This window comes from Hippopotamus amphibius, chromosome 13 (genome assembly GCF_030028045.1).
Source record: "Hippopotamus amphibius kiboko isolate mHipAmp2 chromosome 13, mHipAmp2.hap2, whole genome shotgun sequence".
In the NCBI taxonomy this organism is placed as follows: Eukaryota; Metazoa; Chordata; class Mammalia; order Artiodactyla; family Hippopotamidae; genus Hippopotamus; species Hippopotamus amphibius.
In genome coordinates this window covers 79,960,014-80,032,102 of record NC_080198.1, presented here as the reverse complement: position 1 = coordinate 80,032,102, position 72,089 = coordinate 79,960,014, and positions in this window count along the sequence as shown.

Genomic DNA, 72,089 nt, shown 5'->3' with positions numbered 1-72,089 from the left:
GAATAACATTAAAATGCCAAGACTATGTAGTCACGTAGTAGTGAAAAGTGCTATCAGTGTTTTATTTTTGTGCTTAAACCTAATGTGTAAAAACTTTTGGCAATTATTTATACCAAGACTCTATCCCAATCACTTTGCATTTTTTCATTAATATAAAATAATAATTATATTTATTCACTGCCCTCACAAATGGCAACTTGTAAGCATACAGTTTCTTGGCTGTTGTACTGAATATGTGTTGGGACCCAACAGACTTTCCTTCTTATTTTTTGTTTCACATCAGACTCCTTCTCTTTCAGTTATTCACACATTCATTCACACACTGTGCATTTTCTCACATTTTTACCTTATTGTTAATAGATAAACCTTAGTTCACTGTTGAGATATTTGTTAAATTATTGCCAAATTTTGATACCATGGCAGTACAATATTCAAACTTACATTTCTCTTTGTCTCTTAAAAGTTTTCCTGTATTGGTATGATTTGTCATTACATGATAAGTTTTAAATTAATTTTTGCTTTATCTGCCTGACTCCAGTACCATGATGACATTTTCTAGAGCAATAAACAAATCTAACATAATGAGCTATTAAATAAAATGTGTCTTTTTGGAGGGGAGTAAAATCTCACTCCTATTGATGTTTGAAAGGAATAACTTGATCATGCATCTGAACTTGTGTAATGTACTTTTATAAAAGATTCTAATGCATTCCTTATACTCCTTTTGAAATGTGTGTTAAGTTCTGAGTTAACATAACACTAGAATGGCAGATCCTGATTTAATTACTCCTGTTTCCACATCATGATGTCCTTGAGCACAACAAAACTACAAATAATACTATCATGGAAAAATAGTAAGATTATACAATAAAACTTCAGCAGTTAAAGTGATGATGGATTTGAATGTTAACCCATTTGGATATATATAGGTTTGAGATCAGCATTATTACATTGGAAGTAGAAATAATAAAATTTTGACCTTAACTGCTTTTTCCCTTTCATTAAGATGAAGATTTTGATGAAAGAATTAAAAATGTGACACTGTCCCTACTCTATCAGTCTTTATTGACTGATATAGTATCAGTCAATATAGTAACCAATATAGTAACCAATATAGTATCATTTCTTAAATGTCTTTCCCACTTCTCTCTTTTCTTCCTCTAATGTATCATCCATATTTTTATCATCCAGGTACTGCAGTTCTTAGGCTATTACCAGGTTATAGCTGAAGAGAATGATGTTAGCACCCTGCATGTTGAAAGGTGTCATCAAAGAGCATAAGGTGTTGGTCTGGATAGGCTGAGGCAGAGTCCTGATTAAGAAAGAGTCCTTTTCATTTCCTGCATGTTTGAAAAACACTAAGATTTTTCAGGTATTTAGGAAGATACATTCTTCTGTTTAAAGTTAAAGAAAAGAGCAGTAAGGGTTGGTGAAAACCTTTTATTTCAGTGAACTACATTAATGATTTTCTGCTAAAGAAAACAGACTCTAAAGAACAGACGGGAGGATTCTAAAACTAGCCGTGGATAAGACCAGGCACCATGCATGGTGACAAACAGTAAACTTTTAGTCATTTAGAAAAATATCAAAAATTGGGCTTATAAATAATGCTAACATTTGAACTTAAATATTATATTGAAAACTAAAGAGAATAGCGCTTTTTATAATGAAGAAAAAATTACATGTATATGTATATGATCTGTTCTATGTTCCCAAGTAGGACTAAAGATATGACCTCTAATAAACAAGGTAAGGAATAATGAATAAACAACATAATGTGTTGAATCAAGTAAGAGAGAAGTAAATTAACTGATAAGAAGAGGACCCCGGAAAAAATATTGGAGGGATAAAAAAGGAAACAAAATTATCCACATAAAAGCCAGGTAAACAGAATGAACACTGCAGAAAGTCCAACCAAATATATAAAGGATAAAGTTGAGATATGTTTCTAAAATACAGAATGAAAAGACAAAGTAATATGAATGTCTAGGATGAGGATAAACAATATTGGTGCTTGGTGATGACCTAGAGGGGTGGGATAGGGAGGGCGGGAGGGAGGCTCAAGAGGGAGGGGATATGGGGATATATGTATACATGTGGCTGATTTGCTTTGTTGCACAGCAGAAACTAACATAACATTGTAAAGCAATTATACTCTAATAAAGATCTGGAAAAAAAAACAATATTGGTGATGAATTCTTTGAGATTATGCCTACCATATATCCCAGACAGAAAACTGCAGAAGTCCCCAATCAGGAACTGCCAACAGACACAGGCAAAAATCTCCAAGAAAAGCCTAGGGCTAGGATAACGATGGCCCAAAGTTAGGAAACCTTTTTTGCCAATAGCCATCCTTCTCCAAATTAATACCAATGGAAACACACTTCCCCACGGGGCTGTCAATTCCCCACCTGGAAGAAGCAGGCAGCAATCCAAGTCCCCTGCTTGGTAGTGTCCATGGCTCAAGAAGGGAGCATATATTCCTTCCCCTATCAGCTGGAATAAAGCAACCCGCCTCTGGCAGAGCAGGCGGTGCTCTGATTTCCCTACCAGGATACTGCCAGAGGGGTCCAGTGAGAAGAAAACCAAATGATTTTTGATAAATATGTAAAAACAATTAATTGGAGAGGGAATACTCTTTTGAACAATGGTGCTACAGCAACTGGGCATCTATAGGCAAAAATAAACAAATAAACAAAACAAAACCTTGACATAAACCTCACACCTTATTAAAAAAAATTAACTCAAAGTGGATCATGGACTTAAAATGTAAAACTATAGAACTTTTGATAACAACCACAGAAGAAAATGTTTGGATATTAACTGCAGAAAATATACAGATGCAAATAAATACATAAAAGCATGTCTTGCATCATCAATCACTAGTGAAGAGCAAATAATACTGCAATGAGATATTACTACAAACCTATCAGAACAGCTAAAATAAAAAATAATGACTATATCAAATGCTGTAAATGAGGTGGGGAAAATAAATCATTCGTGTCTTGGCAATGGGACTACGTTCTGAAAAATGGTTTGGCAGTTTATTATAAGGCTAAGCATGTAGTTACTTTCCGACAAAAAAGTTGCATTTCTGGACATTTATCCAAGACATAAAAAATTATGTTCACTTAAAGACCTGTACATTAATATTTATAGAAGCTTTATTTGTAATATCCCCAAACGGGTAACAACACGGATGTTCTTCAGTGGGTGAATAAACAACTTGTGCTACATTCATACCATGGAATACTACTCAGCAATTAAAAAAGGAACAGACTATTGATGTATATACAACAACTTGGATGGATCTCTAGAGAATTATGTTGAGTGAAAAAAATTAATTAGGCTTTAATACAGGCCACATACTTTATTGTTTCATTTATATTAAAATTACAAAGGTATGAAATGAAGAACAGATTAATGGTTGACAGACATGTGGGGAATAATTTGTGTATAGCCAAAAAGGATAGCAGGAGGGCTCCTTGTGGTGATGGAAATGTTCTGTATCTCAACTGAATCCATGTCAATATACTTTTTGTGATATTGTTCTATAGTGTGCAAGATACCACCGTTAGCGGAAACTGGGTAGAAGTTACTCAGAATCTCTTTGCATTATTTCTTACAATTGCATGTAAATCAAAAATTATCTTAAATAACCTCAAAAGTTTTGTTTTAAAATAATATTTCAATTCCTTGAATATGTTTATGAAGTTTTACCAATTAATTTAACTTGTAGGAATCTGTCTCCATGTGGTCTTCACTTTTTTCTTGTCTTTTTCTATGTGAGTATGTATTTATTTATTTAGCATTTACTATGTGGTAGGCATGTTGTTAAGCACATTACATACATGACCTCATTTAATCTTTTCAAACATCCTACTGGGTACTTCCTTGTTAATATCTTTAATTGAAGAATGTCTCTATCACACAACAAGTAATTATTGCACTGGGTTTCTTGCTCAGAATTATCTAACTTTAATAACACCAACTTTACTGCTATCTTCTACAGAATTATTTCAATAGCTAAAGAGAAAAGAAACAAAAAGATATTAACCAAATGTTGAAAGCCAGGGAAATCATGAAGTTTGTTCTTCTATAAGATAGACTATTACCAGTCAGGAGAATGTGTTTAAAATTTTTTTTTAAATATACTCATAAGTGAAAAGATCGCTTTATCATTGTGATAAAATTATGTAAAATAATACATATTTATTATTTAGTCAATAATGAAATCATTTTTTAAAAATGTAGGTTACCAAATAAAAGAAAAATCATATATACCAAACATATTTTCACTTTGAAATAGACACATAGATTTGACTGAAAAAACATGAGAATTTTTAGTGTTTACAATAACTTATAGAGTTGCAAAAGGAGCACAACAAAAAACAATGTCTTTTTGATATGGTAGGAAAAATGTGGTAAAAACTAAAAAGGAAAAATGAGCATTCTATTATCAAAGTAACCAAAAACATAAAACAAGGGCTGAATTTAACAAGAAATCTACGGGATTAACAAATTTAAAAAGTCATAAAACTTGAAGGCCACAAATGAAAATTTGACTGAATGTCTTACATCTTCCCAAAATGTATATGCAAATTTAGCACAATTCCAATCAAGTTGTGAGTGCAATATTCTAATGACTAAATTATTCTAAAATTCATCTGCAAGGTAAATGCATAAGAATATCAGAAAATTCTGAAAAAAATTAATGGAAGAGGACTTTTTCCTATAGGATATTAACATATATTATAATAACACATTAAACTAGCATAGAAATTGACAAATGAAAATCTAGAAGATAGAAATACACCTCAGGGGCCTTCTCTGGTGACACAGTGGTTAAGAATCCCTAAGCAAGTGCAATACCCTCTGTATATACATGGCCTTTTAGATATTTCCTAGAATTTGCCTTATCTTTTCAGAATGCCCTATGGATATATGGTTTCCATGATTTTCCTTTTAAGTTTTTCGGTCAGTCTCTTGACAGCCCTAGCTGGTAAAGATGCCTCAGGCAGCTGTGATGATAAACAATTGCCTTATTGTTTTAAACAAATGTTTTTGGAATAAGATTTCTGCACAGAGTAAACTCTGAACCAGGTCAGATAAAGACAAGCCCTGAGAGGGAAGCTTCTCAGCAAGCTGCTAGATAGGTAAAAGGGTGAAAAAAATCTGAGGATGTAGCTTTTGTGGAGCTCCAAAGTTGTTCTGCCCCTTTCAGAGACTGTTTGACAACTGGTTTTCAAAGTTAATGTAATTGAGAGGTCTTGGTTTTTAAGGCTATCGCAGAACTGGGGAAAGAAAAATAGAATTAGGACAGGTTAAAATGCCAAGAAGATCACTGTTCTGAGATTCAGCCATTTTTCTTGAGTAAACACTCCAAAGATTGTTGCAAAACTGTAATTAATATTAAAGTCCTGAAAAGGTTGATTTTGATCACTTTTACTATTTTCTCATGGCTTCTATTCAGGAAAGGACTTTTTCTTCTATCAAGATTAATGCTAAAAATTCACAGGACTTTCAGAACGAATTGAAAAGTAATTTCTAAATTTTTATTTATTTATTTATTTATCGTTTGCCATACAGTCAAAATTTCCTACATTAAATAAGAACTTCTTATGAAAAAAGAGTATATTTATATGCTATGTGCTTAAATATTATAACAGGGGAACAAAATTGCTCTTATATAATTATTCTGGGTATTGTCCTTTATACTGGGAGCTCTGCAATAAAATATCTTTTTACAAGAAGACTTTTTTTCTAATAAGGTTAAATTTTTAGTAATATTTTTATTGAAATTTCTATTAAATTAAAATACTTAAGTTTTATATTATCAGTCTGACAAATTAAAGCAAGTAGGTCAACACAGTTAGTAGAGTTTTCCAAATACATATTCTAGTTCTAAAAATGGCACTATTACATTTTGAAATATAAGGAAGGCCAAATCTCAATGACCAAGTAAGGTTATTTTGTTTTAAATTATGATATGATAAAAGAGGAAAGGCAAATAAAATAAAAACTTATTACATTATGAAAGCATTACATCTTCCATGTTAGGGTAGTAGAGATGCCTTTCAGGTTCTAAACTGAAGATTTAATTGTGTGAAACACTGTCTGTAATATACTCTGCTTGATAGACTTGATTCAGAAATCTAGACAGCTATTTATCAAAGACTGTTCTCTATGCTGCTTGCTTCATGTGCTGGAAGAACCAAACAAACATGATATATTGCTAACAGAAGCAGAACATGCCACTAATGAAAAGAACTCTAATTCCATGAGGTTTTAATCCATATTTTAATTTTAGCATCTCTTATGCCTAAAGTTCTAGTTTTTCTTTCTGTCAGGTTGCTTTGAGAATGTTTCCCATCTTAGTTCCACAGTGTTGTATTAAAGTGCTTAGCTCAGTGTCTGATTGCCAGCTCAATGAATGCTTAACAATAGTTATTCTTGGTAGTAGTATCATCATTTCATTTAATGTTTTTATGGATTTAACATTCAAAGTTACTGCTTATAATTTTAAAGTAATTTCTAAATGCATTTGACATATATATCTTTAAATCCAGTCTATAACACTATATATTTTATAATATATAGGGGTCCAAATGATTATGTAATTAATATAATTTAATGTTATGCATTGATTTTTATTAAAATTATTTAACAAAATAATCATAATAGTTATTATTGTATTTTTGATAAACAAGGATTTATTTTCTGTTTTTCAAATACTCACAATGGTCAAGTATCTCAGGATTGAAATTTTCTAAACCAGGTAAGAATCATGCTCACAAAGATGCTTATGTAATTAAAGATGGTTTTGTTACCAAAACATACTAAATAGATTAAAATATATTATAACTTTATGTGAAAATAAACATCTATCTTAACATAGCTACTTTATGAATGTGTATATATTATTTTCTTTTTTAAAAAAACGTTAAAAATTAAAAATACTAGCCCACTATCCCATGAGAATATTGTTGTAATATTGTTAAAAAGTTGCATGTAGCTATGATTAAAAAGGTAATCAGAAGAGAACAATATAATCCTTAGCTATAAAGTTAACTTTCTTTAAATGATTCCTGCATCTATCTCCAGAAAAATAAACTATACCTTCCCACCCTCTATTTTTTATCTTCTCCTCATAGCTTTTATTTCTACAATGGGATCATATGCTATATCTTGTCTGTACTTCAGTTTTTAATTATAACAATATATTTTGAAAATATATTCCCTATCAGTACATGCAGATATGCATCATGTACATGTAGTATACTTTATTTAACAATCACTCAGTTAATTTATTAGCATTTCAACTGTATCCTAATTTTGCTATTTCAAGATAATCTACATTATAGTACATCTTGGAAAACTTTTATAAGGATATTCATATAAAGTAATTGCAATAGAATAGCTGTGTCAACAATTGTGTGCATTTTACATATTAGTGAATGGTACCAAATTGCTCTCCAGAAAGTTTGTATCAATTTTCACTCTCAACAAATTGTGTTTGACTGTGCCCATTGTCCCACATCCCACTACAATATGAATATCTAAATTTACATTATAGTATACTAAGTGAGAGCACTGGTACTGTGCTTGGAGACCAAAAGTCTCCCATGTCATTATTCTGTATACATGTGGACTGTGACTGCTATAATAAAACATATTCTCACAAGGAGCCTCTTATTTTTCTATGCAATTGCTACCATTCTGATATATCTGATTATTCATTTAGATAATGAGAGAAGTATAAGAAGTAAAGCTTATGAGTTTTACAAAGCTTTCGTTAAAGCTTGGATTGCGGCAAAGCTCATTCACTCTACAGTTGCTTAAAAACACTCTAGCTTCAATGGAGAGGGTTGCCTACATAAATTTCACTTGAATTCCTTTTGTCATCCCTTCTGCTTTCCCAGAATTGCTTCTATCAAGAATATTGGAAAATACCTAGAAGCCTGAAGCTTTCCCAAGGCTGCTTTATACTTGAATGCAAGGCAGTGATTGATATGAGACACTATATTCTCACAAGCTCTGCAAAATAAAGATTAGTTTCTCCATCAAAATAAGTTTAACTTTCACCATGGGAGTGCTCAGGCAAGTTACAATAACTTCACATTTTTCCTCAGATTTTTTCATGGGTAATTGAGTTATGGAACTATTGGAATGTTGGTGCACTGACCGGCCCATGCCCAAGTTCATTTTATAGAACCTAAAAAAGTCATAAAGAGCAAGACACAAAACAAAACAAAAGTTTGAATTGAATATTACACTTATAAGATGGACTATTCATATCTAGAAATAAAAAATTTTAAAGCCTCAGTGTTTGGGAATGAAATGATATGAACTTTGGTTTCACAAATAACTGTTTAATCGTATGCATATTTCCATTAATTAAGCTAAAAATATGTATAATGAGTCCTAAATTAGGTATTGGTAACCTTCAGGCTAGTAGTTTTTCTAAGCATAAAATTCTATTGATCCTGTGTCTGGTTTATTGTACTTGAGGACAGAGTGCAATCCATTATCAAGGAAAGCAAAGCCATTAGATTTCTCATGCATTCAATTAGACTATTACTTTATCTGTCTTAATTGACACTGCTAATAGTGTCATATATAATTGCTCTATATAGGCAGAAAAGGGGTTGTTAATAAGTATTAGCTAATTCACAGAATGGCATTTAAGCACTATCAGTAGAACTGTACATCCATCCATCCAAGGTCAATATGTGACCTTATCTCCTCAGTCTTATAGGAGATGGTGGAAAACAGTACCTTAAACTGGGTAAAGATAATCTAAGATGTGTTGTACTGTATTTCATTTTGTTTTCAGAGAAACAGATTTCTTTTTGCTATTTTTCTTTTTTTGGTGTGCGATTATATAGAGATATAAACTTGAGGTCTGGATTGATGACCAAACGGCTCTGAAACTGGAATCACTGTTATTCACATTTATATTTAATTATGTCAAAAAATATATGCATTAAAATAAAACCTTCACTTAAGAAAAATTAAAACAAACAAAAAGATTAATATCTTTCAACCTCCTTGAACTTATAAAAATATACTGCAATATATAACTGTGTAGAAAAATGCAAAGACTAGAGACTGTGTTAAAACATACAACATTTTAAGGTGAGTGTGGGAGGAAATGGGGGATTGGGATTGACACATGTACACTATTGATGCTAGGTATAAAACAGATACTAATGAGAACAGACTGTATAGCACAGGGAACTCTACTCAGCGCACTATTGTGACCCCAGTGGGAAGGAACTTCAAAAAAGGGGGAAAAATATATATGTATGGCTGATACATCTTGCTCTACAGTAGAAACTAACACAATGTTGTAAAACAACTATACTCCAATAAAAATTAATTAAAAAACAAATATGCCATGAAAAACAATAAAACAATAAAAAATAAATAAAATAAAAGTTGATCTTTGTTTAATGCACGTTGCCCCATGAATATAAATTAAGTGATTTTCCTAGCTGTTTTAACTCTATCAATGAGATAGTATTTAACTCAGCTTTATACAATAAAATAGTTTCAGAAAAATACAAGGGTGAGTGAAAAATTATCTGCACTCTGGCTGTAGAATTTATTTTAATTAACTTTTAGGAAAGACAAATATATCACTTTTCAACATAATCTCCTTGCTTTTCAATACACTTTGCCCGTCTGTCAGCAAGCTTTTGTATTCCCTCATTAAAACATGTTTTAGGCTGAGCTGTGAGCCACGAATGCACCGCTGTCTTCGCTTCTTCATCAGAAGTGAATCTTCATCCTCACAGGGCTGCTTTCAGGGGAGCAAACAGGTGAAAGTCCAATGGAGCAAGATGAGGACTATAGAGAGGATGCTTTAACACCTCAAAGTGAAGTTTTTGCAGAGTATCGACAATGTGGACAGAAGTGTGCGGACATGCACACCCTCAGACCACAAAAAATGAAACACTGCGCCCTGCTCTTCTTTTGTGCAAATCACAAGTGGGGCATCCATTTTTGCTCACATCATAGTTACAAATGAACTGATGTAACACGTTCACACCTGCACAGCAGTGACTGGGGAGACAGTAGCCTGGAACAGAAAGCATTGATAAGACAGTACGGCCACAGAAGTTTTAATATAACCAGAGTGTGGATAATTTTTGACTCACTTTCATAACTTATGCAGTGCCTAAGTATCTCAGTACCAAGTAGTGCAGAGTGCTTTTTTAATTGATTGTCCTGATACCCAGAGTGGAGTATGTTCTGGATCTGGAGAGGAGCGAGAGAGCTCCCTAGTTGTCTGCAGTAGATGGCTGCACTACAGGGGGGATGGAGAGGGGGAAAGAGTCCTCCTATCCAAACAAAGGATGCTTTGTTTGAGAAGCATACTTTCCCACTCCCTAGAATTGCTCACTAAGATGTTCACTAAATTCTGTTTCATTAAGTCAGAGCACGGCTATTGCTGAAAAGAAATTGAGCTGTAAAGAAATGTAGATCCTAGAAAGATTATTTGAGTTGTCCAAGGCCTTATCCAGCAGTTATTTGCTGATATATAATTAGATTCAGAATTCCTTTGAACGTCTTTTAATTTTTTGGTGGGGTGCTTAGATCACTGAACCATAAACTTAATTTAGAAAAATTTGCATAATATTGTGCTTTTTCAATCAATTTTTGCAACATATCTGACATGTTTTCAATCTGGAAAGAGCATATTTACAGTTACTTTGCAAAAGCAGTTTAAAAAATATTTTACTTCTGACACCAAGATGCCCTCGCCTCAGAGCTTTATAAATTTTTTCAAGTATTTTTACTAGTTCTTCCCAATGGAAACCATGAATAGCCTACAGCATTTTTAGTGACTTTCACTTTCTGAGCAGTATTTTGCTACTAGGCTGGAAAATGAGTGAAGAACAAATTGGAAAAAAAAAAAAAGCATCTCTCTATTTTCCAGCTCAGTAAGATCCCTTAATGTTACATAAATTCTAATGGTACAGCATGTAATATTTGAAGAGTGCTTTGGACTTGAACACTAGATAAGTCTGTTTCTTCTTACAGAGAAAATGATTTGAGAACCTAGAGGACATTTCAAACTGTATTGCAAAACCACAAGTATGTAATTATCTCATAGCTAGTCTTTGTTTTGTTCAGAGGAGATTGGTAATTGAATAATACATATTAATTACCGAAAAAATCAGTTTCTCCTTATGAGTAACCACCTCTATGAGTCATCGCCACTTTTTCAATTTCTTTGAACACAGTTTCCACTGGAATTTAGTTATCTTGTTGGGAAGGTGATGGAATATCTATGCCATATATAAGATATAGAAGGGACAGAAGTTTTAATTATTTTTCCTTTGTATTGCAGGAGTTGTGAACTTTCATAGACAATTATGAACATTCCCAAACTTCAATGTATATGCTGGGATCAACTCTTCAAGTGTTTGTCAGAAATGTACATACAGATAGCTTAGGCTATTCCAAGCCAGGAGAGTTTGAGAAGATGACAGTCTTCCGAATGTACACCCTGGATTGAAATGTATGAGGAAAACACCAATTCATATAGATTGGTAAACACAGCTCTAGAGAAAGAAAACCATACTATCTTAACATTTCTTTTGAATCTTCTCTATTCTTTTATATGTTTTCTCAGTCCTTCAGTATAAACCCCATCTCTGATATTTTGGTAGGAATGTTCCCAAAATTTCAGTTGAAATATTTTCATATCATCTCTAGCAGATTTTATACACACTCAAATTTCTCATTTCAGCCTAAAATATATAATACAAACTCCAAAGAGAAACAGCACATAAAAACTAAGTTAAAAAAATTCAAGATAGATAGAAATAACATTTTTAATCTGTAGATTCATTAATAAAATTTATGTGACCTTGTGTTGGGTGATGACTTTTTTGGGAAACCAGAAATACAACTATGAAAGAAAAAAATTGATAACTTGAACTTAAAGTTTAAAACTTCTGTGCAAAAGTCACTGTTAAGTCAAGACAAAATCTGAGAAAAAAAATATTTGCAGGACACGTATCTGATAAAGGACCAATATCTAAACTATACACAAAACTCTTAAAATTCAACAATAAGAAAACAAACAATCCAATTAAGAAATAGACAAAAGATCTGAACAGGGAGCTTACCAAAAAAGATACACAGAAGGCAAATAAGCGTCTGAAAAATGATCAGCATCATATGTCATGAGGGAGTTCATATTAGAACAATGAGCTATATGTCTACTAGAAGGGCCCAAAGCGAAAACACCACCAAATGTGGTGAGAGTGTGGAGCAGTAGGAACTCCGACTCATTGCTGATGGGTGTGCAAAATGAAACAGCCACTTTGGAAGACAGTTTGGCAGTTTCCTACAAAACTAAACAAACTCTTTCCACATGATCTAGTAATTGTGCTCCTTGGTGTTTACCCAAGTGAACTAAAAACCTAGGTCCACACAAAATCCTGCACATGGATGTTTATAACAGGTTTAGGTAAGATTGCCAAAATTTGGAAGCACTCAGATGTCTTTCCATAGATGAATAAATAAATAAACTGTAATACATCCAGAGAATGAAATGTTATTTAGTGCTAAAAGGAAATGAACTATTAAGCCAGGTAAATACATGGAGGAACTTTAAATGCATATTGCTAAGTGAAAGAAACCAATCTGAAAAGGGTATATACTTTGTGATTCCAACTACATAACACTTTGGAGAAGGCAAAACTATGGACAGTAAAAAATTAGGTGGTTGCCAGAAATGCCAGGGGAAGGAAGGAAGGTTGCATTGGTGGGACACATAGGATTTTAGGTAAGTAAAACTAGGCTATATGATACTGTCATGGTGAATATATTTCATTATACATTTGTCAAAACCCACATATGTACAACACAGTGAATTCTAATGTAAACTATGGATTTTAGTTAATAATGTATTAATATTAACCCATCAATTATGGCAAATATACTATTCTAATAAAAAGTTAATAGGGGTAACTGGGAGGGAACTTTCTGCTCAATTTTTTTTTAAACCTAAAATGTCCCCAAAATAAAATCTGTTTTTTAAAAATGCATTTGAGGACTTCCTAGGTGGTGCAGTGGTTAAGAATCTGCCTGCCAATGCAGGGGACATGGGTTCCATCCCTGCTCCAGGAAGATCCCACATGCTGCAGAGCCAACTAAAGCCCGTGCACCACAACTATTGAGTCCATCTGCTGCAACTACTGAAGCCCATGCACCTAGAGACCATGCTCTGCAACAAGAGAAGCCACGGCAATGAGGAGCCCGGCACCACGTAACTCCCACTCGCAGCAACTAGAGAAAGCCCGTGTGCAGCAATGAAGACCCAACGCAGCCAATAAGTTAATAAGTAAATTTATTTTTTTAAAAAAAGAGAGAGGGAGACAAATGTTTTAAAAAATGCATTTGAATTTCAATTGCACTATTAGCTATATGATCTTGGGCATTATAATTAACACCCCTAAATCTTTAATTGTTTGGTTTGTAACCTTCAAAATGAGAATAATATTCACACACACACTGAGTTTTTGTGAAAATTAAATGCAAATGCATTTAAAATATATGACTGTGTCTAATACATACCAAGTGCCCAATAAGTGGTAGCAAGGTCTATTATTAAGATATTGTATTTGCCTAATTGATTTGTTTATGATGTTTATGATACCACAAAAAGATGTGCTCTCTTAGGGTTTAATCATGCTTCAACAGCACATAAATTTCAAAAGTTAGGAAAAACTTTTCTTAAAAAAAGTCCCCCCCTCCCCCACCCTGTGCGTTGTTCTTATTCTGTTGCAAACATTAGATTCTCTAAACTGAACTGTTCTTGTCAGGGAGGAAAAAGAGAAGTAATCCTGCTGGTGAGATCTAGGCAAGGGAGAGTGAATCCACTCTTGGTTGCCTATATGATGACAAGTTACCTTCCTCTGCCTTTTTGGTGTCTTGTTCTTTGTCTTGTTTTTCCTGATCTAAGATTATGGGAAGGTACCTTCTATTTTTTAGAGAATTTAGTTATGTTCTGAAGCAGGAAACTATTTGGTCCTTCCTTGCCTGGACTTCAAGGTCCTTGAACACCAAGTCTGAAATTTGAAATTAAAGGAAATCCAAAATGTAATACAATCACACAAGTAACAACATGTTAGCCAAAATTTTCTTTCTTATTTCTTTTCAATGTCATTAGCTAAAAAACATATTTCTATTTCTATAAGCAGCATTTTATGGTAAGTATTATAAAACTGTTTAAAGAGGGAACATCTATTACAATTTGATTTCAGTCTGCTTTACCACTGATTTCTGTGTAACTCTTGATGACTTAGTAAATTATAGTAAATAGATATACAAATCTTAGATGTCATGACAGCTTCATAAGAATCACCAGTGTGATGAAGTAAAATGTATATATTCATATTAAATTTAACAGTACTCTCTTCTTCCTCATTTTAAAATGAAAACATAAAGAAAAATGAATGTGTGTATATATATATATATATATCAATATTCTTATTTTTATTATGAGGCCTTTATGGAAGATACTGTCATTAGACCTGCTAAGGGTTCTGAACATAATAAAGAAATAAAGAAAGGAATATTTATTCCTAACATGTTAGAATGAAATACTTTTTCTATGGTGGAATTGAGAAGTGATATCTAATAATATATTATTTGACATCCTGTTGAATCCTGAAAGAACCAGGGGACTCATTTGTCTTCAAATAACATTACTGATGCCTCCTCTATTATGGACTCATTGTATCGCCCCTAAATTTATATGTCGAAATGCTACCCTTCCCCCCCTTGCAAAGTGATGATATTTAAAGATGGGGCCTTTGGGAGGTAATTAGGGTTAGATGAGGTCATGAGGGTAGGACTCTAATGATGAAATTAATGACTTTATAGAAAGAGACACCAGAGAACATTCCCGCTTTCTCTCCCTTAGCAAGTGCTCAACAAAGAGGCCATGTGAGCATACAGAGAGATGGAGACTGCCTATAAGCAAAGAGAAAAGGCCTCCGAATAAAACCTACCTTGCTGACTCCTTGATCTTGGACTTTCAACCTTCTGAACTGTGGGAAATAAATTTCTGCTATTTAAGCCCCCAGTCTTTGGTATTTTGTTATGGCAGCCTGAGCAGAGTAATATACCCTTCCAATACCCAGTTCATTTTATAATTATTTATTCTCCATAACACTTACAGTCTCTTACAGCTCATTATACATTTATTCATCCTTTTAAAACTGTTTCTCTTTTTTTAACCTAGAAAGAAAAGGTTCTGGGGACTTGTCTCACTTTCTCTTGTATACCTAGTAATTAGAACACGGTCTAGCTACTGTAGGCATTCAATAAATACTCATGAAGTAAATCAATGAAAAATCAAGAAACTTAAACCACCCCCTGAGCAATTAAATTTTTGGCTTAACTTTTAATATTTTATGGTCATTTTCCCTCCTTTATCTTATACATATATTCTAAGAATGCATTTAACAATGAAAAATCTTAAGATTCCTTAAAAAGCATGTCTATGCCTTCTTGCTTTATTATAATGATTAAAAGAGAGTGAGCGAGAGAGCAAGTGAGAGAGAGAGAATACTGTGCTATTACAGATTGAATACTGTATGATAATAGCATTACCATGAGCCTTTGTGAACCCGCAAGTGTAAGAGCAGGAACATCAATGATAACTTTGAAGCTCATCATGTGCCCCTCCCATCTCTCTCCTTATCCTCTGTATTGCTAAGCTCATAACATATTTCTATCACACTGTCTTTCTGCCCTCTATTCTGATTTATTTCTTCACTTCTACCCTCCAATTGACAATTCTCTTTTTGCCTGCTTATTTTAATTCTATCTTTATTTTTAAGTGATTGGATTTAGCTTTCTTACATGCTTTATAGAATTCCAAAATCTAAAGTTTTCAAAGATCTAAATCTATAGTTTTTGCTGAAACTCATTTATAAGGCATATTCTTAAATGGTTGATAATATTTTTTTACACTGGTACTATTTATTAAATTATACCCAATTGGTGGCAATGCTAAGAAACTAAATTTATTCCCAAAGCACTTTAGGTTTCCTTTAGACCAGGAGTGAATGGGCACTGATGGGAAGATTTTTAGCATGCTACCCAGGTCCTAGTTAATGTCGGCATCTGGGAACTGGCTCTTACACATTTTACGGGATGTAAGACTAAGTCTCTGGCCCCAGACTTAGTCTTATATCCTGTAAAGCTGTAACTCTAGTTTTATGTTTGTTTATTGCTCACAATTCAGGTCTTGGCTTTTTAGTTAGTTTTGTTTTCTTGCAAACTTAGCAATGCTTTAAACAATAGAAACAGAATGTTTCCCATTTCTTTTTTACACCGATAAAGTTAACTTTCATTATTCTGAGTTGCAGTGCCCTGACTTCCTTTTCCATATCTCCCACAATTAGGCTAAGATCCTAGAAAAAGTGTGCCCCAGGTTCAAGAAAGAATGCAGGACACATGCACCCTACCACATACATCTTGCAAAACTCCATTTATTTCTCCCAGGGGTTTCTTGAGGCTCTACTCAGGGGAACCCTTGGATACATTTTTGGGATAATCAAAAGACTTTCTTTCACTATCTCCTGTGAATGTTTTCCCTCAAAGACCATAGACTGTTCTCGGTGGATCTGTCTCAGTCTTCTCGCTTTCAGTAATCACCATCTGTGATGATAATAGAGGCACAGAGCTCCCTCTGTGTCCCTGGAGCTGGGAGAATTGAACATATCGCTCTCCTTTCTCTTGTTTACCTTTTTCTCCTTAGCCTTCTCAGGACTAACTGTGCAAGACTCTTTTCTAAAGAAAAGAAACTAATTCTCATATAGAAAAGACTGTTTAATACTAGGTATCTTGGAATTTCACTTGCATCCATACAGGAATTAATCCCTTTTTAAATGCCTAGACTTTCACACTGAAGAAATCTCTGGCAGGCATTTTCTCCTTTCATTCCTGACCTCACCTTCCTGCCTCACCAATAACATCTTCTTCAGTTCTTAGACCACCAGTCTTACTGCTCTCCTTTGGGAAAAATTGGACCTCTTCCACAGGAAGCACTTTTGTTTCTTCTTTTCCCCTAACAAAGTTTCTTTTCTTCTTCTTCTTCTTTGTTTTTAATGCGGTCTCAATTAAAAATTAATTACTGTTACCTTGTTTCACTTCTAGTTAGAGGTCATGTGTTGGGATGATCAGAAGTATACATATGGAGATAGGAACTGCTACACCCCGGTTCTACGGGCGGTATCAATAAGTCTCTGTCTTGGAAATTTCCCAATATTTCTACCCCTGAACGCTAAGGCCCTCCACACTGCTTTATAAGTTAACTTATTAAAACAACTTCCTTTTTTCCTGCAGGAAAAAAAAAAGCTAATAAATTAAGAAAAACAAATTTAATCTTTTGGTAAAACTCTGTCCTTATATGAGGAAAAATAGACTTATTTAACTGAGACATTTCACTCCTTCCTGCTCTTTCGTGGGGTTGACAGGGACACAAAACAGTTTTACAAGTTGTAGTCGTGACATTCTTTGTTAGAAGGAATGACAATCTCTTATAATTTCTTCCGATTCCTTCTTTGGAAGAAAAGCGGAAAAGGCTGTTCATTTCTCTAGTGATACTTATTACTAGATAATACTATTTCCTACCTAAGGCCACTTGGTCACAAGTTATCACTCATTCTCCAGCTCCTCTCCTCTCAGCTTTTGCTTTGTCCTTCTTCCTTATAACGTAAAGCTTTGCTCTCCAAACCTGAGGATTTTCCCCTTCTCTTGTCACTGGATAATCAACTAAACAGACCCCAACTGGCATAGACAAAAATCTTCTCATAGTTTTATGTGGCTCTAAAAGCAGCCCTTGAGGATAGCTATGAATTAACCTGATTTGTCCCACAATAGATCTTAAAAAACTTTTCTCTCTAAGCATTCATGAGTGATCACGGACATTTTTAATGTAAAACATAATATCCATGTTGATTTTATTTATTTATTTTTTTCTTTCTTTTTCGTAGTTGCTCCGTGGCATGTGGAATCCTCCCAGGGCAGGGCTCAAACCCATGTCCCCTGCATTGGCAGGCGGATTCTTTACCACTGTGCCACCTAGGAAGTCCTCCATGTTGATTTTAAAATGAAAAAGATCCTCTTTAATAAAAAAAAAACAAAACCTTTACTTCTGTTAGTAAAACTATTAAGAGTAGACCATTTTGAATTAATGTCCACTCTTTTCATCGCTGCTGTTTGCATACTGCACATACTTCCGAAATCTTTCCTCCTTTACAGACTCTCAGAAGTGGCATATGCATGGACTTTATAAATAATGATCCTAGGCACAGAAAATATATAGAGAGAAAAAATGATGTATATAAATAAAATAATAACTTTACTTTTTTATTCACTGTATTTCCTATAGCTTTAGAGTATATGGACTGTGTTATTTTTATTTATTCAGTTGATTCACTGATCATTGGATCTCCCTCACATGCTTTCTAAGGTTGAAATTTTAAAAAGTCATCAGGGAATGATCCTGAGGTGATCGGTTTATAGAATTAGAGAACAGGCACATAGATATACATTTAGGTAGGGTAATATTAAGACTAATTAGATAATATCTAACATATTTCAAAGTGTACAAAATCTTTTGTATATAATCTTAATAGTGTATTCTATTGCTGAGTAATACTTATATTTCTCTTTGACACATTATATATTCTGCAAGATTATTTTACAACAGTGGTCCTCCATGTGGGGTTCCCAGACATCAGCATCCATATCACCAGGGAACTTTTCAGAAATGCAATTTCAGTGTCACCCCAGACCTCAGAGTGGAATGGGTAACCCTCGGACAGGTGCCCAACAATGTGTGTATTAACAAGTTCTCCAGGTTATTCTGATCCAAAAAAATTGAGAACCACTGGTTTAGTGTTATCCTAAGCCTAAATTATCATGGCTTTTCTTCAGTGAAAAAAATCATTAATCTTTTTATGGTTGCTTTTTCTAGCCTTCAAGTCATGTATAATAGAAGATAATCTCTTTTATGAGATGTAGTTTTGAGAATCTATTGCATGAAAATCAGCCGAAGCATTAGAAGCCCTAGGCAGTTATAAATATACCTGAAAATATGTTTACTTTAGCCTAAGAATTTTTCTTTTGTTTAATTTATAACCTTTCAATTTAAGCTTTTATTCCTATCAAGAATGTTACTTACCCAGCGTAACCTAAAATATACTGTAATTCAAATAGCACTGTGTTCTCTTATCCCTGGGCTCTTATTGTTAAAGTCTACTCACATAGCTGTTGATTTAGAAAAATTTTGTAGCTATAATTTATGGTTTCAAGTTAAGGAAAAGAGTAAATGCATCTAGATGATGATCTGAATCAAAATGTCTACTTCCCTTGCCTACGAAAATCCACTAATATTTTAATATGCGTATGTGTGCATGCATAAACATTTTGAAAAGCCAAGAATGGATGATTTCAAGGGAACTACATATTCCAATAAATAAGAGACAGAGGATGGAAACTGGTGTAGATAAAATCGCAGTACAAAAGGCCAAGGATAAGAAATTTTCTTCCAAAGTATACCCTGAAAATTTCTAATCCAGAAGAAGTCATCAATTAAACAAGGCAGGAGAAAGCTCAGCAATTTAAACAGAATGTTAGTCAAACCATTCTTCTTCCTTTTTTAACAATGAGCAGAAGGAAGCAATGACATTTGTCTTCAGCGTAAAAGACAAGCCTGATTTGCAAACAAGTTGTTCTGACTTACTGGGAAGTGTCGTAATATAAGTTTGGGGGCTCAAGAAAATAAAAGAACACAATTTGATGTAATTTTTCATACCCCATCCATAAAGGAAAAATGGAAAAAGGTAGAGGAATGGCATTCTCTTCTCCAGAGAGGTTGCACTGACAAACAAGATGTTAGGAGAGACACTGAAGTAGCTTACAATCACCCTGAGAGATGGGGAAGCAAGCTTGTTCAACCCCATATCTTATCTCTCCCCAACAGTGACTAGAAGCAGCCCATTGACATCAGTGCTGGATATTAAATACTTCTGTCTCAACCTGAAACCCAATCTACTATCCTATGCTTTTAGGATGTTGGGGTTATGGCTCTACAAATGACAAAGCTCCCTTGCCAAGCTAGCTCCCTTATAGGATTTTCCAATTAAGGGTTCTGAAAAGACACCCTAATGCCAGCCATTACACAACTTGCAATTCCCTTTGAGTTTCTTATTCCAGTCCCTGTCACCCAATTTTTTTCCACTCTGGCAGCAGGATAATGTCCCTTCATAGATATCAAATCCACCAAGGCAGCACTTCCTCCTCGGTGATCTACATCCCCCCAACATGGAGATCCTCCTCCCACTCCACCACTAGGAGAAAGGATTAAAAATTGGAGCAGGTACGTCCAATAGGATACTACACGACAACTAAAAAAGATGAACAACTGCTACGTGGATAAATCTCACAGACATTTCCTAGAGTGAAAGAAACCAGAATCTATTATTTGATTATTCAATTTGTAGTATGCTCAGGAATAGACAAAATCTATGCTGACAAGTTAGAATAGTGTTTTCTTCTACAAGTCATGTCAGGCAAAGAGCACGTGGGAAACTTCTGGTGTTCTGAAAATAGTTTACTATGTTTATCTGCCAGGTAGCTGAACAGGTACCTTCATATGTAAAATCCATTGAACTCTATGTTTATAATTCTTATACTTTATGCACTCACCATATATATATATCTTAAAGCAAGACAAAATAAAATAATAAAAATGATGATAATGTCGGTAACTAGTGTGGCTTATGTTTCCACACTGGATTACTAATACTAACGTTTGGGGAAAGTCAATACTGTGAAAAAGTGGTTCCAAACTGAAAATCCCAATAATGAGAAAAGTGAAATAGTATTAAAAAAGTAAAACAACTGAATCAGAGGAATAGATAAAATGGGAAATAAATTAATCAATGTTACTAAAGAAAACAAAAAGAATTATTATTACAGGCTCAGATATAGTCAAGTGGTTATTATTTCTATATTTTTATTTTGCCCTCACTCTTGAATGCTAATTTATAATGGATATAGAATTCTTTGTTCAAAGCCAACTCAATTTAAAATATTTAAAAGAGTATGGTTTTGAAACAAACAAAAGCCTAAAACCAAAATATGTGTTTTATAAAAAATGGTGGTGAGAAAATACCATGGCAAAAAAATCAAAACATATGGTTAAGATTACCAGTTGTACTGTAGTCCAAAACATTAAAAACAATAACATATCACTGTTTATGACAAAGAAGTAGGTGGTGAAGTGGAAGGAAATAGAGTAAAAGGATGCTGCAGTTTATAGTTATTAATTCAAAATACTGAAAGAAAATATGTTTAAATATATGTAACTCAAAGAATAATAATAGATATATACAGATTTTAAAACAGAGAGAGAGAGAGAAGGACTGAGAAAAAGACATCTTGAAAATTTCAAAGAATAAGTAAGGTGGTGGAAGAAAAACATGAAAAAATAAGAAAAATATCCAAAATAATCTCAAAAACATCATAATATGTACGAATTGGTTATATTTTCATATTACATTCTGAGAATAAAAGAAAAGTTAAAAATAACTAAACAGACAAAATCCAGCTCTATGCTCTATTTAAGAAATATGAGACAAACAAAATGACCCAGAAAGGTTAAGAATACAGAACCAGAAAAATATATATCAAGCAAATATTAAGAAACAGAGGGCAGGTATGTAAACACTATCAGACAAAATAGAAGTCAAGGTGAAATCTTGAATAGCATATTCAAAGTGCAGAAAGATAAAGAGAAAATCTTAGAAGAAACAATTCAGAGTTGGAAGACACCTATTTATAAAGGAACGTGATAAGAGTTACAGGAGATTTGCTGTCCAAAACTGTACAAACTAGAAGAGAGTAGAGTGAAATATTTAAAATGTTGAAAGAATAAAACCACCAACCTAGAATTCTATATGCAATGAAATTATCCTTCAATAATAAAGAATAAATTAAAAAGTTCCAAAGGCAAAAACTGAAGGAATTTACCATTAGCACACCCTCCCTGAAATAATCAGATAGAAGGAAAATGATATAGATCTGAATCCAGATCTACCTTAAAAAAGGAAGCATACCCGACCAGGAATAAGTGAAGGTTAAATAAAAGATTTTCGACTTCTTATTTTTGATTGATCTAAAATATAACTTTTTGCTTAGAGTAATGAAAGAAAAAAAATGCACTGAGCAATTATGGCATATATATAAATATAATAAATTATAGCAATACCACAAGGAACAGGAGAGGGAAATTGGGAATACTTTTTTTAAAATGATAGTACGACACATAAAGTGGTATATAGTGTTGTTTTTTGGTGGATTTAGACTAGTTAAAATGCATATTGTAAACTCTAGTACAACCACTAACTTTTCTTAAAACATGATATATATGCTAAGAGAGAAAGTAAGAAGGAGTCACATGAGTGCTCAATTAAAATTGGAAAAGTCAGAGAGTGGGGAGTGAAAAACAAAGACAAAATGCAACAAATAGATGACAGTTACAAATATGGTAGATATTAATTCAACTCTTTGAATAATCACTTTAAATGTGAGTGGATAAATACACCAATGAAAAGGCAGAAACTGTCAGACTGGATTAAAAATTTTTCACCCTACTCTATGTCGACTACAAGAAATTCACTTTAAATATAAAGACCAGGATAGATACCAGAAACTTTAAATTCCATTTATGTCCTTGTTTTTTTGTGTGTCTCCTCTTGACTTTAAGCTTCCCTAAAAACTCTGCTTGAGAGGTGGGATGTGTCTTGCCACTCTTTCATCTATAACTCACTATTATCATATTGGAACCCAGTAAGTATGATATATAAGATGTGGGGCAGAGGTCGTATTCTATAACCTTTTAACTAAACCTTAGTTTTAGGGGTTTGTGTCTCAGCATTGTGTACTTCATTAGTGTTTTTCCAGTGGCACACCTGTTTTCCCTTCCCTGGCTATCATGTCCCCAATCTGTTTTTTTGAGGCCCTGATCCCTGTCGATATGTTCTAATTTTTTCTCTTTAGGTGAGTCAGGGAGGCTGGAGGGAGCTGGAGAGCAAAGGAATTCCCTTCCCCACCTGGAATAAAATTTTAGAATTGTACTCTGACACAGTTCTTTTCCTTGGAGAGTGGGCCTTTATAGTTATAAAGAGAAAGCTCTGGCAGTGTATCACAATGGTTTGTCAGAGCCATGAGGGAAACTTTGCAGGATCTTTACCATGGAAACCAGGAACGGGGGTGGACAGGAGGTGGTGGAGGGTTCTTGGAGAGAAAGCCCGTGGAAACATGATGACCTCCAGGAGCTTATCATTCTCAGGCTACTCCATGTTCAGCCTCCACCAATTCATTGATATAACCATGTATGTATTCTTACTATTTTATGGCTCCAGTCATTTTTGCTCCAGGTAAGTAGATCTCAGTTGTTGTATTTCTCTGGCTGCACCTGTCTTTCTAGATATTGGAGTGGTATTTTGTCAAATGACCTAAATTCCATGATGGGTTCGAGAAAAGTCTCTGATGAAAGTTTGTCTAGATTTTTCTTGCTGTGAGTGATGACTTCTCAGTTTTCTGTATGTTGGAGCTAAACCGGAAGTCCTAAACACTCTCCTTTAAAGATAAACTGACCATAACTGATTAATGACAAGATAAAACAAAATGGATTTTGAAGTGTTGAATCCTTTCTCAAATATCTCTATGCAAAAGTCTGAATTTTCTAAGGTGATTTAGTTAAAATACCTGAGGCAACCAAATAAAGATACACAAAAGATAATAAACATTTTAATGCAAACATTTGTGGAATAATTAAAATGCATGAGAGTTATCAGATAGCTTGCTTGAAAGGATCAGATAAGATTAGATGCACAAAAATACCATAGTTTTAATTAAAGGATTTGAAGAATTGTAGAAGCACTGTGAACTCTGAAACTTATGACCAGAATGGATGGAAAGGTGCTGGTACAAATATTCTTATTTTAATCTATGTTTTCTTAGAAAATGGTGAAATATTTATCTATTTTTAGGAAGGGGATAGGATTGTGAAAACTGTATTTTGAATTGTTTCTGCGGTTTTGTTTATTGTCAAATAATGCCTCAGCAGACATCTGCATGACCTTTGAAAAGGCATGGCAGGTGTGAGTAATAATCCACACATTTCTCAAACAAAGGCAGCAACAATAGGTCATGGTAAGATTTTGTTTTTTAGGAGATACCCATACACATTTTGGCAAATTTCAGTAGATACTAATTCAATCACAAGAGATTTTGGGGGCTCTATTAAATGTAATGAGCATGTATAGTCATTTCCAAGATAAACAAGTAGAATTACACAGAATGTATTTGGAGACATACATTACATATAAATGATTGATCAAGTGAAAGAAGAATACATTTTTCATGAGGCTGTTTTCAAACTGGCTTTTTATTTTATTTTAATTAATGACCAGCATAATTTCAACTAAGTTAACAAAGCCCACAAAAAAACAGTAAGTTAGGAAATGTCACATATTGCCCTTTTGAGTATAAGCAATTTTTATCAACAAATTCCAGTAAAAATAGTTACAATTCTATGACTTCATGTATCATCATAACACTTTGATGCATTCTATGAATGGCCACATTTCAGTTCAGACAAGTATTATCTATCTAGAAAAAGCAAGCCCCCATTAACTAAACATGGAATTCCACAATTAATATCTGTGACTAAAATATGCATTTTTGAATATTAACATATTGGAAAGACACTGATAATATTATGGCACTGTTTTAAATATTTAAAACTATGAGATACCTGGATTAAGATTTTTAAAGGAACATAAAAAAATAAAAACAAGAGTGGTTTGAATGAAACACTGTAGACAAACATTCCTCTCCATGTCCTTTGACACTTATTGTTTGTTGAGTACTATCTAAAAAGAATGATTACCATTTCCTAGTATTATATACCATAGCACATAAGAAATTCCTCAACGTGATTTTACCAAATTCCTCTCCTGTTGCTCAATATCCACGTTAACGCTTCGTGTTATCACACTTTTTTTCATTTTAGAAATTTTGCTGGTGGGTTGTGATATCTTATTGTGGCTTTTACTTGAATTTCAGTGATGATTAATGGTTTGAACACCTTCTTAAATGCCTAATATCCGTGAGGATATCTTTATTGTCACGTGTCCGCTCACATCATTTGACTTTTTTTCACCCTGTTTTATTGACTGACTTTTTTGTTTTGGGGGAAAAAGTATTTTTGTCAGTTTTATGTGTTGACAATATTTTCTCCCAGTCACAGTTTGCATTTTTACTCTATTAATGGTATCTTTCAGTAAACCAAACATGGCATTTCCACCTTTGTAATTATTATTTTCTGTGCTGTGAGTAAGACATGTCTATTTAACTAAAGGTCTACAATATTATCTTTGAGAAGCTTTACTGTTTTACCTTTACATTTATATCTGAGTCCAGTAAGAGTTGATTTGTGTGTACGGTAGAAGACAGGGAACAGATTATTTTTGCGTGTGACTATACAGTTGCCCAGGCCTTCCTTTCCCTGTTTCTCAGCACAGCCACCTTGGTCATAAATCAAATGTCTGTGTAAGTGTGGCTCAGTTTCTGGCCTCTTTATTAATGCCTTTGGCAGGCAAGAAGCCCCAGCTGGCTCACTTCTCTGGGACTTTCTTGTCTCTCTTCTCTTGCCTTACAAGTTATGGGCACCTTGCTCATCCTCTGAGGTCTTCAACAAGGTTGTCTTGTCTATATTTTTGTTTGTTTTTCTAGCTTTTCTAGTTATTATTAGTGAGAGTATAGACCTGAAATAAACCAATCTGCCATAACCAGAAGAACTGACATTTATTTTTAACTAAGAATGAGTGTTTTACATTAAATGCTGTTTCTAAATATACTGAACTGATCATCTGTTTTCTCCTTTTGTACATTGTACAGGCTAAATGGACAAGAACAACCATCCCATTTTGCACAAGACTATCTTAATTTTAGCATTGAAAATCCAGCATCTCAAGAAACCTTGTAAACTCAGGCAATCTGGGACAATTATTTACCCATTAAGAGGGATCTACATATTGCTAAATATTCTTACATTATACTTTCCTTCTATCTTTGGGGAAAACCCTACTTGGTCATGAAGTACTAATTCTTTAACAATCACTGGCATTCTATTAAAACCTAGTATTAAAAACGTTTTTAAAAAGGGTTTTATATTAGCTAACATTAGGTTTGGCTATATTTAACAGATTACACCAAAATAACAATGGATAAAATGATAAATTTTTTCTCATGTTTTGAAATTCTAGAATCTGTAGGGTCAGAGCTGGTATGATCAGTTCTCCATGAAGTCAGATTCCCAATTCCTTTTTATATTATTGCTTTGCCATAAATGACCATTCCATAGCTCAACTCCCATCCATGGTGGTTGCTAGAGTAATGGCCATTAAGTGCAAAGAGGAAAGACGGCCTTAACCTTTCCCTTTAAGGATATTTCCCAGAAGTTGGGCAAAACCGCTTCTGTTTGCATCTCCTTAGCCAGAATATAATCACACAGTCACATCTGGGTAAAACAGACATTTAAATATTTTACGCTTTATTTGAGTTCATCTTGTATTTACCTAAACCCAGAGTATATTACTAAAAGGCAAGGGTCTGTCAACAGATGAATGGATGGAGAAAATGTGATTTATATATCATTTCACATCATTGCTCTATTGTAATATACATAGTACACAGCCATTAAAAAAAAAAGAGAGAAATCCTGTCATTTGTGACAATGTGGATGAACCTGGAGGTTATTATGCTAAGTAAGATTCTTTATTATCAACAGATTCAATATGCAATTAGAAAAATGTCTGTATGTGTTTTTGCCAATGTGTCATTGCAGTAGAAGCAATATACTTTAGTTTGCTCACAGGCAATTTTATAGCTTGCTTACCTGCCATTTTATGTAAGTTTTATAAAGCATAATTGCTTACTATAAATGTTATGTTAAAAGATGTTCTGTTTATTTTAGTCTCTAATCCATTATTTTGTGTGCATAGCAAGCACATTAGTACTTTGTGTGTGTGATAAGTGCTAAGTAAAAACAAGGCTGTTTTTAAACTTCTGGATAATACATTCATGTTATTTGACAATGGTGGGGATTCACATGTATTTCTTTACCATATTATAAAATTTATTATATATTTATTGTAATTGGTTTGTCTCATCTTCCTAACAGCACACTGCCTTGAATGGCCGGAAGTTAAAAAAAAAGTGCAGGAAACTTCAGAGTTGATATGCTTATAATTTTCATCTGACTTAATTACAGACAATGTATGAAAACCTGCTCAACAATGTAATTCCAATCTTTTTCTAGAAAACATATGGAGATAGGGAATTCTTTAAATCCCAAGTCAAGCCATTTCATTGTTGGCACTTTTTCACTATTAGATGGTTGTTCTATAAGTTGATCCTAAATCTATCTTCCATTTCTCCCAGTTCTATTCTCTGTGTGTTTATTATAGAAATCTAATTGCTCTCTTAAAATGTAGATCTCTAATTATTATTTTACAGAGATCTTCTTGCCTTATACATTTTCCAACTTAAATCTTCCTAAGTGATATGGAAATTATCTTTGCTCCTGACTGGGTTCTACTTTTCTTATTCTAGTGAAAATTTAGTGAACTAAAATTCACCTAGCACAAAATGAATGTCACTTCCTTCCCTGTTGATGATATATTTTTAAATGCAGTCTAAGATCATATATATTGTTGGTAACTACATCATGTTGTATCTTCTTTTAGCTCACTTTTGACTAACGTCCATGTTAGTCCAGGCTTCTCTTAAAGCAGTGAATTCCATTACACATCTTGACTTTAGTATTTTGCATTTTTTAAGGTGCTTGAGAGTTAGGTACAATAGTGAAAGGCCTTACTTATATTGTTAAAGATGTACTTTTTAAAAAATATTTTTACCAAGATTTTTTAGAGTTCATTTGAATAAACCTTATGAAACCCAAAAATTAAGTAACAGAAATTACAGAAAAATACATATATCAAAATTTAGAGTAGTATGTATACTTCTGAGATGGAAAGAGGATATCATTTAGAAGCATATGAGAGATTTTCACGCTACTGGTAATGTTCTTATTCTTAAACCGAGTAATAGCTTAAAAGGTGTTCATTATTTCTTTCAAAATTAACACAAATATTTTATATATATGTATGTATTCTTTAATATCTACCTAATTTTGTTACAGTATAATTTTCAAAAAAAAGTAAAATCATGACCTTCGTGCTAACACAAAATTTGAAAATGGGTCAAAAATTTTGCTTAACTCATTAATAAAGGAGAGACTCAGAAAGATGTTCAGATCAATTCAAAGTGTTTGAGAAGCTGTGTATTTAATAAAGGAATGTTATAATAAGATTTTCAGGATAAGGTGCATATTTAGGTAACAGTGTACAGGGCATTTACATATTATAAAGCATAATCCTTGGGTGCAAATTTTGCCCCATATGATATTGTAAAGATGTACCACTCAGATTTTTGGCTTGTTTTCAAGTGTAGGGGTAGTTTTTCCTAACAATTTTAAACATTTTTAAAAATAAGCTCAAAACTAATAAGTTGAAGCAACATGAAGTTTTATATTTACATAAAAAGATCTCGTTTCACTTAAAATTATCATTGAAATAACCTGAATAATTCACATTTGATTAGAGACTAAGCAAGATCTTTTCTTACAATATTGCTTTTTAAGTTGTCTTTTTTATCTGTTTAAAATTGAAACAAAAATAAGGATATTGAAAGAAAAATTAGTTAAAACTATCCTTAGGATTTTATTTCTTTTGCATGACTTTCATCTATCAAACAGCTATTTATTGTGTTTTTTAGTTGTGTGCTCTTGTACATACCACATGGCATTCTGAGATCTGAGAAGACCAACAGAAATGTGACAAACTAGTTACTCTCTCACTGCATTTACATTTTAGTGGCAAACAGTAAATGACAAACAAAATATGTAACAGTACTTCAAATAGTGATAAGTGCTATGCAAAAATTAAAATTAATTTAAAAATAAAATGAGAATAATGGGAAAGAAAATATCTGGGGATGGATAGAGGAGACCATTTCAGATTAAGGAGGAAGTTTAGGTCAGGAAAGACTCTGAAGATAAGAAAAGCCAATTGTGCTAAGATCATTTGAAAACTATAAGCTGCCTTCAAACACATGCTTTTGACTAGCACAAGTGACAAAAACACCATGTTGCAATTTAAAAATTATGTTACAAATATATATCATGTTTGACAGATAAATTGAACTTATCTAATAATAAACTGTTCAAATTTCCAAGTAGAAACGGCTGATGCTTCTATCCTGGTGCTCTGTTTCAAAGCCATTTGTCAAAATTCAAAACAAAATATAAACTATGGCTTCTTGTGGGGATGCCACAGATTGTAAAATAGGATTTAGTTTAACAAGATTTTCAGATCAAGTTGCAACGCAAACCACTTCAATGATAGAAAAAAATGCTGCTAAAATCTTAAGATTGCGTTTATCTTCAGATTGTGTTATTGTAATTACCATTAATCTTTAGTTGGTTAAAAAGTAATTTTTCGTATTATTCGTTTTATAGTTATTGAAAAGATATGTGTACATTTTAAATGTTTAAATTTTAAACCATCTAAGTGGGCATAATATTAAAAGTAAAATTTCCTTTCTTGCCATTGCCATAACTCCAGCTCACTTTTGTCCTTTTCTGTTTCTAGTTTGTCTGAGAGTTCAATTCATAACTCTAAATAATACATTATGTGACTCTTTCAAAATGATTTATTAGCAATTGAAGTGTCCCCCTCCCCAAATTCATATGTCAAAGTCCTAAGCTGCAGTATCTTAGAATGTGACCTTATTTGGAAATAGAGTTGTTACTGATGCAATTAAAATGAAGTCATACTGAAGGAAAATGGGCCCCTAATCCAACTATGACTGGGTGTTCCTATAAAAAGGAGAAATGTGGACACAGACACTTCTGAGGGAGAACATCATGTCAAGATCTGAGTTGTGCTTCATCAGCTAAACACTAGCAGAAGAAAGGAAAGGGGCCTGGAACAGAGCCTTCTCTAGTTCCTTCAGAGAAAACACAACCCCACCAGCACCTTGATCTTGGACTTCTAGCTTCCCGCACTATAAGACAACAAATTTCTTTTTTTGTTGTGATACTGTGTTATGCAGCCCTAGCAAACTAATTAATGATTTGTCATATTTATTGATTTCTTATTATATGCTGGGCACATCTAAGTTCTTTAAATGTGTTATATCATTTAATACTCACCCCAGCCCTAATTGGTATCTACTATTTTTATCCATATTTTATAAAGAACAAAACACAAGGAAGAGAGAAGTACTATTCCAAAGGTTATAGTTAGTATGATGCCAGGGTTGCTTGCTTAACCACACCAATATGATGTTGATTTCTTGATTCTTAAGACTTAGCTAACTCTAACTTTCCACTAAAAACCTGGTGGAATTTTGTTTGGTTAAAATAATATTTCTTACCATAACCTCTAATATTTATTACTTAATTTTCAAATTATATATTCTATTGGTTAGCTTTTTTTAAAAATACTATATTTAGACTTCTATTTCACAATCATTCAACTTTAGACATTATTTCTTATCTACCCACTATATAAAATTAAGAAAATAGCGCCTGTATACATCCTTAAAACTTTTCTTTCTGTCCATCAACATGGGAATGGATAAAGAAGATGTGGTACATATATACAATGGACTATTACTCAGCCATAAAAATGAATGAAATAATGTCATTTGCAGCAACATGGATGAATCTAGAGATTGTCACACTGAGTGAAGTCAGACACAGAAAGACAAATATCATACAATATCACTTATAAGTGGAATCTAAAAAATAAAGGGTACAAATGAACTTATTTGCAAAACAGAAGTATAGTCACAGATGTAGAAAACAAACTTATGGTTACCAGAGGCTAAGGGAGGGGAGGGACAAATGGGGAGATTGGGATTGACATATACACACTACTATACGTAAAATAGATAACTAATAAGCAACTACTGTACAGCACAGGGAACTCTACTCAATACTCTGTAATGACCTATATGGGAAAAGAATCTAAAAAAGAGTGGATATATGTATATGTAAAACAGATTCACTTTGCTGTACACCTGAAACTAACACAACATTGTAAATCGACTACACCCCAATAAAAATTTTTAACTTTAAAAAAAAATAATAAAAAACAAATTAAAAAATTAACAAACAAAAACAAAAAAACTTTCCTTTCTCTTTTTATCTCCCAATCTTTGTTTGCTCTACTGCTATGTTTACATTGTCAAGGCAGTTATATGCAATAAACTTGTAAACCTGACTAAATCTTCCCAGTTTCAGATGTTACTCTCTATTATATAAATATTTTCTCTAAACCCAGTAATATGATTTAATCATAGAGAAGGAAATATTATTGCATGTCACTAAGCATACTGTTCCAAATTTCAAAATCAGATGCAGTATATTTTCTTATAATTTTTCAACCAATCAAATGTTTAATTTAGCTTGTTTAAAATTTTTCACTGTCTTGTATGTATTCTCTTCCAAATCCCTCTTTCACCAGTTTCCTACATATTTTCCATTATTTTGTTATTAAAAGAAAAAAATAATAAATCACAAACATCTTTATTTGATAAAACAGATAAGTCTCTATTCTACTGACTTCCTTTTAAGTGGCTTATACAGCTCTTGTCCTGGGATCTCTTTTCAATACATATCTGGGCTATTTTTAATTTCAGTATTTTTTACTCCTTTTAGCTCTCTTTATTTCAATCATATTTCAACACTTAAGAACTGTCTATCTGGGTCCCTGCATATTGTCAGTTTTTTAATTTTATCCTTATACCAATTGATGGAGCATAGCATGTTAGGTGGAAAACTGTTTTTCCTGAGAACTTTGCAGGCCTTGCTTGCTTTCTAAAATTACTGACAAAAAACCTGATAAAAAGTCTATAAGCCCTTTTTCTTAGTATGGTTTTCCTCAATGCAGACTTTGAGGCATGAATTTGATTCCAAATAGTTGATTTTAGAGGTGAACCTAAAAAACACTTGAAGGGCAGGGAGTAAGTTGTACAGAAAAGGGAAGGCAGCCAGTAGAGGCTTTGCTATCACGTGAGTTACCACTGTGGGTAAATGAAGCCTAATCCCACAGAGGATCCCTTGGATTCAGTGTAGATGGTATTGCTCTAAGTGATTCCATCTGAGGAGTGAAGGACTGGGGAGTTTATACTCCAATTTTTAACAGGCATCAGATGTGGAATTCACTGAATGTGGAACTGAATTTCTTGGCATGGGCAGCAATGAGCTGAGAAAGTTCTCAGGCAAAGAAAGTCCTGTACTGGCAGCTGGAAGCTGGGCATGAGGCAATATATGGCAGTGGTATGGGTTAGAACACAGCATATGGTCTCCAGCTGTGCATGCGACATCTTATGTGTATACATACACTGTCAGCTTGTATCTGCTTCCCCACTCTGGAAGATTTTATGATTTTATCTTTATTCTCTGCATCCCCAAATTTCAGGAGACTGTGTCTATATATTTATTTAAAAGGCCCTAACATTTGACAGGGCCGTTTAAGTAAAGTACAAAGCCTTTCTTTTTTAGCTTTGTGAAAATATATTCTATTATTATTTTGATTATTTCCCTTACTTCACTATCATTCTTTTCTTTTTCAAAAACTTCTGCTAGATAGATGTGGGTAGGTTTCCTAGGCTTTATCTTCGCATATACACATTGATTTCTTTCTAGACAATTGTGTTTTTATTTTCCATGACCTCTTTGTTGCTTCCTGCTTCTTTTTCATAGCAAGCTGTTAGGTTTTATGGATTCATTTTATAATTTTTAATAGAAGGAATATATTCTGAGGATATTTTAGAGGCATTTTCTGGTTTTCTTGCTCCCATCTTTGCCCATGTGCTCAAACAAGCCACAGTATCATTGAATAGACTTTTATTATTGTGACACCTCCTTCTAGAGAAATATCTTTCCTGCTCAAGACCTAGGGAGCAGTTTTCTCAGCAGCCACTCTGGTATTTAGTATAGATTTCAAGTACTTGTCAGGTATGCTTTATTGCATGGACATTACAATTGTAAGTTTTTCTTTACTTTGATGTAAATACTCATCCCTTTTCATTATTTGAACATTGTAGTTGGATTCTAGGGAAGCATGTGGAGTAATTTACAAATTTTTGCCCAGATTAATTCACTTTAAAGTTAATCCATAAAAATATACATATATGTATATAAGTAGACTTTTTTTCTGTTAGCAGATTTCTAATATAACTTCTTAGCAGTTATTAAAATTACTACTTAGTTTCAAAAATATGTTTTCTAATTATGAATGTGCTTTGTGTTCATCTACAAAATATTTCAAAATACAGAAATATGTAGAGTGCAAGAGTATTAATTCCAACACCTTAATCATAATTGCTTTAATTTTATGTACTTTATATATATTTAGAATTTTACTAGTTTAGTCCTCTTAAAAATTTTAATGTATATTCTTTTTATTGTTATAAACTGTGATGAATGATAAAGAGACTAACACATTTTAATTCCCTAAATTTTTTCTCTACATCACCAAGTATTTGTCTTGGTTGTAAAATCTATGTTTTTAGTACTAGAGTTTAAAATTAAAACATTGTTTCTAGGTTTATTTATTTACTTTTATTTATTTATTTAAATTTATTTATTTAAGTTTATTTATTTAAAGTGCAATTTCTGATATTTGCATTGCCTCTAGTCTTCATATTTTCAGTGATTTAGGAAATTCTAAATTTAACTGGTGTAGTGATCACCACCAATACATTTAGCCAAGAAGTTCTTCATTTCGTAATTATGTATTTTGATTATTTCATTTTGTCAGTTGGATTATACCTTTAAGTAATTTCTTTTAAGAACAATATGTGAGTTGTATATTTTCAAATTATTTAAACTCCCCTTTATGTTTACAGGTAAAAGATGGCAGTAAAAATGATACATTAGGTCTAAACATTTAAAAAAATAATTTCTAGCTTTTTCAATATTTGTACTGCAAAAATGTCTGGTTCTACTTTTGTTCTCTTATATTTCTTTAATTGGGTAACTATTTTTATTTCCTAAATGTTTATAGATATGTTCTCTCTTTTTTTTTCTGGCAACTCAAATTATTTGATAAATGTGTCTACATAGACATCATTTTCAGTAACTTTTAGCTGGAATATTATGTCTGTTGTAGAATTAATTCTGTCACTGTGACAAAACAGTTAAAGACCATGGTTCCAAGCCTTACAAATGTTTGTAAAAATATTGCAGAGAGACCAAATAATAGAGCAACTGATTGTAAAAAATCCAGGATTTAAGCTAAATGTGCAGGTCATTTTCTTCTGACTTTAAAAATCTGTACCAAAACTAGTTGTTTTCTGGAAAAAGTCAATGGCATTATATATAATTTGAAGTTCTCTCACTTATATTTTAATAAAGAAAAATCAAAAGATTGAACTGGAATGATGTAAAGACCACTGCAATTCTGTAAAGTATATACTAGGGGGTTACAATTTAGCTTAATTTAAAATTTTAATATTTTCTACCAATCATTACACAAGACTTTAACATACTTTCTAGTCTCTTTTTTATTCTACTTCAAATTAAAGTTCAATCTGATATTTGGCACTAACATCATTATTCCTAAATTCCTTAATAACTACCTTACAAATTATACTATTGTAGTGATGGTGATTATATGAAGGAAAAGACAATGTAATAACCAAGATATTTGAAGTTTGAATATTAATGTTAAACAGAAATAAAAGATTTTAAAATACCTCTAAGATAACAAATATGAAGGATAGAAATTATATTTCCTCTAAAAAATAGCTTATTAGGAAAGAATTGCTATTGTTCTCACAGGCAATTCAAGTGTAAAGAGAGAAAAAATGTTATTATTTATAAATATGTTCAATTTGAGATATTTTTCTTCTATGTTTCTTTGTGACGGTGTGGGATTATAGTTTAAATAAGAAGTTTGGATTGAATTTGTAGACATTGTGGGTTTTTTATATAAAGAATATTCAGTAGGGAATAATTATAGGAGAGTCTACAGTTGAAACAATAACGAAAAATTGTTCACATATGGGGATTGAGTGGAGATACAAAAGAGCATAGATCAGAATGTTAGAATGAGTTTAGGAAGTATAAATGATATTCTTCAAAGAATTATCTGAAGGAGGCTGATAAGAGTTTTCAGAGATGTAACGGAGAGCCAAGAGACTGTTTTGGCATGGAAACCAAAGAGCGGAAAACTTTAAAAGACATGCTAAAATATCAAATGTGACTGAAAGGAGAAAAGGGAGAATTGAATTTTAATAAATAATGGTATGAATAAGAGGTGTATTACAATTACCTTAATTAAGTTTTAATCAAGTAATATAAGAGAAGCTACACTGCACCGAGTCTAGAGAAGATTGTAGTAAGAAGCTGCAGAAGCTATATATGGAATCTAAAAAAATGGTGCTGATGAACCCAGTGGCAGGGCAAGAATAAGGATGCAGGTGCAGAGAATGGACTGGAGGACACAGGGTTGGGGGGAGCGAGGGGCGAAGGGGAAGCTGGGACGAAGTGAGAGAGTAGCATAAACATATATACAACTACCAACTGTAAAATAGATAGCTAGTGGGAAGTTGCTATATAACAAAGGGAGATCAACTCGATGATGGGTGATGCCTTAGAGGGCCAGGACAGGGTGGATGAGAGGGAGTCGTGGGAGGGAGGGGATATGGGGATATATATATAAATACAGCTGATTCATTTTGGTGTAACTCAAAAGCTGGTAGAAGAGTGTAAAGCAATTATATTCCAATAAAGAGCTTAAAAAAAAAAGATGCAGATGTAGAGAACGAACTTGAGGACACTTGAGGGGGGGAGGGAAGCTGGGATGAAATGAGAGAGTAGAATTAACATATATACAGTACCAAATGTAAAACAGATAGCTAGTGGAAAGCTGCTGCATAACACAGGGAGATCAACTCGAGGACTGGTGATGACCTAGAGGGATGGGATATGGAGGGTGGCAGTGAGGCTCAAGAGGTAGGAGAAATGGGGAATATATTTATAAATACAGCTGATTTACTTCATTGTACAGCAGAAACTGGCACAACAGTGTAAAGCAATTATACTCCAATAAAGATCCGAAAAAAAATGCAGAAGCAATAGATGCAATTCTCACTGGAAAATGTGGGAAAACTAGAATAATAGACATATAAGAAGAAATCATAAAAAAAGTTGGTGATTGCAGTCTTATCTCAATTCAACCCTGGAAAAAATATTACATTAGCAGGAAAACGTAAATGACAAAATAATAATTTTGATAGTCAATTTTTAGGCAAAATATTTCACAAATATTTTCACAGAAGCTATGTCAATTTCATCACACTGTAGAATCTTTCATATCATAATGTATGTAAGCTATGACTACTACATCAATTGAATGTACACAAATAATGATTAATAAGGTTTTATTTCCATTCTGAAATGATCTTGAAAAAGGAAATGGTGAATAAAGTTACATCGCAGAGAAAAAATTGTTGAGTCATCTTAAATAGGATTAAAAATAAAATACACAAGACTCCACTTAAATAGCTACCACAGTTTATATGTATTGGAAACTGATTTTCTGTCAACTTGTCTTAAATCTAACCTAAAGTTGTGGGTGCTGTGTATAGAAGCATCATTAATACTGCCTCAATTTTAATAGCATCTTAGTCTCCTTGGAACCCAAGATTAGAAGAGTTGATCAAACAGTATACAGCTCTCATGAGATAGTAAACTAGATTTCTTCAAATATGCAATTTTTTCTTACATTTTAATTATTTCATGTGCCATATACACTAACAAAATTATGAAAGTAAAGATTTTGGGTCACAGTGTATTTGCTTAGATGACCAACTGTTACTCTGAAAAATTGGACTGATTAGCCAGTGATTTTCAACTTCAGACAGCAGTTCTCTGGCAGGCCTTTGAAATGCATAAAGACAGCAGAAGAAATTCCCAGTTGTCCTATGAAGTTCAACATGAATGCATGCCTGCCAGAGGTTGAATGGTAGGAAAACCACAAGGCTCTACTCCTGGCACATAGTGGGTGATAAACTATTCTAACTCCTCATTATAACAATTTGGATTTCTTTAAAAAACTATGAATTGAGGCTGCAAATTTCTCTCTTATCTGTAACAGCAGGGCTGCTATGAGGTTACATAATAAACTAGGCAGCTGTTAGCTTGGCTGCAAGCTAACAAAGGAAATATCTGAACTAGAATTACATTTAAGCAACTTACCATCAATGGAGCTACTTCCAGCAAATTTCTTTGAAGAACCTATATTTTATCCACTAAAAGTAGTTTCAACAAATCTTTTGACTCTCAAACGTACTAGTAGGTCAGATAAGTGTTTTTCAACTTATTTTGAGTTAGTTTTTTCCAAAGATATCTAGGAAAATTTTGTTAGCATGACTGAAATTCGTATACTATTCATTGTGAAGGGATAAAATGATTTCAGTAGATTCTTTCAGTAGTTGTTTTTACGGATCATTCAAAGTTTTAAAACATGTGAAATGGGTCAGACTTTTAAAAGTCCTTTTTAGGGGAAACTTGTCAAAAATCATTGGATTATTCACATTTTTAACACGTATGCAGGCAACATGCTAGATTAACATTAAGAGATGATAAAATTATGTAATTCATTGTATGCATGGTCAATTTTGAATTTGTATGCTCTTGTATCCTATGTTTTAGAAGAATACATTTTGTAGATATGAAATATTGTAACTAATTGCATTATGTTTGTCAAAAATTCCAAATGCAAAGAGTATACAATTTACCCACATATTATTTTGTCAATTGTGTTAGGTACTGATGGTTTAATATTACCATATATCAAAAATGAGAAGCCCATTCCAAAATCTGTCATTTCTAAATAAATCTAATGAATGAACTTAGAATATAAGATTGTTTTTCTACACTGTGTGTGTATTGTTTTCCCAAAGCATGAACCAAACTTCTATACAGATAATTATCTGAATAGAAATTTAAAGGAGGAAAAGCATAATTCTGCTGTATATATAAATACTATATATATATTTACCTATATATATACATACAGTATATAAAATATATACAATATATAGGTACATTTACACTGCACAAGCAAACATATGCACACAATATAAACGAAGACAAAAATACAATTTTAGAAGGAATTCAATTTGAGTAGAAGAATAGATGGAAATTCTAAAAAAAGGGCAATTTTAGAAGTAATTTATCTAGTTTACATCTTAATAATAAGACTGATGGCTAATTATTCTATTCATTGGAAATGAACAAAGAAAGGTCATTTCTCTTTTTTACTATTGGCACCTTAAAATGTTAGCTCACATGCACGGGCAGGCGTGCATGCACACACACACACAGAGGCAGGATTCTTTGGTTCTAAAGGCTATTTGGATGTTTATTATCATTTTTTCCATCTGGTTTCTTCCAAAACAGCTAACACCTACAGCTTGAAAATTATGGGTTAAGTAAGGAATGGCTCTTTTTGTGACGCTTTTTTAGATTAAAATTGGAATTCACAATTCTAATCCCCTTTTTTTCTCTGATTCTTAAATGCAATAACTATTACTCAAAATGTCAGTCTCACATGGAATTAAATCTATTTAAAAATACACTACATTCAAAAGTGAATGTGTCTTCTTTGTTCTTTTCAACAACCTGAACAATGTTAGAATCTGAGGCATTTTGTTGTTCCTTTTAATAATATTAAACTTTAGTCTTCTTACATGTGTCACTGAATAAGCCTGCATTCAATCCAAAATTCTCTTTAAAACATGCCTTTTCCTTCCTACTGTTCTTTTAATTTTGCACATTATAAGCTTAATTCTCTAATCTACAGGTTTACACAGGGGGTGGGGAAAATTGCAATTCTCACCCCTGTAGGAGCAGCGCCTTTTTCTGCAAGCTGGTTCTACCCCTCAAGACCCAGGGGATGTTGCAGAAGTGGTGTGACAGAGTGATCAACTCCAAGTCTGTGCTATATCGCATCTTAGTGCATCCAATATACAGACTGTGTGTGTATGTGATTGTGTGCACATGTGATGTTGTGCCAGCAGACAGTGGCTCAATAACTGACACCTCAACACAGGTGGAATTTATGGCTTGTAACAGGGAACTAAAAATGGGTTTGATGTGGAAATAGGGTTTTTCACCCCCTGCAGTTAGTTGTGACGGCACTCTATGGAGATGATAAGGGAAATAGGATAATAAATGGAGTATGAGCTTTTTTGTGCAGTCTTATTATGCTACATGGTCTTTCATTGAAGTCAATATAACATTAGGGCAAAATTAACTTGCCTTAAGCATTGCATTATATTGAAAAATTACCAAAAACAGGGCTTAAAATCTGAAAGAGCAGTGAAACCAAGTGCTCCAAATATGTGTAAATTAAGAATGTATCTATAAAGTTTCTATACTGTATCTATAAATTATTTTAGTATACCATGTCTGGGATAAAATTTTTTCCTGAAGTTAATTCTAGTAACTGAGCATTTATTAGACATATTGCACAAGAAAATGTGATAACAGTATAGAAAATTTTGCATTAGGACCTGAAGATTTTGAGAGAGACAAAATATAGATACCTCAATGATTAATTGAAAGAGAAGAAATAAAAGGAAAACAGAGATGTAAAGTTATTATCAACTTTCTGTAAGTTCTTTCACCAAGTAATGAGGATATGGAGAATAGTGTGATATTTTTCCTAAAATATTCTTATTTTTCTTTAGTTCAAGCCTCTAAAAAATGGAGAGGGTTCATTGATAAGAAAATACAAACACTTGATTAGTGTTTTTTAAATCATTTCCCTACAAATTGCACTTGTTTGTGTTAGTGTGATGCACACATTTGTGAAGTGTACACACATCTGTGAAGTGCTATAATTGTTTTCAGTAATAGATTCTTCAGAGCTAACAACTGGTGCTCTGCACTCCCAGAATATCTGATGCTTCCATCTGGATAAAGAATTCACATTCTAGTCCCACACCCCATTTTCACCCATGACTATCAGACTGAATCTTTTTGTTAGATCAGATAGGTTTTCCATCTCTAAATTCCTTCAACTTTCTTCCTATATCCAGGAACGTTGGTGGACATGGATTCTCAAATTTCCATGTACCTATAGAATTCTTAGGCAAGGAATAGTTTCAAATCATAGGTCTATTACAATAAATTGATTTGGAACACTTATGAAAATTGTGACATCATCTTCAGGCATAATGAGCCACATATGTGGATGTCTAACATCAGAGAAGCAAAGGGGGGATTAGAAACAAACTGGGTAAGTGCTTGACATTGCTACTCTAAGCACTTTTCTCATCTGTACTGTTGTTGAAAGAGCACAGGTCCTGAGATGGGAAACACTTTACTCAGAATGCTTACCATTTTCTTAAACTGTAATTTTGATTCAGTTATTTAATTTCCTTGAGAACCACTTTCTTGTAACAGGAGTAATTTTTTATGAATGTAAAATCTGTGCCAATAGTCAGTGTCAGTTCCTTCATCTCCTTTCCCTCCCAGTTCCAGATGTAAGTACCAACATATGAGAGCAAAAATGCTGTATCTGAATAATTTTGACACCATCAATACATTAAAAAATTGTAATATGACTATTGTCAGGAACATGTTAATATCTAGTATATAGAAAGATGTTAGTTTTAATTTAGTTATTAAGAACTATAATATATAAGACATTGACAAAGGATTTTCTCAACTTGAAAAAAATATTTATATTTATGGCATTTTGTTTCTAATTACAGAATATTTTAATCATTGCAACTGTCACTAGCCAGATTTGTTAAAGGTAAAATAGCATTAGGAAAGCACTTTAAGCTCTTCTGAGATAAGTTTGTATGGAACTAGCAACTACAGTAATTATTAGAACTGTGCCAATTGCAGACATAAAAATACCAAAGAATTAACAGTTATTATTATTGTTTCTCTACTGCAAAAGTGCTCATTTTGCACTCTTTCTTAACCATGGAGTAGTTCTTCGGTGGAGAGGCAACACATTTACTGTATTGAGAGCAGTGTGGCTTCATCACAGCTGTTTTGAGAAAAACGGTAATTTAATCAACCTGAATTTGAATCCATTCTTCCATTCTGGTCAATTTACATTCAGTTTGAATTCATTTTTACACTAGACTTCATTCTTGACTAACTCCTCCTTATAAGACTTACGGGTATTTCAAATTCAAGATGTGGTTTCATAGGTTTACATTTTGATATTACAAACGACTTCTATCAATGATAGATATTAGAAATGTTCATTTGAAGAAGCTCTCTGTAGATTTTATAAAACTATTGTTGAGGACATTAAGTTTTGTTTAATATTATTTACATAAATAATATGTAAATTCCACCGTGTGTTGTAGATCATCTAAAATATGTATTGAAGAATCCAAATTATAGATTAAAAAGAAAATAAATTATATTTGTAATAGAACTCTGCTAATAGTATTTTTGTTTCTTACTGAATACAAAAGGAAGGTTACTAAGTATAGCTATAGCCTCTAATTACTGCATGGGTATTTAAGGGGAAACATGGACAAAAATGTGGAGTTTCTGAGACTTCACAACAAATTACTGAGGAGAGTTGGGAAGTCTTTTTAGAGATTATAGATGAAGTAGCAACACTCTGAAAGGCCTGCCTATACGCTGAAACAGTTTTGGAAAATGTCGTTTAATAATGACACACTTTGGTCATTTTCTTGCAGAGAATCAAATGAGCACTGCCTTTCAGAGCAATAGGACTGTTGTAGTACTGCCAAAGCTTTCCAAGTTTGACCATCTGTGCCTCTGAACTTGTCCTAACGATGTAAACAGCCTCACTTGAAAAGCTCCAATGCTTTTTTTCTTTACAATTGCCCTGACTATGAATAAGGACTTTCATCCTTAGTGGATAGTATTTGAAAGACTACATTTGAAATATAAATGATCTAAAATCAGCGGTTTTGTAGAAATGGTTTCTAGAAAATTTAAAGAATAGGATGAAACTGTTACTGTATTTTACATATGAAGAAATCTCTAGAAGAAATTATTTACTAGAACATGTGTAAATGCACCACATTCTTAATGCAGAAATAGGATAAAGCACTTCCTTTTTTGACAATTAACAGAAGACACTTTCTCCCTTTTTAACAACTTCATTTCTGCCAGGAAAGTATGACATATTTCTCATCTTCCTTCAGGTAGCTATTTCATATCTTTCTTCAAAGATGCATGCGAGTGTACCTTTTCCTAAAGCAACTGCTGCAGAGAAACCACACATTTCTCAGAAATTATCTCATAAAATTAATGTTCTATCCTTTCACTATTTAATTTAAGCATTGAAATTAGATTGGTCTTTTACAAATACTCATTAGTGGGTCTAATTCTTTCTCTAGGAGTAGCCTTCACAGGAGGAGATAGAACTGACACAGTGCACACATTCAAATTCTAAAAGGAATTGTTCATATTCTTTTGAGAGAATAAAAAAACCACCTCCTCTTCTTCCTTAGTTTTAATTCATTTTCTCTTTTGGTTCATGAAGGGGGCACAATTAGGTAAGGTGTCATGGGGGAGAGGCCATGGAGACAAAGGGAAAGACAGTCTCATTAATTGAAATTGTATTTCTTGCTTGTTAATTATCTGTATGCTGGGCTACCTGATTTGAGAAAAGTAACTTCCGAAAATGTTGGGATTTCTTTGTAACATATTATTAACCAACTTTAAATTTTAATTGGATTTTTGGTAAGTGACCTTTATTACTCCAGGCAGAGACATGACATACACTAACTATAATAATAGATAATCCCATTGGAGTCAAAGGGATTCCAAATGTCAAGACGGCAATGAAAACGGTACCCATGCTTCTAAGTTTCAAAATCAAAACAGCAAAACAAACCAGGCACAGTATACTCAGCAAGACAATGAAAATGAGTCTCCTATCCTCCAACCCACCACCCATACATATTTGAAGAAGTAATATAGAATAAAATATTGAGTCTTTTGTGCTTAAATGCTGTAATATAATGAAGAATCATAGAATCTACTGCTATACCTTTGAATTAAACCCTGATTAGATGTTCTTGGAGATAAGGAAAATATTATACCTAATATAATTTATGTAAAAATACACCGTGTCCCAATTCTGCATGGCAACTAGGTTTGATATAATCCCTGATGCCTGAACATTCTCTGAGAAAATATTTGGCTATTGCAACCACCCTAAACTTGCAATGAGGAGGCACTGAATGAGGCTGTGATACCATGCAGAAAGAAATATCTTTTGTACCTTCACAGGAAAGAGGAAATATGACTGTGACAGGATGAAAACTGTTTGAGGACTTTACTTTTTTTTCCTAAAAATGTCAATGTTCTCTTATCTTATTTAAGAAGTTAGCTGTCTCTATATTTAATTTCCTCAGGATAAGTGTAGGGCAGATCAAAAAGTAAAAGTAGCCAGTCTTCCTAGTTTTTGTTTTCCAAATGTTTAAGCTCTTGGGGAGACTTAGTAAGTTTGAAAAATAAGCAAAAACAAAAAGCGTGTATGTAGGCATCAAAACAGTCAGCTTCCAGCCTTGCCTTTAACCAAGATCTTATCCTTGATTGAAGAGAGACAAGCTGATTAGGAAGACAAATTTTTCTCAATATCACTGCCACTTGTGTGGAAACCCACATCAGGGCAGAGTATCAACCTCATTATTTGACCCAAAGATTAAAAACTCTAGGCTATATAGTAATATGTTTAGCATGTATTGTAACAAGAATGCTGTAGAGAAATAAGTCTGCCGTTGTGTTGATAAATATACTCAGTATAGCCTTCCATTTTATGAGATGAAATTCTGCCCCAGAAGGGTCTTAGCTCTGAAGACTTTCTCTGATTAAGTTATGTGATCCATTGATTTCTTCCTTCCACAAGTAGAAACGCAAATCTGTATGCCCTAAACTATTTCCCACTGCAATGACCATATTCTAGCAAATTATAACCATTACTTTAGCTTGTAACCACTCCTTTCTATACAAACCTACCTCCATCAAAACATTTACTTTGCTTTAGCATTTCTCAAATCAAAGCTACTATTGGATTATGTATTATTACAGCAAATGTTTTTATACATATTAGGCTATACATATAAATCTATAGTTAGACTATAATTATGCATACTTAAAGATGAATACATGTGTTTTTCACATATGTACATTATGTGTGACTGGGTAAACAAGCCACTAAAAGATCTTGAGAATGCACTCTATTTCCATTTTAAAATAAGAGACACCAATTTCATTGATTATTGACTCAGATTTGAGGGACATTATTTTTAACATATAGTAATTAAAGTTTCACTAGGCATTTGTAAATTGCAAAAAGAATAAGCAATATCTTATTATCTACAAATTTTCTTTCATTCCATAATGTACATATTCAAAGGGTTCTATCTTTGTTAAAATGCTTAAATAATACACATTTTAGTCATATTTCTTTTTCATTATAGTCTATAAAATATGCAATATAGATACCATGCTTTTGATTATTTTTAATTTTCTTGATATTTTTTTCTCCTTAGTTTTAATTCAGAGACCACTTGTGAACCTTCACTTGTGCTTACTTTCTCTTGCCAATGCTTATGGTTGTACACTTACATTTTACCATGCTATAGAGCAGTACATCTGGCTCCACCAATTATACTGTCAATATCTGTTTCTATGAGTTATAAAACATATGATTAATTTTCCAGTACTCAAATCATAAGATAGAAATAAAAATTTAAGATATACCAGATGAAAAAAATCAAAACTACAAGACATAAGTAGACATTTAGATTATATATTGATAGTTAAGGGCATAAGCATTTGATGAGTCAAAATGAGGCTATACACTCTATATATTTACTCTATTAGAATTAAGCCACAGGACATACACTTGCCAAGGATTTTTACCACTTAATTTCGATAATATCTAATATATCATTACATCAATATTTAAAGTACTTGCATATAATTTGAATTCCCAAAGATTGCTGAGAATTGAGCTCATTGCAGCTGTAACAGTTCTTAAGTATCCCAGTAACAAAGCTTGTGATTCATGTGATGGGAAGGAAAGATGAGAAGGAATGGTAGTCCACTGGGCCATAAAGTGAATTATACATTGGCCAGCAAATGCAAGGGTTCAGAGCCTATCAAAAAATAATTTCAAAGATCCAAAATTTGGAAATTCAGTGAGATAAAAGATAAGAAACATGGGCTTCAGTGAAAAACATCTAAGATTTGTTAGGGTAAGGCCAGAGGAGTTTTTTGAAGCAGGTTATGATCTTTTAAAAATTTTCGTTGGTTGTCACATTTTGTGTATAAGTGTTTTGAGTTTATAGAAACAGAGTTTGGATAGATATGTATAAGGTACCTTGATATTTTCCAAACCCATTTATTGTGAAGTCAGTGTTTCTACATGTGCTTTTATTTTCTTAGAACTAAATTTCAAGCATTTAAATTAACTTAAAGCATATGCTTTCTACAAAAGAAAATGCAATTAACTTGGAAATAAGTATAAAAACTTTGCTTTGCCCAAAGTTGTTAAAGTACAAATACCTCTGTGTATATGTATGTATGTATGTATACATGTGTATATATATGCACAAACTTAGTATAGTATTTACATGAGTCCAGGGCCATGAATAGCAAGGCTTTCTTGAAGTAAAGGTAAGACTATACTTGTCTCATTTCTAATCCTAGAAGGAAGGTTTCAGCACTATACTATTAAGTGTGCTGTTGGCTATTGTTTTATTTATTTATATATTTTTTGGTAGACTGGACACATTACAAGCCAACAAGAATTACTATAAATTATAATAATAAACAGTATAAACTGACAGAAGAATATACAGTGGAATCCATGCATATATAGACAATTTATCAATACAGACGAGTAGAGAAAATATGATCTTTTCAATAAGGAGTGCTGAAACAAATGAATAGTCCTATGAAGGAATAAATAAATCTTCACCCAATAACTCACACTGTATAAAAATATCCATTAGGTAGATTGTATATTTAAATGTAAAATGTAAAATAAAGATTCAAGAAGTTAACACAAGAGAACATCCTCTTGAGCACTATATAAGCAAGGATTTCTTTACATGGCATAAAAGACCTAACAATAATAAAAAGATTTACATATTCAATACCTTAAGAATCACAAAGTTTTGTTCATCAAAAGACACCATTAACAAAGTGAAAAAGCAAACATCAAGTTACAGAATTTATTTCAATATTTACAGTAACTGCTTGTTTCCAGAATATTCAAGAACTCAAACATGTTATTAAGTAAAAGAGAAATTAGAAAAAAAGAGCAAGAGGTATGAGAAAACATATTATATGAGTACACCAATGACCACTAACTATATGAAAAATTGTTCAACCTCATCAGTAATCAGGGACATGCATATTAAAAGCACAGATATTAATACGAACCCCCCAAAATGGCAAAATTAAAACAGAACTAAACAAAATAAACTGACTGATATTATCAAGTGTTGCTAAAGATGTAGCAATAGTAACTCTCTTGCACAGCTAAAGGAAATGTAAATGTGAAATTTACTCAACTATTACTGAAATGTCTGAACTCAATCTACTTCATTGGAAAATACATAAGCCTTACAACTTAGCAATTCTGCCCCTAGGTAGATAACACATCTGTGCATATAGACACCTATGGACAGGTACAAGAATGTTCACAGCAACATTATAAGGAAACCAATAAGGAAATATTGATGAAAATCCAATTATTCATCATTAGTGACATGGATAGATAAAATTTGATAAATTTGTTCACTGTAATATTAAAACACAGTAAAAAAGAAAAAAATCTCAACACTTAACAGAGATAAATTTCATAAACATATTGCATAAAAGCCAGATATTACCTATATCTATACCTATGTATATATATGTTCTGTCGTTTATGTATAATTACATAAAAGTGCTATACCAAATGTGTGTTTATGTATATAAGTATGTATATATATACAACAAATGCATTGTGCATATTTTATAGTCTGTATTATATGACATATAAATATGTATGTACATTACATGTAAAGTAATGTTAAAATCAAGATAATGATATTACCTTTGGGAGAAGGAAAGAAATATTAATTTGCAACTGAGAAGGGGCAAGATGGCAACTTTCCGGATTTCTAGAGTTACTTAATTTCTAGAACTGAGTGGTACTCAGTGTGTGATAATTTATTGTGGTGTGCAGTTATACTTTTATCCTTTTCATCTCAAGTGAGACATCTTAAGTGAATTTGTTCCCAGTGAATTTAGGGTTCTTTCCTTGTCATGAAAGAATTTGGAGACAAAGTGATAGGTAAGAATCAGATTTATTTAGAGAGAAACATACTCCACAGACAGAGTGTGGGCCATCTCAGAAGGCAAGAAGCAAGAGGTTTCAGAATATGGCGTGGTTACTTTTTATGGGCTGGGTAATTTCACAGGCTAATGAGTAGAAGAATTATTCCAATTATTTTGGGGAAGGGGTGGGAATTTCCAGGAATTGGGCCACCACCCACTTTTTGGCCTTTTATGGTTAGCCTCAGAACTGTCATGATGCTGGTGGGTATATCATTTAGCATCCTAATGTCTTACAATGAGCATATAATGAGGCTCAAGGTCCACTGGAAGTTGAATCTTCCACCATCTTGGACCTAGTTGGTTGTCACTAGTTTTGGTCGTGTCCTATGGCTATGTCATTCTTTTAAAGGTTGAGCCCTGCCCCCTTCCCTCCTGTTTCAACTTTACAAAAAATAATAACACTAAAGGGAAAGTTAGATGTATATAAACAAGGCCTGGGCAGGAATGTGGGAATACAAGGAGGGAGCAGGAGAGGAGTGAGCAAAAGGCCCCAACAACAGAAGACGAGACTGGATCCCGAACTGGCAGACATGGTGGAGGGAATTGTTAACAATGGCAAATGACCTTTACACCTTCAGCCAGTGTGAACTATTCAAAGTATCCTTTTGATTCTGCTCTAAAATAATAAGGGTAGGTCATTAGTTTGATTAATCAGCAACTGCAATTCCTTAATTTGATTAAAAAAAAAGCTATACAAATTGAATCAGAAAAGTTCTTGCTCTCAAGGGGTCTTACAGGAGAAAGAGAGGTACAAATGTGATTTTTAGCTAGAAGAGTCTCAGTGTTCTCTCGTCCTGGAAGTGGCCTGTGGTACAGAAAGTTAGCCATTCAGTGTCATTTAAAGTACTGTAGGAAGGGACTGGCTTCACATCTGAGTGACATTTTAGAGCTAATGTATACCTATTGTAGTAGATTCAATAATATTTATAAATTTGGCTATAACTATAATTAGTTATTATGGCTGTCATTTACAATATAATTTTGAATTAACCACTGCTGCTACTACTACCATCATTACTACAAACATAACTCTAACTACAGCTAGCTGATATTTATTACTGAGAATTAATTCTTTCCCTCCTGAATCATGCTATAAATAAAAACAAGCTTTTACTGAACACTTACTGTTCACTCTGAACTGTTTTAAGTGCTTTATGTGTACAAACTATTTTAAATTTCACTTTAATCTTTTAATTGTCACAAAAGATTAATGAAGCAGCTACATTTAGTTTTCTATTTTAAAGATGAAGGAGCTAAAAAACAGAGAAATACCTAAAACTAATATTTTCCACAAATGTATCATTATAAATAATTTGTATTGAAAGTGAATTTTTAAAAATATATATTGCTCTTCAGAGCCTAGAACAGTAAGTAACAAATCATTTGAATAAAGAAACAAGCAACTCTTGTTTCAACAGTCTATATCTGTTGGGCAAGAGTTTATGTATTCATGTATATATTGTGATATACAAACATTGTAAAGCTCAACAGAAAGGTGAACTCTTAGGTACTGAATTTCCCAGTGGTATACTAGGAGTCCAGCTTTATGCTACCAGAAGGACTCAGTTAGGGGCACAGTACTCTTCCTTACTTGAATATGACATGAATATACCTTGGAATCTGTTTTCTATCTATTTTGATTGCTGATAATTTTATGACTATACACTAAATTAATTTTTCATTTTAAATACGTAACTTTTGGCAGGAAAGCACCTATATCGATAAAGGTTCTCCTATAAGGTAGTAATCCGTCTCCTATTGCTTTATCTTCTGGAACTAGTCCATTGTCTATTCTTGGTTTTTGTTGTCATTTTAATGATGAAAGTGATTTAACATTCTTTGAACAAACCTATTGTATTCATCATGAAAATGTTTGGAAGAAAAGCTGCAAGCATTGTATCATGTTTCACCTCACAGTTCTAGAAGACAGAAACCATAATTGTGCTATCATCATGCTCTGCTGTAGCATAGTTCCCAAATGATTCACTTTTATGAAAATATATTTTTCAAGACTAGTAAGAAACTTTTAAAAAGAAATAAGCATGAACTCTTCTTCTTCCATTAAGCCTATAAGCCAATACAGAGCAGGGAAGTGTTTTTAAATAATGCTATTTCATTCTGAACTTGAAGAGCACAGGGAAGATTATAGAAAGGAAAGCCAAAAGGCATAAGGTTAAAGCTCATTACTCACTACATAGCCCAAGATACAAATATGAGGACCAGGCATATTCCAAATAAAAATGACATATAAAGTCTTAATTCCACCAAAAATGAACATAGAATCTAATAAATAAACACAAATACTGAAGGAAAATACTTTTTATAATCTTTCGCAATTTGTGATATTTGGATTTAAATTAAGTCATTCCATTTAACTTTCTAAAAGCAAGGAAGAATATTCTGCAAATCTACAAGATAAACGGAAACTTGTAAGAAAACCATCACTTGTAACCTACAGCCACAGCACAGGCATATTAAGCCTGTTTTGAACACACTGGTGCAGATCTTGACTTGGAAACATTTTTCATTATCTAGGCAGATGACACTGCAACAAGTCAATTTAACACTTTGGCCATGAAAAATCTCACTCCTTGATCACACTGTGATAAAAATAAGAAGTTCGGAGTTGACATTGTTCTGAAAAGAGAAACTGCTATCATACAGTGATTTGTATCCTGTGTTTGAATGTCTTCTATTTCCTCCACATCAACTTTCACGCTTTCTAAACAGCAAGAAACCAGGTAACTATTATTTAAAAGAATAATATTTAAAAGAAAAAACTCTGTGTATTTACTAACACAAATACATGAAAGTGACTTATCCAACTGGGTGATTATGTATGAATCTCTAACACAAATATAATGTTCATGTATTTTAGTTTTCATCACAAGTAGATGGAATGTTCAATGCTTTCCCATCTTAGATTTTGTGAGTAGTTATGGCACCTGAAAAAGTTTCTGATCATCCAGTTGTTGTATAACTAATTTATACCAAAGTCTCTAAAGAGCTTTCCTAGTCATTAAGTTCAAGCCATGTCAAAAGTTTTATGGTGTTTTTATTTTTCCCTTTCATCTGTCAGCATAAACTAGTATTTGCCAAAATAATAATTGAGGAAGCTAGTTAAAAATTAAGGATAATAGTCAAAGTTTATAATAAAAGAATTCATATATTTCCATAAAATTATGCAAATGCATTATCATTACTCTAAACCTTTTAATAACACTTTAAGTAAAAGAAAGTCATTTCCTTTCCATTATCCATTAGATTATTTGTTTCTCAGGATAACCCTCTGGTATAAATAGCACTGCAATTTTAAAGCTTATGATAAATGAGTGACTGATGTTCACTGAAAGGAAAAATGACTTGCCCACTGTTGGAAACCAGTTCTCCATGGGTCTCTTGCATTTCTGCCCATCTTCCGAGCAAAGCGTTGGTGATTTTTATTATAGACTCTTTCCAAGGATTCTGTATAGTAAGCAGCCTGGGATGCAATTTCACTACCTTCTCACTAGAATGGATAAAAATGAAAACCCTGAGAGTATCAAGTTTTGGATAAGATATAGAGAAACTACAGCCTGATTTTAGCATTGAAGACATACTGAGGCTGGGCATTTAGTCTGTTTCATGGTTTTATAATCCTTATAATCATAAATGATTTTTAGCATAATCTGAACTTTAACTGTGGATGATGTAGGCCTCTCTTTAAATGTTGTTATAAAGACTTTCTAGCTTTCGAGATATGTCTTGAATTGATAGCTGATTGACCTGAATCTGTCACTCTTTTCTTTTGAAGTAAACGAAGCGTAAGCAACTGCAAAATCTGTATAAACACACTGCCCCATTGAATTGCAGGTGCTACAGTTATTGCTACGAGTAATAAACTCTTCCTCGTCTCCGCCCCAACATTCTTGTATTTTCTGCCAGTGCCCATAAAACTGTGACAAGCTAACTTTTTAGCTGGCGAATAAGGTAAAACTCGCACCCTTCCTGGTCCTTGACAGTATTGGTGATGAAGATTAGCTGCTGAAAGAGAAATGGCTTTCTCAGAGACAATAATGGCCATTTGGGATAGGAGAGATGAGAAAACTCCCTGTGGATACGGCCACAAAGGCTCTTGCTCAAGTTGTTGACAAGAAGGACTGGTATAGGGGCTCTCCAGTGTCCTACCTGCTAATGAGTATTGAAACAAGAGCTGATTTGGATGTTACACACTCTCCTGGTAGAAGGAGGAAGGGTCAAGGGGTCCCCAAAGATGAAATAAATCCTATCAGTACTGAGGATGTAGAGCTTTCTGTGGACTGAAAAGTTTGCTTACATAAGTCAAGGCAGACAATATACTGCTCAAAACAGAAAGTATGTAAAATCTTGCTTGTTGAACAAGAACACCTCCTCCTTCTGTATACCCTACTCTCTCTTTATCTCCATCCAAACATCAGCTACTTAAAAAAAAATATTAAAGATGGGGCATGTATGCCTGTCCAAATATGCGGAGGGACTTAAACTTGGATGGTCTTGCTGAATACGAGTACCCAATGGATCATCCTACTCAGCTCCATGGTGTATAGAGCTTACCAGTTTCAACACAGTGGGTTTGTGCAGGGTTCACAGCATGGGAAGAAGCTAACATGACATGGAGGGTTGAGCCCTTTAAGCTACTTCTGTGTTCTCTTTCTGTTGCTTCTAGTTCTGAATATATAGTAAGAATTGATGTATTGTATGCTTTTACTTCCTCAACCCATAAGTGAAAGAGGAAATTATTCCTCCCAGGGAAGAGCTACGGGTATAGAAGTCCTAGTAAGACAAACGGCCCTGCCTGCTGCCACTGGTGAGTGATGGGTCAGGATTCAGTGCAAACATTTCTACCCTGTGATTTCCAACGTTTTTACTACATAGATGATATCCTATTGGTTGGCAAGTTAGAAGCCTTTGTCTTGATGTTTCTGACTGTGGTATTATCACAGCTTAGCAGAAAGAGTGCCTAAGTAACCCTGGAAACGTTTAAGGGACTGATTACCAAGTAGTTTCTTAGGAATATGTAGGTTGATTCACAACACTCTAGCCCTCTAGCTGTGGTGGAAATACCGCTGTCTCTTCAGTGTCAGCAACCACAAAGGAGACCTAGCACTATATTGTACTGCATATACAAATCCGTGTGAAGTTTTTGCCAACGGGAGACTCCATCGAAGTGGCCTCCCCCTTTCAGACCCATCCCTTGGTGTTTAGGACGTGTAGCCTCACCGACGTGGCTATTCTTGTGAAAAGTAGCTATTCGCTTTTGGCTGAGCTCTTGTTGAAATCCAACATCAAAACTATAGAGACCTTGCGACTCTCTGGCCTGATATTTCCATATTGGGGTGAGTCAGCTTGTACTTCATGACTAGAAGAAGAGAAAGGGTCTCAAAAATCTTGTTATATGTGGCAGTTACCAATTTATTGCCTCTCAGCTCTAAATCCACCCTTCAGCATATTTTTCTTTGCAGAGAGAACCATGCTAAGTTTTCTGGCGAAAGGGAACAGGAGGGACCCTGAAGCGGTTTCCAGCTGCTGCTCAGTGGGCCAGGGTGTGAATGTGAGGACATCTGGTGGAGCTCTCCCGTAGCTTCCCATCCAGAATGTTCAGTTCCTAGGCAACCTTGCCATCATGGCCTAACCTAGCAACAACCTTCCTGTGACCCTCTCAAGATAGAAACCAGTATACCAAGAGCCTCTTGGATACAGTAGCACCATGATTCTCAATGCAGACCAAGGCCCAGAGGGTCCCCATCAGGCCCCCACTGTTACTACTCAGCTACTAGTCTCTCTACAGGCTTGCAGCCTGAGGACTTCCCAGTGGGCAGCCAGTGCCCCTGCAGAATCTTGTGCACAACTCACTTGTGCCCCAATCTCTGCAGATCAGTACACGTTCACCTGTGCCCCAGAACCCTACTCTCTCTGCACACCTACACTAATAGTTCCCGATCCCCTGACACCTTGTATGTACTCAGGAGGATTGCGTCCTCTTTACCTAGCAACTGCTGACCAACTCTGATTTCAGAAAAACATTGAATTTCTCTGCTACCCAGTGGGTGGGACCAGAGCTTGGTCAAAATCCTAGCCTTTCAGTCACATCCCAAGTTTGTCCTTCCTTGGGTTCTGACCCTCATTCCTAGGGTACCAGGTAGAATTGCCTTATATCTTATCATCATTCTTTTGTCGGTACTTAATAATTCATTGCATTAAACATGATATTGCATGTTTAACCCACTGTGTGGATTCTGCTTCCTAATTGAATCCAGACTGAGACAGTATATTTAAGAATACAGTTAGTTTGGTCCTGATGACACCTGTGCTTTACATGAAAAAGTGCAACTCTCCTTTGGGAAAACTTTATCCACACCCTACTGTCTGTAGCAAAGCTACACACAGTTTTGGTGAAACTGAATAGTCAGTTGGGCTGTTGCCAATGGTCTAGGTGTTTGATCTCCCACTGGGAACATTACAGACTAGTAGATTAAGGAACCCTTCTGGGAGCCATAGCAGTGTAAAAAATTATGGCTAGGGATTGAACTGTCCACATCACTCAGTAAGGGCCTGTTCTCTGATGAGATTGGAATCAAGTGACAGATGAAGCCTGACCCTACGTCTCTAATGCAGAGATTTCCACAGCATGCCAAACTTGTGATGCTTTCCAAAAGTTGGCCTTTCTGTCTCCCAATGTTGCGGGTGGGCTGGGGAAAGACACACATCTCATGGGCACTGCCCACTCCCCTCCTAGCACGGTGCCCAATCATATCTTCGACCTCCTCTGGGGTAATCAGTGGTCAGCGCCACTACTGCCTCTTCTCAAATAATTGACCAGCTAACCCAAGTCACATCACTGTGATCCCTGAATCTAATCTGTGTTATGTGTTTGACTTTCTGGATCCCTTGCAATATGACCGTGATGGCTCTTGTATCCCTAATCTCCCAAAGATCTGATAGTCCGACTCTGCCACCCTAATCTTCTCCTGTCCACATGCTCCTCAGAAAGGCATTTAGTCAATGAGTGTATCTGTCCCCAGAACAGGATTCTTTCCTCTTGGCCGCTTCATAAATAATGATCACAATGGAAAGAGTAGGGGATTAAAAGGGACTTTATAAAGCTATTTTGAAAATTCAGGATTCTATCCTGACCATTTCTGGGCATAACGCATCCTTTTGTCCACTATTGGTAAACTCAATGCATCAAGTAGGCACATGTTCCAGATGGCAGCCTCAAAAGTAGAACAGAAAATTCAAACAGAATCTGGCTATGTTTTATAAAAGTCCCTGTGTCCCTCTTGAAGGTGAGCCTTCCAGACAAAAGGTCTGGGTTCACATAAAGAATAATTGGAAAAATTGTGAATTTACAGCTGCTAGAATGGAATACTAGATTTTGTGGAGGTGGAGGTAGAGGAAGAACCATAAACCTGCAGAGGGAACATCTTAGACCCTGGGAAATATGGGACTGGGAAGGCCATTAGTGTTATTTTGTCTTTGAGAACTGCCCCTGGGGAAGATAAGCAATGCTTGTAAGAATGTAGTATTTAGCAGTTCTTGGGTTCCCAGGTTTATTAGCACTGGCATTACCATATATGGCCATGTGGCTCTAATTACAGTGCAGCAGTTAGACTCTTTTTGTGCCTGAGGCTTGTGCACAGACTCTTTCCAGCTTCTGGACTTTATCAGAATGGTAATGGGTTCTGTGGTAAAAGGACCTTCAGAGCTGACTGTCACATGTCCTCCATGGGGCCTGTCATCTTGCTCACTTATCAAAGCAGTTACAGAGTCATGGGATGGTCACTGGACTCTAGAGGATGAAAACATCCCCACCTACCACTTTGTGGATGGATGTGCTCGCAGAACCTCTCCTGCATGGGGGACATTTCTGCTTTTTCTGCCTGAGAACTGCTGTGATAATTTACTAATAAATTCTGTGGATGGACAAAGAAATGCTGTGGATGGTAGAGCTTTTTCAAACTGGTACAAGTGCAGTAAATTTAATTGACTGCTATGTCTGCTGTCCTGCCATGCGACTCTGACCATAGTTTGATTGTCATTCCCATTAATCTTAGAAGAAAAGACAATCATAAACTGCAGAGGTGATCCCAGCTCAAAGTACCTAGGGAGGTCTTCTCCAACCATACTTTCCATCATTCCTTTAAGTGCACAAATGCCACCTGGTTGGTAGCATAGACAAACAGGACAGGTGGGTCTGATTGGTTTCAGGATGTCCCCCAAAAGAAGAATTAGACTCAATTATTCTAAAAGAAACTGGAGCTTTAATGCATTTCAGCCAGTGAGACCACATGGGAAGGACTCTTAACCTATGCCCCCCTTTGCAAGTCCTACCTGGGGAGCCCCCAAAAAGTGTGAACAGTGCTTTCATTTCAAGGGCACTCTTTGCCTCCTTAGGACTCTCAGTGTGAAAATCAGGCTTTAAATTACCTCTCTTGACTTTCATCTTATGTGGATTAGATTACAGATCTTTAAGTGTTTAAGGAAATACCACCTTAACCTTGGAAGGCACTTTTGTAGCCTCAATTCACAGATCAAAGTTCTAATAGATGGTGGAATTGCCCTAGACTTCCTCCTTGCAGGTCAAGGTGTTATCTGTGCAATCCTCAGAACAAGTGGAAATTTTCAATACACTCATGTAGCTTTATATGATGCATATTGAGGGTTTTACAGACTTGCTCAGCCAGGACTCTGGAGGACATGGCTGAAGTCAATACTGATGACTGGCCTCATCCTGCTGCTTGGAACCCTGCTGATTGCAACCTTAGTTCAATGCTGCCGGAGGAAAATTGATCAGATGTGATTTCTGCTTCTGTTCGACAGATGAATTACAGTAGCTGAGGGAGTAGTGTGCTCAAGGAAAAATTTACCTAAAGCCAAGAGGGTGTAGAAACATGCGTGGTTAATGTTAGAAGATAATTGTCCCTGATTCTCTTATGTTCCTGTTCTTCTTCTAAGCACAGGCTTTTTTCTGTACTATCTTTTCAAGGATATTTGTACAGCAGACATTTTAGTAGGATAGTGAATAGTGTTTCTCTCCAGAGAGAGGATAGATTTGTTTCTGGATGAAACTAATAAAAACAATGTCTCCCTCCAGGGCATTGACTGGCGCGTTTGCTAGCAGCCCATCTATACAACTGGAGGTTTTCTTAGCTGGAAGTAAATTCAGCTGTGATGTAAACTCACTGCATGTACAGCATCCACCTGAGCCACTGCACATCCTCCCCATGGAACTTGGGGGTTAGGGCAACCAGTGCCAACATGAAGCTCATGCTGTCTGATGTTCTGAGTAAAAGTCTTTGTTAGACCAAAGCATTTCATATTTTCTGCCAACATACATGAGATTGGGCAGCTATATTGTTACTTTGCAAGTAGGCAAACTTCATACCCTTCACAGATCTTGATATTCACATCTACTCCTCTACCATCCAAAGGAAATAGGATTAGAACTCAGGTCTCCTATTTCCCAATAATGTGTTGTTCACATACAACCATGACTGTTGCCCCTAAAGTGCCCAAGGAGAATATATACTCTACATGTATTTTCTGACAGAATAAAAAGTATTCCATGCATCCTCATTTCTAATGTGTATTTAAGAATATTTTTTTTTCCAAAGAAGAGCAACATCTGGAGTTTTACTGAAGTCATGTTTTCCTGTAAGAGGAGTTCACCACACTAGTGTTAATCTTAAAATTGGGAAGCTTATTTTTCTATTTCAAATTTAAACTGAGAGATTAATCAGCAACAACAGGGCTGTAGGGGAAAACAACATGCTGAAGTGAAAGTAGTTTTGGTTCTCTGAATTATAAGGATTTACTTTGTTACAAGATTTATGTACAACCTAAAGCAATGCGCATTAAAAAAATATTTCCCGGGTGATTAATCTGCAGTCTTTGGAAAAAGCAATGCAGACTTGAAAGTTATTGATAAAAACTTTGAAACGCTGTCTTCTGGATTTATATGTTAGAATTCTAACAGAATTCAAGGTATAAACTTCGCATAAAAGCTAAAATAGAATTATCAGTTCTTATAATTAGCAATACTACATATATGTATGTACATTTAATGATTAATTAAAACATTATTAATTTTATGACATAAGATTATGGTATTATTACATATTAATAATCATCATGTAAACAAAATAAATACCTACAGAGACATTCTTGTTGTATATTTATCATAATTCATGTATAAACTTGTTTCTTTAAAAAGCGTAAGTTAATTCTGAGGAAAATTAACTGAGGACAACTTTAATAAAACTAACCTGATAAAATATATTTTATGTATTTTGATGGAAAGCCAGTCTAAATCAACTGAGTCTAAATTATAAAATAAGCTTAGCAGAGTTAAAAAACAGCTTATATATATATATATATATATATATATATATATATATATACGCATTAGCCAAACTAAATTAATTCAGCCAAGTATTGCTTTGAAGAGGCCCTTAGATACCTGGAGTTGATTTGAAAATGAAGAAAACATTGCTTAAGAACATCGTATAGAAGTTCCTGTTCAAGACAGCCATGCATTGGGTTGGCCAAAAAGTTCATTTGGGTTTTGCATAAAATGCTACGGAAAAACCCAAACCAAATATTTGCCCAACCCAGTATGATGCCCGTGAACTCACCTCCTCCCAGCAGTCTACAGCTACTCTTCCAGGTGAACAAGCTTCTCTGTAAGAGTTTTTACCTGGTCTCCCAGGTACCAAGCTGACCTTCTCACAATCATTTTATACCGAATCAGACTTTTTCAAATGCCAATCTGATCATTGCATTCTTCAGCTGCAAATATTTCAATGACATCTTATTGTTCCTGAAAAAAAAAAGCAAGAAAGTATGACTTGAAAAATATCGTGATGAAACTCTACCTATTTTGCCACATCTTTCACCACTCACCCATGCTCAGACACCTGCGTGTTTCACATGTTCCTCACTCTGCCTGGAATAGCATTCCAGACTTCAGACTTGAGCATGGCTAATTTTGCTTTACTCACTTTGGATGCCCTCTCCTCTGTGAAACGTTCGTCTGTCAAACAATTTAGTTAGGTACCCTCTTGATATGCTTTCATGGAATGTTGTAATTACTTCTGTCATGCCATAGAGTCTATTTTATTTTTGTCTTCTGCAGAGATTATGAGCTCCTTAGGCTGCCACATACCACGTGCTCAAAAAAAAAAATTGATACATGAAAAAAATGTAACTGGTAAAAAATTACAGGTAACAATTCTTACCAGATTTATCCATCTATGCAGATATATTGAAACATTAATTGTGGAAGAATCTTCTGGTCTTCAAATCAATATATATTTACTTTCCTTTATGATCTTACAGTTTTTACTAGTCATCAGTAAGGCCTGATTTTCCACACCAAAATTACACCATCTCAGCTGATAGTGTCAATAATACTCACACTTTGCAAGGTAAATGGCTAGCACTTGGATAGTGTTTCTTACTAAAATAAGAAAGAACCATAATTTTTACCAAGTAACACTTGTGGCTTTATTTTTTAAAAATCCAGAAATTGAACAAATTCTTGGCAGATATTTCTCTAACATAATGAAGACAAATATTATCCTTAAAACAAATGCTTTGGAACTTCCCTAGTGATGCAATGGTTAAGAATCCACCTGCCAATGCAGGGGACATGGGTTCGAGCCCTGGTCCAGGAAGATCCCACATGCCACGAAGGAATTAAGCCTGTGTGCCACAACTACACAGCCTGTACTCTAGGACCCATGAGACACAACTACTGAGCCTGAGTGCCACAACTACTGAAGCCTGTGCACCTAGAGTCCATGCTATGCAACAAGAGAAGCCACTGCAATGAGAAGTTTGTGCACCACAACGAAGAGTTGCCTCTGCTCTCCACAACTAGAGAAAGCCTCCATGCAGCAATGAAGACCCAACACAACCAATAAAAATAAATAAATAAGTAAATGTATAAAATAAAACAAAACAAATGCTTCAATGGTCATAAAAAAAAGTTGGAAGTTAAGGACTTTGGCTCTTATTATTTACCATGGCAAGGGAGTCATTTTAAGAATATTTTATGTAGTCAGCGCTAAAATACCAATAGGTTAGCAAATTATTCTTGCTGAGTACTTTCCAGAACTTAATAAGTTAGATCCCTGTAATACTAAACTTCCAGTTCTCAAAATATCGAAAAAGTTAACATTTCAAATACGTTCCTTCTGCAAGGAAGTTAAATTAAAGACATTAAACTATTATTCAAGTGCTGTGCAGGAATGCTAACAGCATCAAATATATAATTCTTCAGGGAAAACTTCAAAGATAGCAAGTGGTTATATTGGCATTAATGGCCAGCAAATTAAAATTTAATATAAGCTGAACAGCAGGGTATAAGGAAATTGTGGTGAATTATAAAAATATTTGGCATATTGTTGCAATGTTTTATTTGGTTAATGTGAATGTTTTATTTCTAAGGTGGTAATTAAACCAATACAAACATTGAGTTAATGTACCTGGTTCTTTATAACATCATAAATGTATTTTCTAGTCAATTTTTTAAAATCGCTCTATGGTAGAGCACATCAAGTAACTTTTAAAATCACAGTGTTCATTTTCTGATTGCCAATTTTTGAGGAGCGGGTAGAGATTTATTATGATTTTCAAAATAGAGACATTTTTTGTTGAAAGAATGCTTATAACCTAAGGTTTCACCAAATCACTTTGATATTTATCTTTGCATATAAGATGAGACACACAGAACATCAAACTGTAAAGGATTTGAGCTAAGTAGGTATCTTATTATTAAGGAAGTATTGAGCTCATTCAACTTTAAGTAAGGGAGGAGTGTCTGCATATACCCTTCCCTTCCAGATGCCTCTCTTCTTTCCCAGTCCTGGTTCAGTTTCATGTCAATCATGCGTGACAGGGACTAAAAATATTAGCACAGGTGAGTTTAACACAGGGCCATAATTTAGCATTTAAGGGTATGGCTTCTAGAGTTAGGCCTGAAGGTAAGCCTTACTGCCTACTGTGGGTCCTCTGCAAGTTATTCAACCTCTGTAAATTTGAGTTTCCTCATCTGCAAAATAGGAATAATAATTATACATACCTCTCTGGATTATTGTGAGGTTAATGAGTTGACGAATGCAAAACACAAAGACAAAAACTTTTAGTGGTGAGTATATTTGATCACAACGTCTGCCTACCCCCCACACATTCACGAGGATTGCTTTTCTACCTTTCAGTTCTCCATAAGCATCCCACCTGAAAATTTCAAATATAGATGGCATGTTTTATTTTTTCAGGGCCTCATTAGGGTAGGTCGAAATCATGAGTGAGAGGGGATTTGGATCAACTGAGAGGCTAGAGGAATTACATTGGGAAATGTAAAGTAAGGGAAAGGCAGAGGCAGAGTCCAGACGGAAGTATATGAGAGATTAGTCAGAGAAATTTGGACTATGGGTAAGCAAGATTTTTTGGAAGCAGCCACGTTGTGTGTGAGAATTACTATCAGAATAGGAGAGATGGAGAAGGGAGGGGGTAATTAAATAAATTTTACTGAATCATGGAGATGTCCTCTTACTTAGATATTTCTTTTTAATCTCAAAAAATAAATTATTTTTTGTTGACCATGCATTCTTTGAATGAAATAGCCACCCAAAGTAAGAAGAAGCTATTGCAACTTTATGCAGGTTACATATATATATGTGTGTGTGTGTGTGTGTGTGTAAGCTGTACATCAGTGTTTCTGCTTAAGAAATTTCCTAATTCAAGGATAAACTGTAGAAAAAGTCTACAGTTACAATATGAGATTATATTTGAAGCAACCACAGTCTTTATCTGCTCCTCTAAATCTTAGCAATGCTGCAACATTGAGAAACCTCCTCATTTCTATCATAAATATCTGATAAAACCATTCTATTTTGCTGGACCAAGGGACTAAATACTCTGCATTTTTTTCCATAGTGGGGCCAGCACTTCAGGGACCACCTTGGATTTTTCAAGGACGAGAACACATGAATTCAATCTGAAAATATTCAGACATCTTGATTATGCTTCTTCTCTACCTCATAAGCAACTATCTCCACTGGTTCCAGCACAAGTTTGATTTTGTAGGATAGTACCTACAATGACATGATTTGGAGTCTAAATGACCTAATACTTATTCCTTTCCTTGTCATAGTTGCATGTTCTTAAACAGAATTCTCTGTCTTCAACAGTGAAAATGGTACAAGCTTCAGTTGAGGTTACAGTTGCCATTTTGAAAGAGAGGGGTTAAAGAAAGGCATTGCTTAAGGAAGCAGATTCCTTGATTGTCTTCTCAACACATAGCACTGAAAGGCATTACTCCGCAGGAAAAAGGGACAAAGGGAGCAAATTACATTTTGAAATTTATAGAATTCATACTTTGGGTCATTAGAAGCATATTGGCTTTTCAGTTTTGAAAGTGTTTTCAAACATAAGTATAAGCAACATAAATAAACATCATTCTGTTATTAAAAAGTCAGATTATTAAGCCTAAAGACATTTGTTTTCTTTCCTAGAGCTTTAAGACTAGAGGGAAATATTGCACACAATAAAATGGCTATTTAAAAATATATAATAGTAATTTCATGAAGATCAAGTAACACTAGGTTTGAAAATAGAGTTACAGAACTATCTCAGAATTCTTAGCTCTTTTATGCTATATGCTAACAAATCAAATTGCTTTGTTATTGGAGATGGTACGGCTTTCATTTGTATAAGAATCTCTGCAAGTCTTACTGCTAATATTGCTAGGGGCTTAGCACAGAAAACACTAGCAATGTATATAGAAACTTGTGTAAAATCCTCTCGGTAGTTGTAATGCTATGGTCAGTATATATGGTCTAGCTACTTTAAACACAGACACACACGCACACACACGGTTTAATTTGTGGTTTCTATTATGTTCTATTACTGGCATGATGGTCCACAGCACTTAAATTAAGTACAGACATTTTATCACCGCAACTGAAGAGTAAGAAAATGGAGGCAGTAACAATGAAATGTAGTTCAATTATAAAATTTCAACAGATTCTAAAATATATGTGACCAAAACAAATCACTGAGGAGAATAATTTGAAAATTATAACTGAATGTTATACATATTATTTGGCATACTGCAATAAATATTACAATTATATAAATTTTCATATTAGCAAGAAATTAGCCAAACACTGCATACATGTTATGCATCATATGTTACTTTATATTACAGTATTTATCTTTACAGTGATTAGAAACCAAATTATTAAAAACATTTCTTTTAATAAACAGAGCCAGAGAAGAAGTCTGACTTAGATAAATCACATCTGAGCTTTTCTAGACAAGTTGAGATTATAAATTCATCTGGCATTGTTCATCAAATTAAAAAAAAAAAAAGCAGAAACAAGCTATATTTGTGTTAGATTCCAAACTCGACCACATGCTTTTCCTGCCCTGTAATCTCATGGTCTTATGAATTGCCCTGCCACTCTGAATCAGGGCCTGGCTTTGTGACTTGCTTGGGACAACATCATGGTAGCAAATGTGATGGAAGCAGAGGCCTTACTAGTACTTGCACAGAGGGCTAGTCCTCTCTTATAGCTCCTAGAGCTCCTGCTACCATACAAATAAGCCTAGTTAGGCTACCAGATGATGAGAGACACATGACTGGTAACTCCATCAACCTGGCTGATAATCTGCAAAACATCTACATGACTGAGGCCAAGCTGGAGCATACAACCACCAAACTATCAACCTGTCATGCAAAAGAGAGCCCAGCAAAAATGAACTGAGCTAGCCCAATTCAGAATAATTGCCAAAACAACCTATAAAACTATGATCTAACTAAATGGTTGCAGTTTTAAGCCACCTTGCTTTAAAGTGGTTTGTTACACAGCAAAAGCTACTCACAGAAAGAAGGACTAACTTTAGGGATTGTTTAACTGCATTATGCAACAAGCTTAAAATGGAAGGTTATACGGCAACTTTAACAACTGCAGAGACAAATCGATATATAGCAGGATGGATTATAATAATAAAACTTAAGGACCATTATTTTTTTCACTTACAGTGTATTTAATGCTGTTCCAGTTACTTTACACATATGAACACATTATATTCATATGTCAACCTGACAAAGTAGTAGTATTTTTAGCCCTCTCATTTTATATAGGAAGAAATAGAGAGCAAATCAGTTAAGACAGACGATCAATTTGAACTGAGGCAGTCTGGCTACATAAGCTGTACTCTCAACCATTATATTGTTTCTCATGACAGACATTCACAATACATTGAATAAAACAGGAAATAAAATGTTATGTGAATTACAACCCAAATTTTTGTTTAAAAAAATTAATAGTCTGTACAGACCAGGCAAAGATAAAAAATGACATGAGCTTTAGTTGTCACTTCCTGTTGCTACTGTTACAAATTACTATAACTCTAACAGCTTAAATAACATAAAGTTATTATCTTACAGTTCTCTAGGTCAGGAGTCCAGTATACGCCTTAGCAGACTAAAATCAAAGTACTGGGAGGCTATGTTTCTTTGGGGGAATGTAGGGGAGAATGTGGCTCCTGCCAGTTCATCATAGTGGCAGAATTCAGTTCACTGAGGTTGTTGGACTGACATCCTTGTTTTCTTGCTGGCTGTAAACTGAGGGTGGTTCCCAGCTGCTAGAGGTAACTGCATTCTTTGTTTCCTAGTCTCTTTCCTCCATTTTCAAAGCCCATGATGAGGGGTTGACAACTTCTTGTGCTACATCTCTCTGACCCGCTCTTCTTATGTTGTTTTCCACTTTTGAGAATTCATGTGGTTAGATAGGGTCCACCTAGATAATCTAGGATAACTTCTTTATATCAAGGTACTTAACCTTAATCACATCTCCAAAATCCCTATTACTATGTAAGGTGATATAGTCACAGTTTCCAGGGATCAGGACATGGGCATCTTTGGGGGGCATTATTCTATAAAACATATCTCATAAAGATATATGCCTCCAAACTAGCAACTGTTACTTCTGAATGATTTCAGTTTATAGGTGAGTTTTGTTTGCTTTTTTTGATTTAACAGAATTCTCTGATATTTCCACAGGGAAACACTATAATACTTATATAAAAATATTTGTACTCATAGTGTATTTTCTGAAAAATATTTAGGATATATTTTTCACATACCCCAATTTCTGTATCTTTTATATATAAATAATATTATTTAATTAGCATTGCTTTTATCTCAGATTTATTATTTTATTGCTATAGTCAAAATCATTGCTCCATATAGCATACAATTAGACTTGTTTTCAAGCCTACAGTATTTACAGGTTATATTGCTTTTCTAGTAGTAATATCAAGAATTAAACAGGTATTGGGACTTCCTTGGTGGTGCAGTGGTTAAGCATCTGCCTGCCAATGCAGGGGACGCGGGTTTGATCTCTGGTCCGGGGGGAAGATCCCACATGCCTTGGAGTAACTAAGCCCCTGCACCCAACTACTGAGCCTGCACTCTAGAGCCCACAAGCCACAACTACTGAAGCCTGTGCACCTAGAGCATGTGCTCTGCAACAAGAGAAGCCACTGCAATGAGAAGCCCGTGCACCGCAATGAAGAGTAGCCCTCGCTCACTGCAGCTAGAGAGACTCCGCGCACAGCAATGAAGACACAACACAACCAATAAATTAATTAATTACTTAAAAAAAAGAATTAATAGGTGTTAAAGAATTAGGAATTTAAGTTATTCTGACTTTTATTAACCTATAATGGTATTACCATTTATAAACTTCTTATGAATAAAGTTAATAATCCTTCTTGAGTATCTTTTTATTCCCTTCCCCAAATTCTGAGTTCAGTTAGTTAATTATCTACCCTGAAGTATTACAGAAGTTCTCAGAAAACTAGCATTTTCAAAAGTATTATTAAAATTTTGGTGTCCATTTATTATAGCGGGATCGTGACACTGTTGACTTTTTGAGCTATTAACTCATATTCTCTGTGTCTCTCCCTCTCTTTCCCTTTCCTTGTTCTTTTCACCCCCATCTCCTGTCCTTAAAATATCTTTTTCCTTAATACCTCAGCAGTTTTAGATTCATATCTCTGATTCCATTTCTTTTCTTTTTTTTGGTTTCTGTTATCTTTTGGGGCCCTAAATGACACACTGTGAGTCTTATTGAACTCTCAGTTTTGGCATTCTGTACACATGACAAATAATATATGTAATGGGATGGCGAGAAACACTGGACAATCACATTGCACATATTTCTTCTGCTCACATATATACTTCATTTCTCCATCATACATCTCTTATGAAACAAATTCAAAAATAACATTATTAAGAATTTCATGATGGTGACAGCAGTGCATGAAATTATGGGTGGTGTCCTTAGCATAGGCTCTACGTGAAAGCACAGCTTGTTTACCCATGAAACTAGCTCTGTCTCCCACCCCTCATATCACTTTCCCCATTTTCTCACTTGTGCTTCCTGTGATTACTTTCTGGGACAAATGAATTGTATCTCAAAACTTTATTTATTTTATTCTAAGGAAATCATACCAAAATGGCAATGGTATTGGTGATCATAATGAAATGTTGGAATTAGAGAGCAACAAGCTGCCGGTGACAAATGGGGTCGAATTGCTATAATGATAATGTATGCTAAACTGAAGCATCACAGTTACTTAGATCCTGATTTGCAAAGAATGAAATCAGGTGCAATTAGAAAGGAAAATGTTTCATGCAATAGTTCAAGCACTGGAAACATACTGGAGCAGAAGTAGTTATAAAGATATTAAACTTGGAAAAACATAAGGCAGGTCCACCATGAACACATTCTAAGAGGCCGTGTATTGAAAAGACTTTGTTGTAAATTGGCACAACAGTTGCTTTCACTGATGCAGAATATAGAATTAAAGTGAGAGAAAAAGATGGCGGCAAAGTAGAGGGACGTGGAATGCATCCCTCTCCACAGATGCATTGGGAATGCAACGAAGGACGCAATAATTCCCACAGAGAACCAGCTGAACACCAGCCGATGACCTTGGACACCAGAAAGGACCGCAAGGATCCCAACATAACCGGTAGGGAGGCATCTATGACGGCTCAAAGAGGGTGAAGTGGCGGAGCTGTGGCAGACAGGAGGGAGTGAGAAACATACGGAGGGTCCGCACCGCAGCTCAGTGTTCCCGACTGAGATGTCGATTCACAGCTGAACAGAGGGCCCGGGAGCGGGAGCGTGGGAACTGGAGAGCTGGTTCAGGGTGAGAAACATTGTTGCCAGTGAGGTGACGGACCAAGAGGACAGGAGGGAAGAGGTCCGCGGCAAGGAGTGCCTGCCCCTGAGAGGTGCCTGGACACGATGGCGGCTGGATGCTGCGGGCTCATGGGCGGGGGGGTGGGGGAAGGAGCTGTGGGCATAGCCTCTCTCTCTCTTTCGGCGCCTCTGCAACAGGCAGTGGAGAGAAGCCCTGTGGACCACCTGAGTTGCTCAGGGATAACAAGTACCCTTGGGCACTTGGACAGGGCTAGCTTAAAACCCCTTGGAATGCCAGCAGCAGGGAGGCTGCCAAGAGAAAAAAAAAAAAAAAGAAAAAACTGAAAGAGGCCCAACTCTGACTTTGTGTTTACACCTGAGCCACCGGCGTCCCCCTGCAACAGGCACCTCCAAGCACAACTGAAACAACAGTGCACCACTGCTCACTCACTCCCAGGGGAAACAGCCACTATTGTACCCTCTCCCTCCCCACACACCAACACTTACAGACAAACAATAAAGGAACCTCTGCTGGTCAAAGAATAATGCAAAAAAACCCAAGGTGAGTGGAAGGACACTTACAGCTGAGACTCTAAGGAAACAGAAATATTAGTATCAATCCTATTGAACTGGCCCATTCTGGGATCAGTTCTGGTTTTTTTTTTTCCTGTATTAATTACCATCTTAGTCCTAAGGGATCTACAAGTTTTATAACAATTTTTTTAATCCTATTTTTTATTCTTTTTTTTTTTTTTTTTTGCCTTTTTATATACTTCTATTTCTAGCTAAGTTTTTGGTAGTATGGACAATATATCTCTCATACTTTCCTTTCATCCCTATCTTTTATACATTTCTATTTCTTTCTTTTTATTTGCACATTTCCAATCACACTACACTCTTCTGTTCCCCTTTCTTCCATCCATTTTTAGTTTATTTTATCTTAACATACTTATAAGCAACACTATCAATCTGCTCAGATTCCTTGCATTATTCTCCAGATGATGCACTGTCTTGATATTTAATATTAGGCTTTTGTCTTTATCTTAGTTCTTAGTACAATTGTCTGATTTCATTCTGAGAATCTCCATTCTCTCTGGTGGTACTCTGGCTCTTTTCTATATTTGATCCTAGCTTACAAAATCTCCCTGGATTAGTGTTTGTATGTGTAAGGTGTTATTTGTTTGTTCATTTGCTTTTGCTTTTGTCTCTGATTTGTTCTGTTTCAGTTGTCCATTTCTGTTGGGTTTCTCTTTGAATATCTGATAGCACACTGGGGTTCTGTCAGGTCTTTCTAGAGCCTTATGTCCTAATGTATTTAGTAATTGTGTGTCTTATACATGTATCTGTTTCCTAGACTTAGTATTTGTTTAACCCAATACTTGGACATTAGTCTGAGGCTTGGACAGTCTTCTATAAACACCTCTATCGCCAGGACAAGAAACCCCAAAAGTTTGGACAACCATGAGGAAACAAAGAAACACCATGCAGGCAAAGGAGCAGGAAAAAAACCCACAAGACCAAATAAATGAGGAGGAAAGAGGAAAAATGCCTGAAAAAGAATTTAGAGTAATGATAGGAAAAATGATACAAAATCTCGACAACAAAACAGAGAAAGTACAAGAAACAGTTCATAAGAACTCAGAAAAACACACAGCAATGGATAACAAAATAATTGAAATTAAAAATACTCTAGATGCTATAACCAGCAGAATGACTGAGGCAGAAGAACGAATAAGTGAGTTGAAAGATAGAATGGGGGAAACAAATGCCACAGAGCAGGGAAAAGAAAAAAGAATAAAAAGAATAGAAGACAGTCTCAGAGACCTCAGTGATAACATTAAGCGTACCAACATTCAAATTATAGGCATCCCAGAAGAAGAAGAAAACAAGAAAGGGTCTGAGAAAATATTTGAAGAGATTATAGTGAAAAACGTCCCCAACATGGGAAAGGAAATAATGAACCAAGTCCAAGAAGCACAGAGAGTCCCATACAGAATAAACCCAAGGAGAAATACACCAAGACACATATTAATCAAACTAATGACAATTAAACACAAAGAAAAAATATTAAAAGCAGCAAGAGAAAAGCAACAAACAACATATAAGGGAAAACCCATAAGGATAACAGCTGGCCTTTCTACAGAAACTCTGCAGGGCAGAAGGGAATGGCAGGATATACTGAAAGTCCTGAAAGAGAGAAACCTACAGCCAAGAATACTCTACCCAGCAAGAATCTCATTCAGATTTGAGGAAGAAATCAAAAGCTTTCCAGACAAGCAAAAGTGAAGAGTATTCAGCACCACCAAACCAGCCTTACAACAATTGCTAAAGGAACTTCTCTAAGTAGGACACACAAGAAAAGGAAAACACCTACAAATACAAACCCAAAAGAATTAAGAAAATGGTAATTGGAACACACATGTCAATAATCACCTTAAATGTCAATGGATTAAATGCTCCAACCAAAAGACACAGACTGGCTGAATGGATACAAAAACAAGACCCTTCTATATGCTGCCTACAAGAAACCCACTTCAGACCAAGGGATACATATAGACTGAAAGTAAAGGGATGGAAAAAGATATTCCATGCAAATGGAAGTCAAAAGAAGCTGGAGTAGCAATACTCATATCAGACACATTAGGCTTTAAAGTAAAGACTATTACAAGAGACAAGGAAAGAGACTACATAATGATCAAGGGATCCACTCAAGAAGAACATATCACAATGGTAAATATCTATGCCCCCAATATAGGAGCACCTCAATACATAAGGCAAATGCTAACAGCTATAAAAGGGGACATCGACAGTAACACAATTATAGTGGGAGACTTGAACACCCCACTTACATCAATGGACAGATCATCCAAACAGAAAATAAATAAAGACACACAAGCTTTAAATGACACATTAGACCATCTCGACTTAATTGATATTTATAGGACATTCCATCCAAAAATGACAGAATACACTTTCTTCTCAAGTGCACATGGAACATTTTCCAGGATAGATCACATCTTGGGTCACAAATCAAACCTCAGCAAATTCAAGAAAATTGAAATCATATCAAGCATCTTCTCTGACCACAATGCCATGAGACTAGATATCAATTACAGGAAAAAAACTGCAAAAACTACAAACACATGGAGGCTAAACAATTCACTCTTAAATAACCAAGAAATCACTAAAGAAATCAAAGAGGAAATCAAAAAATATCTAGAAACAAACGACAACGAAAACACAACAACCCAAAACCTATGGGATACAGCAAAAGCAGTTCCAAGAGGGAAGTTTATAGCAATACAGTCCTACCTTAAGAAACAAGAAAATTATCGAATAAACAACCTAACCTTACATCTAAAACAATTAGAAAAAGAAGAACAAAGAAACCCCAAAGTGAGCAGAAGGAAAAAAATCATAAAGATCAGAGCAGAAATAAATGAAAAAGAAAGGAAGGAAGCAATAGCAAAAATTAATAAAACTAAAAGCTGGTTCTTTGAGAAGATTAACAAAATTGATAAACCATTAGCCAGACTCATCAAGAAAGAAAGGGAGAAGATGCAAATCAGCAGAATTAGAAATGAAAAAGGAGAAGTAACAAAGGACACCTCAGAAATACAAAAGATCATGAGAGACTACTACAAGCAACTCTATGCCAATCAATTGGATAACCTGGAAGAAATGGATACATTCTTAGAAAAATACAATCTTCCAGGACTGAACCAGGAAGAAATAGAAAATATGAACAGACCAATCACAAGTACGGAAATTGAGGCAGTGATTAAAAATCTCCCAACACACAAAAGCCCAGGACCAGATGGATTCATGGGCGAATTCTATCAAACATTTCGAGAAGAGTTAACACCTATCCTTCTCAAACTCTTCCAAAATATTGCAGAAGGCGGAACACTCCCAAACTCATTCTACGAGGCCACCATCACCCTGATACCAAAACCAGGCAAAGATGCCACAAAAAAAGAAAACTACAGACCAATATCACTGATGAATATAGATGCAAAAATCCTCAACAAAATACTAGCTAACAGACTGCAACAGCACATTAAAAAGATCATACACCATCATCAAGAGGGGTTTATCCCTGGGATGCAAGGATTCTTCAATATATGCAAATCAATCAACGTGATACATCATATCAACAAACTGAAGGATAAAAACCATATGATCATCTCAACAGATGCAGAAAAAGCTCTTCACAAAGTTCAACATCGATTTATGATAAAAGCTCTCCAGAAAATGGGCATAGAAGGAAATTACCTCAATATAATAAAAACCATATATGAGAAACCAAAAGCCAACATCGTTCTCAATGGGGAAAAACTGGAAGAATTCCCTCTGAGAACAGGAACAAGACAAGGGTGTCCACTCTCACCATTATTATTGAACACAGTTTTGGAAGTTTTAGCCACAGCAATCAGAGAAGAAAAAGAAATAAAAGGAATCCAAATTGGAAAAGAAGAAGTAAAATTGTCACTCTTTGCAGATGACATGATATTATATATAGAAAACCCTAAAGACTCTACCAGAAAACTGCTCGCACTAATTGATGAGTTTAGTAAAGTAGCAGGATACAAAATGAATGCACAGAAATCTCTTGCATTCCTATACACTAACAATGGAAGAGCAGAAAGAGAAATTAAGGAAACTCTCCCATTCACCATTGCAACCAAAAGCATGAAATACCTCGGAATAAACCTGCCTAAGGAGGCAAAAGATCTGTATGCAGAAAACTTTAAGACATTGATGAAAGAAATCAAAGGCGACACAAACAGATGGAGAGACATACCATGTTCCTGGATTGGAAGAATCAACATTGTGAAAATGACTGTACTACTCAAAGCAATTTACAGATTCAATGCAATCCCGATCAAATTACCAATGGCATTTTTCACAGAACTAGAGCAAGAAATCTTGCAATTTGTATGGAAATGTAAAAGACCCTGAATAGCCAAAGCAATCTTGAGAAGGAAAAATGGAGTTGGTGGAATCAGGCTTCCTGACTTCAAACTATACTACAAGGCCATAGTGATCAAGACAGTATGGTACTGGCACAAAAATAGAAAGGAAGATCAATGGAACAGAATAGAGAACTCAGAAGTAAACCCAAACACATATGGGCACCTTCTCTTTGACAAAGGAGGCACGCGTATACAATGGAAAAAAGACAGCCTCTTCAATAAGTGGTGCTGGGAAAATTGGACAGCTACATGTAAAAGAAT